This window comes from Amblyomma americanum, chromosome 9 (genome assembly GCF_052857255.1).
Source record: "Amblyomma americanum isolate KBUSLIRL-KWMA chromosome 9, ASM5285725v1, whole genome shotgun sequence".
Lineage (NCBI taxonomy): Eukaryota > Metazoa > Arthropoda > Arachnida > Ixodida > Ixodidae > Amblyomma > Amblyomma americanum.
Window position 1 is genome coordinate 70,888,629 of NC_135505.1, and position 72,089 is coordinate 70,960,717.

General features: G+C 44.9%; 1 long non-coding RNA gene across 1 annotated transcript; it reads right to left on the reverse strand.

Moving 5' to 3' along the window:
- Positions 1-22,079: 22,079 nt before the first annotated feature.
- LOC144103936 (uncharacterized) lies at positions 22,080-45,919 on the reverse strand. Its single transcript, XR_013308382.1, has 4 exons — positions 45,857-45,919; positions 44,846-45,075; positions 24,088-24,296; positions 22,080-22,224 (listed from the first exon to the last, which is right to left on the reverse strand). It is a non-coding gene; the product is annotated as an uncharacterized LOC144103936 (long non-coding RNA).
- Between the last annotated feature and the right edge of the window lie 26,170 nt (positions 45,920-72,089).

Here is a 72,089-nt window from a genome sequence, read left to right on the forward strand (position 1 = left end):
ATGCATCTGTGAAGTGTAAAGAAAGGGAACCAAACCTACAAAGGTACAAAAATATTCAAGCACGAGTTTTTTGTATCGACCGCCATTTGTAAACTGGGCCTTACGTGAAGGTTGACATGTTTTTAAGGAAACATCTGTTTAGAGAAAGGTTTCTGCGATGGTGCTAACAGCATGCTATTAACATTTTTCATATCTAAGAAGCCTGAGGTGTAAATTCTCAGTAAGGCTTTAACTTCTCAGTGGACTACACAACTGCGGCTGAAGGAAAGAGGTGAAGTTGAATAAACAAGAGAGAAAGAGGAAAAAACCGCTGTCACACTTTACGCTTGCATGTATATTACGTTACAAATAGAGGTTGAGCAAATTTTAAAAAATATTACACTGCTGTCGGGCATATCAAAAACATTGCTGGCAATGTGGTTCTTGGCAGTTAAAAGAAGTGGCAAAAAGGTAATCCAAGGCAATAAATTCAGAATTACACAATAATACTCGTGTCTGGGTTTGCTTTGTTCTCCGTAATTGGTAATCGAGGTGAGGCTAACTTCATTGTTGAAATATTTAAAGCGAAATCTATATAGAGGAGCCATTATGTGATGCAGATAAAAACAACCTCTTCACTCTCATTGGTTTGTCTAGTACGCCAGAGATGTATAACCTCAGTAACGCTTTAACTTCTATGTGGACAACACAATTACCGCAGGGGTAAGGAAGGAGGAGGTTTATTGAAAAAATTACGAGAGAAAGAGGGAAAAGGCCGCTGTCAATGTGGACGCCTGCGGATATGTTTTTTTTTTTAAACGGGATTCTGCACACGTAACAAAAGTACGCTCCTGTACGTTTTTTTTTAATTCAAGGAGGAAATTAAGACAACTTACATGCGGTAATGCGAAAGCATAAGTGCTGGCATTATGGCGCCATACATCGTACATTGCAAGGGGGGTTTTTCAGTGGATGCCGCATGATGGCCCTACGACACGCCAAGCAAGAAGTAAATTTGCCGGAAGCATACTTTTATACTTCCTAATTACGAGATCTGCAATTTATATGCTCGTAATTGCTCACGTACGCTTCTAAGACAACTCTACATTTAATAGCCGTGCCTTTATTCAGCTGCAAACGTGGAACCGGTCTGTTAATGCTGACTGGAATGTTTAGCCTGTGGAAGAGTCACATGATGGATTGACACGCAGCACCACCTCGTTCATCTAAGTCTCTGTTCAGTGAACAGTGCGCTATGGTGCGGGAGCTTATTTCTGCGCAGTACCGGCCACCTGAATGGTTGCCCGTTCTTGATACATGTGTATGTCGCCCGAAATTTTGATGAACTGGTGGAATCCAGTTCACGAATACATGAGAATATGTGTCTTCATAGCGGGATAGTATGCGTGTACGTAAAGCATTTGGTAGCTTAGCTGGTTCTAATTCCATGCTAAATTTTAGCCTATGCAGATGATGTCGCCCTCTTTTGTTATGTCAAAAAGAGTGTACTTATGACATTACATTTTACTGAGCAGTTTTGTGAGCTATAAGTCGCGGCTCTTAGCTCAGATAAATCCAATGGGTTTTGATTGGGTTTTTGGGGTACAACGCCAATCAATCTGGCGGCATAAGCTCAGACTGCGTGACCTTTCACTACCTAGGCGTTCCTCTTCACCAAATTCGCAACAGTGGAGCCTACTGGGATTCACAGATCATCCACATGAGGCGACAAACCCAGGCGTGGATGGGTAGGGACCTGTCAGAGTTTGCTCGGGCTCAAATCTGCAACACTTTTTAATTCGCAAAACCCGGCTATGCGCTGTAAGTTCTCCACCGTGCGAGGTAGAAAGTGCAGGTGATGCGCAGAATATTTGCTGCCTTCGTATGGCCTTCGCAATGGGAACCCATGCGTTTTGATAACATATTTCTTTCTCTAGAGTCTGGTGGGATAGGCCCTGATCACTTATTCGTGCATTAACTTGTTTCGCGTCTTTTTCTTTCTCAAATTGGCGAACCACACCTTTTAGTAGCTGTGCATATTAGGCGTCTCAGTGCTCATTTGCCTTTCGTATTCGCACCGACTGGACACACTCGTGGGGGCTTTATGGGGATTCCTTAAGGAAGCTGGTGACACCTTCAATTTGTCCACTGTGCGCTTTTCTTCAGACTGCCTGTATATCCTGTCTAAAAGGCAGATAACTCAGGCACTTACAGAGAATTTGCTTCCTGTGTTTGTTTCCTTTGTGTCTTGTATCGGGAGCCATTTCTGGAGTTCCTTGACCCCAGTGTTTTAAAACGTGTTAAGCGAATGTGCAGGTCTTCTGCTGCAATAACTTCCTGTAAACTGCACACATCCACGCTCTCTGTGAAGGCAAGACTTCATGATAAGTAGATGATTGCGCCATAGACGGTGCATTGCCGCCTGTGCAATACATAAGAGACAAATGACCATTGTTTTATTCTGTGCATTGATGCTGTGTTCTTTTCGATTAAATTACATCGAACAATGAATCCAGAAGGACATTTACATCAGAGCCTACAGTATTCGCTTTTGCCTGTGTTGAGAACCTGCGTTATGCCGTATTATCTATTTATCTTGCTGGGACAATTTAGTCGCTGGGAGAGCCACAGGATGGACCGCCACGCCGAACCAGCACTGTCGTCGAAATCTTTGTTTCGTGATCAATGCGCTTTGGTGCGGGGATTATAATCTGCCCTGCAAGAGCCGCCTAGCTGACTCCTCTATCTGGATGCATATGCGTGTTTCCCAGACTTTTGATCGTTTTGAAGGAGGGGTCATGCAGGGGTATGGTGGCCTGGAGTTTTGTGGCGTAGTCAGGCTTAGATTTTGCTTTTCGGCACTATTTCCATGCAATAAAGAAAAAAAACTGACGTGGCGCAGTGTACACATCCCCGTCTTACACTCCGCAGATGCGCTTTCGGTTCCCGCAAAGGCCGCAATTTTCTTCTTTTATTTTTCTTCATGGACAGTTCATGCCTTTTTCTATTAATAATTGGTTTGTGGCTTGTAAAATTGGACTATGGATTAGAGTTTAGATTGGTGAAAGCGTGGCACATCCGGTCCACGCCACTCATCATCATCATCATCATTATCAGCCTTACTACACCCACTGCAGGACAAAGGCCTCTCCCATGTCTCTCCAATTAACCCTGTCTTTTGCCAGCTGCATCCACCCCTTGCCTGCAAACTTCTTAATCTCATCCGCCCACTTAGCTTTCTGCCACCCCCTTCTACGCTTACTTTCTCTTGGAATCCACTCCGTTACCCTCAGGGACCAGCGGTTATCTTGCCTTCGCAATATATGCCCTGCCCAAGTCCATTTCTTCCTCTTGACTTCGACTAGAATGTCATTAACCCGTGTTTGTTCCCTCACCCACTCTGCCCGTTCCCGGTCTCTTAACGTTACACCTATCATTTTTCTTTCCATGGCTCGCTGCGTTGTCCTTAGCTTAAGCTCAACTCTTTTCGTTAGCCTCCAGGTATCTGCCCCTTAGGTGAGTACCGTTAAGATAAAGCTGTTGTAACTTTTCTCTTGAGGTAAATTGGTAAACTGCCACTTATGATCTGCGAGAACTTGCCATATGCGCTCCACCCCATTCATATCCTTCTTATTATATCCCTCTCGTGATCCGGATCAGCTGTCACTACCTGCCCTAAGTAGACGTATTCCGTCACAACTTCTAGGTTCTCGCTGCCAACTGTGAACTGTTGTTCCCTTGCTAGGCTGTTGAACATTACCTTGGTTTTCTGCATGTTAATTTTTAGACCCATTTTCTGCTCTGCCTGTCTAACTCATTGATCATGATTTGTAGTTCACCTCCTGAGTGACACAGCAAGGCAATGTCATCTGCGAATCTCCGATTGTTTAGGTATTCTCTATTTATTCTTATTCCCAACTGTTCCTAATTCAGACCTCGGAATACCTCCTGTAAACATGCGGTGAACAGCATTGGCGAGATCGTGTCTCCTTGCCTGACGCCCTTCCTTATTAGAATTTCATTGCTGACTGTATGGAGGACTATACTAGCTGTGCAGTTGCTATTTATATCTTCCAGTATTTTGACACAAGGCTCTTCTACCCCCCGATTACGCAATGTCTGTATGACTGCTGAGGTTTCCACTGAGTCGAATACTTTCTCGTAATCAATGAAAGCTATATATAGAGGTTGGGGTATATTCTGCGCATTTCTCTATCACCGCATTGATAGTGTGAATATGATCTATTGTGGAATATCCTTTACGAAAGCTTGCCTGATCATTTGGTTGATTAGTCTAATCAACCGTAAAAATCTTTCGCCGTACAACAATGATGAGGATTTGGTTTCCTTTGAAATGAGGTGAAACGATGCCCAAAATGGCGCAAAAAATATTAACCTCTCCGCTTTCTTTGTCAGCCGCCATTTATACCCATGACCTGATATGGATATTGTCATTTATATTAGGCGAAATATATTTAAAATAGGCATTCTCTGATTAAGTGAAAAGGTTCATCCTCACTCTCTTTCGTGCTTTTGCAAAACCGGAGATATAAATGCTCAGTAACGCCCTAACTTCTTCGTGGACGTCACAATTTCATTGGTAGAATGAAAGGAGCAGGACTGAAAGAAATTATAAAGAAAAAGAAAAAACAACTCTAACTGTGGACGCCTCTAGATATATTTTTTTACAAACAGCGCGTGGCTCAACTTAACAAAATTGTACTCCTGTTCCCTATTTAATAAGCAATAGTCGGGATATGGCTTCCTATGTAATTAGATTAAATGTTCGCATGGTGATCAAAAGCACCAAACCCATAATTGCGCAAAAATATTGGCACCTGTGCTTACATTGTCAGCTACCATTTATAAACTAGACCCAACTTCTATGTTCTCATTTTTTGCGAGAAAAATTAAGAAAATCTTTCTGGTTTATTGATATGAGCATCCTCTTCACTCTGATTCGTACTTCTAGGAAGACGGAGAGGTAAAAAGCTCAGCAACCCTCCAAATTCTAGGTGTAGATCACAGTTTCGGAGTGTGAAAGAAGATAAGCAGCATAACTGCAGAGAAAGAGGCAAAAGGCGATGTCAATGTGGACGCCTTAGAATATGATTTTTTTACAAATACGGTTCTGTAATCGTAACAAAGTTCCACTCCTCTCTGTTATTTAAAAATAATGCTGGGGATTTTTTTTTCGGTTGTAATCAGGTGTCATAGTAGAATGAAAATAAAAAAGAACAAACCCAAAATTGCAGAAACATTATTTGCCTCCGCTCGCTATCTCAGTCTAAAATTACTAAAAGAGCCACAGCTTGAAAGTCGTTGTTTTTAATGCCAAATCTTTTTAGAGGAGCTGCTCGGTAGTGTCGGCAACAGAATTCTCTTCACTCTTATTCGTTCTTCTAGGAAGCCAGAGAAGTAAGAGATCAGTAGCGCCGGAACTTCTCAGTGGACTACAAAATTGTGACGGGAGGAAAAAGGGAGGGGCGTTGAAGAAAAAACAAAAAAGAAAGAGGTAGAAACCACTCTCACTGTGTACGCCTGCGGATATATTTGGTACACACAGCGGTTGCGCAAACGTAACAAAATTACACTGCTGTACGGTATTTCAGTATATCGGTTTGCTTTGAAATACAGAGAACAGGCAAAATTTTAAGCCAAAGAGACAAGTGGAGAACCCTGCAGATATATTCAAGTCTTTGTTTCTTTTCTCAGCACCGATTTATTTCAATGTTGTCATTGTAAGGCAAACTCTATTTAGAAGACGCTTACCGCTATGCAGCTAACAGCACCCTCTTCACTGAGGTTCGCATGAGTCGGAAGCCAGAGATGTAAGCGCTCGGAAACGATCTAACTTCTCGGTGGAGAATATAACAGCGGCGAGAGCAGCGAAGGAGGGGGAGTGAAACAAACAGCATAGAAAATTGCAAAAAGCCGCTGCCAGGATCTTTCAAACTAACACAATGACGCTCTTCTACGTTATTTAACAAAGCAATGATGGAGATTTGGCGTCCTTTGCAATGAGATGAAATGGCAGGATGGTAAGCAAGGACACTATGACCCAAATGACCCAAAAGTTATTAACCCCAGCGCTTCCTATGTCAGCCGCCATTTACAACCGAGACCTAACGTGAATAGTCTAACTTTTAGGGCAAAATCAAATGACAAAGGAAAGGCATTCTCTGATTAAGCTAAGAGGATCATCGTCACTCTCTTTCTTGCGTTTATGAAGCCGGTGATGTAAATGCTCAGCAACGCTCTAACTTCTCGGTGGACATCACAATTGCTGAGGGAGGAAGGGAGGGAAGGAGTAAAGAGGGGGTGTGAAAGAACAAGAGAGGAAGAGCGAAAAACCGTTGTCTCTGAGGGCGGCTGCCGATATATTTTGTTCCAAAAAGCACCTTTGCAACCCTAAACAATATTTCGCTTCTGTCCGCTTTTTCATAAACACTGCTGGAGATATCGTTTCTTTTACAATTAAGTGAATTTCGAAGATTGCAAGACAATACCACAAATGCAGAATTCTACAAAAATATTCAAGTCTGCGCATGCTATGGCAGCCGCCATTTCTAAACGAGATCTATATTCAGTGTCTCCATTTTTAAGGGGAAATCTATGTAGATGAGGCTTTGTGCGACGCAGCTAACAGCGTCACTCTAAATCCTACGTGTGCGAAGCCATAGACGTCGACGCTCAGTAACGCTCTAATTTCTCGGTGTACATCAGAACTACGGCGATAGCATGGAGAAAAGCAGGCCGAAAAAACTACTGTACAAGAATGCAAAAAGCCGCTTTCAGTCTAGACGCCTTGGGATATAATTTTCTACAAATAGGGGTCTGCAAACGCAACAAACTTACACTTCTGTCCCTTATTCAAAAACATTGCTGGGGATGCTCTTTCTTTTGTAATCAGGTGTAAAGATCGGATGAAAAGCCAAGGCAGTAAACCTAAAGTTGCACAATCATTTTTCTCCTGCGCTCTCTACGTCAGCCGCCATTTGTAAACGAGACCTAACGGGATTGTTTTTATCTTTTATTGCGAAAGCTGTTCAGAGTATCCCTTGCGCAATGGAGCTCATAGCATCCTCTTCACTTTATTTTTTATGTCTCCGAAGCCCTAAATGTAAAGGTCTAACACTTTGGTGCACACAACAAATGTGGCAAAAGGAAGGAAAGAGGAGGAGTGAAAGAACACGAAAGATTGATGCAAAATAGGGCTGTCATTGCTGGCGTCTGCGGATTTATCATCTTACAAACCGATGTTGGACAAAAAAAAAATCAATGCCTTCCGGCATTTGAAAAACAATGTGGGGATTTCGTTTCCTTTGTAAATGCGTAAAATTATCGGATGGTAACCGAAGGCGCCAGACCCACAATTCAGCAATAATATTGGCGTCTGCGCTTGCATTGTCAGGCGCCATTTGGAAAAAAGACGTGACGCGAATACCTTCATTTTTTAAGTTGAAATCTATTTAGAGTAGGCTCTCTGCGATGAAAATAAGAGCATCCTCCCTCTTAACTTTCATTCGTACGTCCAAGAAGCCGGAGATGTAAACGCATAGTGACGCTCTAACTTCTTGTTGGACATCACAATTGCGGCGCAAAGAAAGAAGAAAAGATTAGTGAAAGAAACATGAAAGAATGTGAAAGAAACGTGAAACAAAACGAGAGAAAGCGATGCCAATGTGAACGAGTCAGGGTATTTGGAACAAGCATTGGTTTGGCAAACGCAGGAAAATTACAACGCTGTAAGTTATTTCAAGAACATTGCTTGTGATGTTTCTAGTTCACTTAGAGGTGCACAAAAGAGAAACATGAACTTGTTTTTTACCACGGGAACACGATATACACGTTCAGAGCGTACTTAGAAATTTCTAATTATTGACCTGTGCGGCTTATTTCAATAATTTAAATTACAGTAAACGTCCCGGCTCCGGCCTCTTTTTTCAACTCAACGCTAAAGGTAGGAGTAGTCAGTCAACGCGTGGAGTGCTTTTCAGCCAGTCCCTTGGCGGCTTCGCTTTTGCTTTTATTTTGTTCTAGGTTTCTCTTAATAATAGATTCAGTCGCAGACAACTTAGTCGCAAATGAGGCCCACGGTATTAAAAATGCCCGTCAAATTTTTTTATTTGCGTTTCTCTCCGCCGATAGTAGAGTGGCAAGCCGCCACGGGACAGGCTGAAAGGCACTGTATGCGTTGGTTGACTCCTCCTACCTTCAGCGTTGAGCTCAAAAAAAAAAGCGGGAGCCTGGACATATAACCCTGTTTAAATTAGGAAAATTGGCCGAACAGCACAACAATTTGAAGTGTTTAATACTGCTGGGAACGTGTAGATTTAATTCCTGCGGTATAAAGGCGAGTTCAAATTTCTCTTTAGTGCACCTTTAAATGAATTGGCAAGTGGATAAGCGAAGGGAACAATTGCAGAATTCTACAGAAATATTCAAACTTGTGTTTCCTATACCAGCCGCCCTTTATGAAGGAGACTTAAATTGAATGTTGCAATTTTTGATCCGAAATTTTATTGCAGGTGTCGTTCTGCGATTTATCAAAGAGCAACGGCAAAGAGTCGGTTTCTGTTAAGCAGAAATGGCTCGGAGCTCGGAAGGGCCTTCCTGATTTGGTGCAAGACGACCAGTCTCCTCGGCTGTTTTTTAACGATAACCTGTCTCGGGTTAATCGCGAGCTGTTCCGACTAGCAAGGTTTCGGGGCAAACAAAAGGGTTTTGAGTTCGTCTGGACCAAAAATGGGAAGGTCCTTGCAAAGCGGTCCGAAGGCGCACCTCTCATTCGCATCAACAAGTTTTCGGATCTTGAGAAACTAACATAACCATGTCTGATACAGGTTTCGTGAAGTGTCCCAATTTTTCTGAAGTCCGGAAGTTTTTTCAGTATCAAACAGGCAATTCATTTCAGTTTACTCATGTTAATATTCGCAGTATACGGAAACACTGGGACCATTTTTGTGCGTTAACTCACCCTTTTCACTCAAGTTTTGACGTCGTTGCTCTCACGGAAGTGAACGCTTCGTCAGACGTGTTACTACATTTCTCGCTCCCAGGCTACCAGTTATATTCTTACACTCGTTTACAAAGAATGGGAGGAGGAATCGCAGTTTTTGTTAAATATTCTTGGTCCGTTTCTGAAATTAGTGTTCCTTTCACTCAAGCAGAAGTAGTTGCGCTCCGCCTAAGTACACCTTGGTTGTCGCTGGTTCTTCTCACAATTTACCGCCCTCCGTGTTGTAACGGTCGAATCTTTTTAGCTGAGCTTCATTTTGCAATATCATCGTTCTCCCGCGAAGAACACGTGTGCATTATCGGTGATATGAATATCGATATTCTACGCCCCACTGTGTCAACGGTCGCAGATTATCTGGACATTTTATCAAAGTGGGGACTAGCGACTACAATCCACAGCCCTACACGTGAGGAATATTTAGCTGAGCAGCTTGTCGCGTCTTGCATCGACCACATCAACGTGCGCTCTCAAAACCTGTCGGTTCGGTCTGCTGTGGTTGAGGTCAAGCTTGCAGACCACTATTTCATTTGCTGCTCGTTAACAGATAGTTCCAGCCATCCTGCATCTACGCACAGCCAGCAAAAGGTATCAGTACTTGATTATAAGCGTCTTGACGAAAGAATAGCCAAGCATGATTGGGATTCTTTTATACACAGTGTGTCCCCTGCGGACTTATATGACAGGTTCGTCGATGTTTTTCGTTCACACAAAGCAGAATCTTCCCGCATGGTGACAGTTAAACAACGAAATTTAGACAATAAGTGGATGTCTTCCGCAATACTGGAAGCCATTAAAGAGAAGGATCTGCTCTGGGCTCGATCAAGACGTGCCCCAAACTGTTCTCAGCTACGACTGCAGTTTAAACGTGAACGAAACCGTGTCAATGCCATGATCCGTCTGGCCAAGCGCAGCCACTTTAGGTCTCAGTTTAATGACGCACGTTTTAACAGCAAGAAAACATGGTCATTGGTGAATAGTCTGAAAGGAGGGAGCGCTGCTATCTACAATGATACATATTTCATCTCGCATTTTCATAAAGATGGACAGAGCGTTGCGAATGACTTCAACAATTTTTTTCCCTGGTCTCTGGTGCATCTCGAACCCCTCCTACCGACTGTCCTATGCCTCTCAGTGTGATGGAATCTGCTTTCCTTCCTGATTTTACTGAAAGTGATTTAAGGTGTATACTTTTCAGTCTTAAACGTAGCAAATCTCCTGGTCATGACGGCCTCACGATTTCTGAATTGTGCAGAAACTTTGAAGTGATTAAAGGTGTTCTACTAGTTATCCTTAACACTATCATTTCTACTGGTATAATACCTGCTTCAATGAAAACTGCTAAAGTTATACCTTTGTACAAGGGTGGCTCCAGAAACATTATGAGTAATTACCGACCTATCTCTATTCTACCATGCATTGGCCAAATTTTTGAGAAGCATCTGTTACTCCCCATGACGAATTTTTTGAATACGCACAGTGTTCTATCACCTTGTCAGTACGGCTTTATAGCAGGAAAAGGAACAACGGTTCTTCTTGAAGAATTCTCTGACGTGCTAAATTCAGCTTTTGATAAGAATCAAGTCGCATGTTCTCTTTTTCTGGACGTAAGCAAGGCTTTTGATAGCATCTGCCACGTTCTTTTGCTTGATAAACTTTCTGCGCTGGGATTTCGAGGTTCGTTTTTAGAACTGCTTACTAACTTTTTACAAGATAGGCGCCAATATGTGTCGATTCCAAGATTCCATAGCGATTTCACGGCAATTACCTCTGGAGTCCCGCAGGGTTCTATATTGAGTCCTTTATTATTCAATCTATACGTTAACGACCTTGATACCAGTGTGCCACCTTTGCTGTTTCAGTATGCTGATGACACTGTTATTGTTGCATGTGCAAAGAAATACACTGATGCTGTTACAGCACTACAGATAGCAGCTATTAAAGTCATGGACTGGTTTAAGTTTAATCCTATTAATGTTAATACTTCTAAAACAAAACTGATCTGTTTTCATAACCCATTAAAACAAGTTGAATTGACTGACCCTGTTTATTTGCATACTTCCTCTTATTTTAATTGCAACTGTGTACCAGTAAAATATCCGCATTCGGTCAAATATCTTGGCCTGATCTTCGACAGCGATCTCTCTTGGAACTCGCACCTTTCTTTTGTTTGCCAAAGGCTTCGTGCTGTATCGTGTGTCCTGTATAACATCAGATATTTTATGCCTTTTTCTGTCCGTAAATGTGTTGCACATGCTCTAGCCTATAGTGTACTTAGGTACAGAATTACTGTTTATGGTCATTGCACGGTTCGCCGGCAACACAGGGTGAATTCGCTTTTGCGTTTGCTTCTAAAGAATATTGCTTACGACCTGTCCATTGGTAATGACATTGATATTTTTAGAAGACTAAAGCTTCCAAGTTTTAACTCTTTATTAACAGAAACTATTGTGCTAAAACACTTCTGGTACAGTCAGTTCACCGTTCCATATGTTCCTGCTCGGGATTTAAGACCAAAATACCGCTATTGCATTCCTCGCTCCTCAACCCGGTACGGAAAGCGCACACGCCATTACTATGTACCTGCCTGTTTCAATAGCTTGCCACCTACTGTACTCCGCATGAAAACTAAATACACCCTGAAAAAAACTTTGCGGTATGTCTCTGGGCTGCTTCCTGCCCCGTAGGTATTTCATCTATTTACTGTAATAATTTCAAATTACTGTAATCTCTCTTGATGTTGTAATAGTTATATATTTGTTTCACTATGTTTGGTGACCTTTTCTTTTTTGCAAAGTTCATTGCAACGTCTCTATTTTCCTTTGTTTTGCCAACGTTCGCTGTCTGCCAGGCGCTGCCACTCAAGCCCTTTGAGGCTTTGGTAGGCCTGATTTATGTTGTCTGGCAATTGACATGAATAAAATTTCTATCTATCTATCTATCTATCTAACCTCTTCACACTGATACTTAGGTGTAAGAGCCAGAGATGCAAATGATAAGTAACGCAATAACTTCTCATTGGGCGTCAAAGTCACGGCAGCTGGTAGGAAACAAGAAAGGCACAGAGGAAACTTTTGTAACTGTGCATGCAAATGCATTTTTTTTTTGCAAAAACAACGGCTGGGAAAATGTAACGAAATTGAACTGCCATTCGTTATGTCAAGAACCTTGCTGCGGGTATGGCTTCTTTTGAAATCAAATGGCAATACGATAACCGAGGGCGAGAAATCCAGATTCGTACAAGAATAATAGTCTGCGGTTGCTATATCAGTTGCCCTTTATAAGTAGAAACAGGTGAAAACAGTCCTTACAGTCGACGACTTGCATATATTTTATTACAAAACAGCAGCTCGGAAAACGTAATCAAATTATACTACAGCCCTTTATTTTAAGATATTTCTGAGAATAATGTTTATTTTTGGAATTAGGTGAACTGGCACGATGGTAAACGAAGGCAAAAAGCCCATATTTTTGCACAAATTTCCCAATATCCACACGCTTTGTCAGCTGGGATTAATAAACGAGGCCTAATTTGAATTTCGTCATTTTAAAGGCGAAGTCTAAGTGCACAAGCCGTTCTGCGATAGAGCTAAAATCATCCTCTTCATTCTGGTTCGTTCGTTTAGTAAGTCAGCCAAGTAAATGCTCAATAACGCTCTAACTTCTCTTTGGACATCGTAAATTCCGGGGGACGAAGGAGGAAGTGAACGAAACATGAAAGAAAGAGGAAAGAACTGTTGTTACCGTGGACGGCTGGAATATATCTTGTTATTAAAAAGGGGTTAGCAAAACGCAACAAAGTTATGGTGTAGTCCTTTATTTGAAGATATTTCTGACATTGTGGTTTCTTTTTCAATTAGGCAAACTGGCAAGATGGCGAGCGAAGGCAAGAAATCCTGAATTGTACAAGAAGTTTCATGTCTGCGGTTGCTATGCAAGCCGCCATTTATAAACGAGACCTAACCTGAATGTCGTCTCTTTAGGGCAGAATTTGTTGATAACAGGTTAGTCTGCGATAGAGCTGAGAGCATGCTGTTCATTCTGAATCGAGCGTGTAGGAAGCCGGACGTGTAAATGCTCTGTATTTTTCCAAGTTCCCGTTGAACATCAGAATTTCGGAGGGAGGGAGAGGGGGAGGAAGGAAGGAAGGAAGGAAGGAAGGAAGGAAGGAAGGAAGGAAGGAAGGAAGGAAGGAAGGAAGGAAGGAAGGAAGGAAGGAAGGAAGGAAGGAAGGAAGGAAGGAAGGAAGGAAGGAAGGAAGGAAGGAAGGAATGTATGTATGTGTGCGTTTGTGTGTGGGTGTGTATGTATGTATGTATGTATGTATGTATGTATGAGAAAGTTACTGTGTAAATCCGTTTCAGCAAAAACCAATTTTAAATGCCCTCATGCTGCCTACATCTGATTTTTGATGCTGCCCACATCCGATTTTTGACGCTGCCTAAATTTGGTTTATATACCTTTAAGCTATCGGCGTTTTTAGAGCACGAACGGCTTTCTCACAGAGGAACAAATAAATGCTCGCATTTATAGATGTTTGGCTTGTTTTTAAAGCAGAGTGAAGTGCTTCTAGGCGCTTCGCAGCGCCAAACGTGATCATGGTGAAGTTTCCATGGGGCTTGAGGTACATACCATGTTCACAGATAGGGGTTCACGTGATCAAATTGAAATATGTTTGCGGCGTATCGTTCCGACCCCGAGCTCCACATGATCCCCGTATTTGGCCTTTCCCAGAGTTTCCTTTTAAAATACTTGAAAAAAAGTTTAGGAGCATGGTAAGGAAACGCATGAACGACGGCATTCTTAAATGTCGATTCAGCTAATTCATTAGTCTTCTGTGTGCCTTAGGTAGCAAAATAATGAAGCGCGCGCTGCAGAGCTAGGCTTATCACTGGAATGCAAGGGTTCTGCTTAGCGGGTCTTCTTTATATTGTCAACACATACTCAGCAATTCTGGACAAAATGATGATGACTATAAATTTTAATGGCGCAAAGGCGTCTATAGCCAACGACCATCATGACACAAGGCATTTTTCGATTACTCAAGGGAGCGGGGGGGGGGGGGGGGGGAGGGGGGGACAAAGACCCATTTTCCACGAATTTCAACTCTTACTAGCCGAGCACCAGGTCAGGGGAAAGCTTTTACCCATTGTATCACCGGTGGGTGCCCGGCTGCACTGGGGATCGAGCCCCGCACCTCCCGCATGCGAGGCGGATGCTCAACCACTCGGCCACCGCTGCGGTAATTCTGCTCAAAAGCATTTTTGAGCACGAATTCGGTTATGAGCGCAGGTTTTTCGTATAATGGAGGACCTCACTATAATAATCAATATGTCCGCTGAGCACTCGACGGCAGTTTTGTACTTTCTTATTCACATTTTGCTATCGTCAATAGCGCTCCCCATCGGTTTTTTATAGGAGCATTTACTGTTCAATGCGATCACTGAGAGCGCTTTAATTTGGCTACATATCAGAATAATGGCCATTACCTTCAATACTGCCAAACAGAGTCCTATAATTTCCCAATGTCCTAAAATTTTCTCCAAGAAAGCTGGACTTGGCACTATTGATTTGTCAACGTCAGCCGGATCATGCTGGCACCAGCAGTCAGCGCCATTTTTAAATGTTCGTTTCTTCGGCATCATGGCTAATACCGCGTCTATAATATTAACACACCAATCCCCACTGCGTTGACCTGAAGAAAAATCGTGACTTTCATGCGCAGCCCCTGTAAACGACCCACGTCATATTTTTAATCCACTCTGCACAACGCCAATCAGCACAGCGGTTTGTCTTGTATTGAACTGCGAGTTAGTGTTCTCTATGTTTAAGGAAAGGTTCGTTTGCTAAAAATTTGAAATATTCATTCCTACGTCAAAGAAACGCGCCCTAAGTGTAAGTTACACAGTATGAAATACGTCCTTAAATAAATGGGAAAAGGTGAGTAGCTGTCAGTTAGGTTTTTAAATCACATTTATTCATATTTGTCTAATCCTTATTTGGAATTGATTTTTTCAATCAATAATTCTTAGATATTCAAGCAAGACATGATGCCGTTATGGATGCACTAAGAAATGACGTATTGTTTCTGGCAAAAGTAACCAGGCTAAAAGGTTTGCTTGTGAGCCATACATTGAATCTCTCTTTCAAGCCCTCAAGCTATAAATCTCTGTATGGTAAGTAGAAACCTTGTCCTCGCCTTCCAAAGACTTTTTGATCTATATGGAAGCTGTAAGTGCTCTACTATTCGAATGAGAAGCAAACCAAATAGCCTGGTTACTTTTGGCAGAGGCTGTATGAATTTATGATGCCGAAATACAATATTAAACAGTTATATGCCCTCTTTGAAGATGTTATAGTTCAAGACCGGGTTATAACTTCTAATTTATGACCTCTTGAACATGACTTGTGTCTAAAAGATGCTTAGTAAAAAGGTGCATTCATAATACTTTACAGCATACTTCATTTGCTCTTTTGTTAAAGTTTATATCCATACGCAGAAGTTCTTGCTGTTGCGCTAGATGGTTCATCATAAAGTAGAATGGCGCAAGGGAACGAACACAGGAAGACACAGGAAGGCGCTCTTTCTGTCTCTGTGTCTTCCTGTGTTCGTTCTCTTGCGCCATTCAACTTTATTCATACGACACTGTAAAACTGTTCAAGCACTGGTATTTTGTTTTTAAGTCACATGAGCTGAACACCACCCTTTTAACATCTCTCGGTTTGTACATGCAACGGCATACGCGGCATTTTGTTTTCAGAGGTTCTTATATTCGAGAACTACGCGCTCATGGCTGTCGTTTGGAGAAAATTAATGGTCGTCACCAAAAGGAAGGGAGATAAAAGGTGTTTGCGGGAGGCCGGAAATGCTGCATGTATCTTGAGCACCTGGTCATCAGACGGCAGGAATAAAGTAGATAACAAGGGTGATCAGGGCACTAGATAACTAGAATGAGTCTGCCTGGTAGCCGGGAAGTTTTAGATAGTATCTTCATCAGAAGTTCATTTCAAAAGTTCAAATATATTTTGCTCGCAATAAAAAAAGAACAAATAGAGCCCAATAGCGGTATACATTTAGTTCGACGAGGTTCAACATGCCGGGTAAGATTACTTCAAAAAGCGGGATATTTATTAAGATTCAGTTGTTATGGTAAAAGTATAGATTCTATTGTATTGAGCACGGCAACTTGAGAGCAAACAAGCGCAAGTATTATTCTGAATATCATCATCATCATCATCATCATCAGCCTTACTACACCCGCTGCAGGGCAAAGGCCTCTCCCATGTCTCTCCAATTAACCCTATCCTTTGCCAGCTGCATCCAACCTTTGCCTGCAAACTTCTTAATCTCATCCCCCATCTAACCTTCTGCCGCCCCCTGCTACGCTTACTTTCTCTTGGAACGCACTCCGTTACCCTTAAAGACCAGCGGTTATCTTGCCTTCGGATCACATGCCCTGCCCAAGCCCATTTCTTTCTCTTGATTTCGACTAGGATGTCATTAACCCGTGTTTGTTCCCTCACCCACTCTGCCCGCTTCCGATCTCTTAACGTTACACCTATCATTTTTCTTTCCATGGCTCGCTGCGTTGTCCTTAACTTAAGCTGAACTCTTTTCGTTAGCCTCCACGTTTCTGCCCCGTAGGTGAGTACCGGTAAGATTATGCTGTTGTACACTTTCCTCTTGAGGGAAATTGGTAAACTGCCACTCATGATCTGCGAGAATTTGCCATATGCGCTCCACCCCATTCTTATCCTTCTAGTTATCTCCCTCTCATGATCCGGATCAGCTGTCACTACCTGCCCTAAGTAGACGTATTCCGGCACAATTTCTAGGCTCTCGCTGCCAATTGTGAACTGTTGTTCCCTTGCTAGACTGTTGAACATTACCTTGGTTTTCTGCATGTTAATTTTTAGACCCATCGATCTGCTCTGCCTGTCTAACTCGTTGATCATGATTTGCAGTTCACCTCCTGAGTGACTCAGCAAGGCAATGTCATCAGCAAATCTCAGATTATTTAGGTATTCTCCATTTATTCTTATTCCCAACTGTTCCCAATTCAGGCCTCGAAATACCTCCTGCAAACATGCGGTGAACAGCATTGGCGATATCGTGTCTCCTTGCCTGACGCCCTGCCTTATTGGAATTTTATTGCTGACTTTATGGAGGACTATAGTAGCTGTGCAGTTGCTATATATATCTTCCAGTATTTTGACATAAGGCTCTTCTACCCCCTGATTACGCAATGCCTGTATGACTGCTGAGGTTTCCACTGAGTCGAATGCTTTCTCGTAATCAATGAAAGCTATATATAGAGGTTGGTTATATTCTGCGCATTTCTCTATCACCTGATTGATAGTGTGAATATGATCTATTGTGGAATATCCTTTACGAAAGCCTGCCTGATCATTTGGTTGATTAAAGTCTAACGTTGCCCTGACTCTATTAGCGATTACCTTAGTAAATACTTTGTAGGCAACGGATAGTAAGCTGATCGGCCTGTAATTTTTCAAGTCCTTGGCGTCTCCCTTCTTATGAATTAAGATAATGTTTGCATTCTTCCAAGCTTCTGGTGCAGTCGAGGTCATAAGGCATTGCGTATACAGGGTGGCTAGTTTTTCTAGCGCGATGTCCCCTCCATCCTTCAACAGATCTGCTGTTACCTGATCCTCCCCAGCTGCTTTTCCCCTTTTCATTGCTTCTAAGGCTTTCTTTACTTCATCTTTCGTTACTGGCGGGATGACGCATTGCTGTGCACTGCTGTCTTTCTCATTGGCGCTCTGATTACATTGGCTACTGTACTGCTCAGTGTAGAAATCTTCGGCTACGTTAACTATCTTATCCATATTGCTAATGACATTGCCCTGCTTGTCTCTTAATGCATACATCTGGTTTTTACCTATGCCTAGTTTCCTCTTCACTGTTTTTAGGCTACCTCCGTTCTTTATAGCATGCTCGATTCTCTCCATATTAAACTTCCTTATGTCGGCTATTTATTAACTTTGATAGCTTCGTTAGTTCTATTCTATCGGTAGTGTTAGATGCCTTCATGTTTTGGCGCTTCTTAATCAGATCTTTCGTCACCTGAGATAGCTTCCCGGTATCTTTTCGAACTGTCCTACCGCCTACTTCTACTGCGCACTCCGTAATTATTGATGTCAGGTTATCGTGCATTGAATGAACATCAAGATCATCTTCCTCAGTTAAAGCCGAGTATCTGTTTTGCAGCGCTATCCTAAACTCCTGTGCTTTCCCTCTTACGGCTAACTCGTTAATGGTCTTCTTCTTCGCTAGCTTCTTCCGTTCCCTCTTCAAGTCTAAGCTAATTCTAGACCTTACCATTCTATGGTCGCTGCAACGCACCCTTCCGAGGACGGCCACATCCTGAATGATGCCAGGTTTAGCGCATAGTATGAAGTCGATTTCATTTTTGATCTCACCATTGGGGCTCTTCCAGGTCCACTTCCTGTTTTCTCGTTTGCGGAAGAAGGTATTCATGATCCGTAAATTATTTCTATCCGCGAATTCGACTAATAACTCTCCCCTGCTATTTCTAGAGCCTATCCCATAGTCACCTACCGCGTGGTCGTCAGCCTGCTTCTTGCCCACCTTCGCATTGAAGTCGCCCATCAGTACAGTGTACTGCGATTTTACTCTATTCATTGCAGATTCTACGTCCTCATAGAAGCTTTCAACGGTCTGGTCATCATGGCTGGATGTGGGCGCGTAGGCCTGCACCACTTTCAGCTTGTACCTCCTATTCAGCCTAATTACTATTGCTGCTACCCTCTCGTTAATACTGTAGAGCTCCTCTACGTTGCCAGCTATATCCTTATTAATGAGGAAACCCACACCTAGTTCTCGTCTATCCTTTAACCCGCGATAGCACAGTATGTGTCCGTCCTTTAGTACTGTATACGCCTCACCTGTCCTCCTAACTTCGCTAAGCCCTATCACATCCCATTTAATTCCCGCTAGTTCCTCGAACAGCACTGCTAGGCTAGCCTCACTAGCTAAAGTTCTAGCGTTAAACGTTGCCAGGTTCAGATTCCAATGGCGGCCTGTCCGGAGCCAGAGATTCTTAGCACCCTCCGCTGCGTCACAGGTCTGACCGCCGCCGTGGTCAGTTGCTCTGCAGCCGCTGGGGACTGAGGGCCGACGGTTAATTGGTTTGATCATAGAAGGTTGTGGCCAAGTACTACACCAGGGTGGCCAAATCCTGCTCTGGTGAGAGAGTGCGATGTCGGTTCTGGTCACCGAGATAAGGCCGCACTCCAGGCCTGGTTATGCAATTCCATCGACACGCGGATTTTTCTTTTTTTTTTTTAAACCCGGTGGAGAATTGCGTGGCACCAGGATTTGAACCCCGGTCCTCTTGCACGCGAGGCGGATGTTCTACCTCTACGCCATCGCTGCCAACTGATTCTGAATATATTTTCAGCCATATAAGTTACGTTGCAGTTTAAAAGCGTCAGTTCTCACTCAACGGATTACCACTACATCATGATCTATTATAATGTTTCTTTTCAAATGTTGAAACGAAAGCTTTCTTGAATAGGCATGTCCCACTGGCTTTGACGCTTCCTACATGCAAACAGAAGTGCTGCTCGGACACCACCTCTGAATGTCAAATGGACGAAATATGTCCGTCAACTGGTTACGATAATCGAGGGTGGCTGCTTGCCGGATGTCCACAAGCCTTTCTGGTTGTGAGTAATGTTTATTAGTCAGCGATCTTCACAGAAATACATAGTGTGGGTGACACTACGAGAATAAAAAAGGGCATGTTAAATCTTCTTTCAAACCAAAGTAACAAAGTGTTGATTTAAATTTAACAGTTACAACTTAAATTCCCTTTATCGCTGTCATATATATGCAGCAAATTTTGGCAAGAGGAGATAAGTACGCCCAGGAGAGATTTTTTTCTGACAATGATTTTTTTTGGGGGGCCTGGACAGTTATGTTATTCTAGAGCTTCCCTGTCCAGCAGTATAACTTGGTATAAGTGAATCTTCTTCGGGCAACTATTTTCATGTTTTGTGAATTCCTACCCTAACCTCCTTGGGATTATGGCATTCTTTAATTCTTACTAGTACAGCAATTGCAATTTGCGTCTCGGCTGCCTAAACTGTCTTCGGTCTAGTAGCCCCAAATCAGTTACTCTTTTTAACAATTCCTTCCTGTAGACATCCTTGATTGCTTTTTCGATTTTAGGCAAAACATCCGTGTACATTTTCACGTTAAATCCTTCCCATACCCTCCGCGCCAAGCTTGGGTCCTTCACAAATTTATAAAACTTGGCTCCGGGTGTTGATTTAAAGTGGGCAAACCTTGGCAACGTGATTGTATTCAATTCAAATGCACTGATGAAAACAGAGTCCTCCCTGAAACTGAGCTGACCTGGAAATAATAAATATAATGAATCATGCAATAATATTCAATTGAATACTGTGGTTGGAATGGTTTAATACCCCTGTCGCACGGCATTCTTCGAAGGTCTTTTCCGCAAAGGCGCCTCTTTTCGCAAAAGGACCGAAAGCTCAAAGGAGCAGTGGCGTAGCTACAGGGCGCCGCCCAAAGGTGAAACAGTCGTTGAGTATTAGGAACCGCTGGTGTGACTGAGGCAGCTGAAGTAAGTGTTTTAAATAAAAAGTGGGGAATTCTGTTCATTCGTTCAGCTCAGAAAATTTATTATCATAATTGCTTCCTTAAAAGAATTACAACAGCTACTCTCATTAGAGGAAGCAGGTTTTGTGTATTGCCTTGGCCACCAGGCGCGTTCGGTGTGACTGCAACCATTTTACTGTCTTGAAAGTTGGGCAAGAAATATAAACACCCTTAAGAATACCATAGCCAGACGCACCTTTCGTATTTTTTAATTATGTTTTCAAACATTGTTGACTGCGCCAATCTTTTTTTCTTTGGTTATACTTTTTGACGGTGGACGGCACTGCGATCGCAGGTTTTGGAAGGCCGCGTCTTTGGGATCCAAAAGTCTCGGACGAGCGCCTTCACCTCCAAAGCCCTTAGCGGAAAAGGCGCCAGATTTGTGCCGTGTAGCCGCACTCCTTACTTTTTTGGATATAAGGACCTGATTCCCAAAGTCTTTGCGGTGCCCGTGTGACAGGGGTATAACACATTTCTTTTAAGGAAAAAAATTAGCCGACGATTACCTTTCTCGGTAATGCGATTTTTGAGCACTGCTGCAGGGCCATTTGAATCATAGGAGACCGCATAAAGAGCACACGGTACCGAACGGAGGCGCTTCTAGGTTTAAGCTTGGCCAGCCTGCACAGCGATGCGCCGCGGCTTAGCCTCACCTCGGGCGAACGGGCCACGCCATGCGCTACTGTGGCGCCATCTCTTAGCGGATCGCCGTAGCGGAGCGCATATTTACCCTCTCGCCGTCTTTAACTCCGCAGTGTTACCCGTCGAAGGCGACGGCTCAACACACTAGCGGGTGCTTAAGAGTTCCACTAGGAAAAAAGGACGCTCCACAGCTTCCTGCGCAGAGCTGAATACAGGTATAGCAGATCCGCGCCAGCCTGGAGGATATCACATGCACTTTATGCAAACCATCGCGACAGCATGACGTTAGCATGACGGAATGTCCAACATGACGGTAGCGGCGCATAAATTTTTGTCATCAATTACGAACTTAGCTTTGTATTTTCTGGGACATAATTTCCACCGGGTCACTTAAGTTTCCAGCCAATCAAGCTATGTACGTTGAGTTCCTTGATGTTTTCTTCGGGTATTGCAAAACTTAGTGTGGCATCACCACTCTTCAGAGGGTTTAGGGAGTAGTGCAGAACGTTTTGAATTGTATTGTAGCAGACAAAGCAAATTAATCAACTACAGTCTAAAATAATGGTCCCTACCGAGCATAGCCTTCTTATTAACCGAGTATCGACCTTCACCTGCTTCTGATATGTGAATCATTCTATCGGTAAAAGTCTCCAAACGAGTACAACTGCAGAGCATCAAATCTCTTCGACTTAGATTTAGAAGTCTTGCAACCAGACTTCTCGCTGAGAGACACGATCAGTATGGCAGGGTTATTTCCATAGGAGTGTGGCTTGATTCTTGCGCTGACGGAAAAGTTCTGCACGATATTTGCACCGTAGTAGAGAGCCCCGTTGTACTTGACCGTCATGCCAACAAGGTTGAACTTGCACCACAAATTCAGCTGTCGCACAAACCGTTCAATTTGAACGTTGCAGTCCTGCCAAAACGCAGGACTTCATAAGTTAATTTTCTTGTTCTTCATGACAATTACTCTTGTGAAAAAAAAACAGAAATGTTAATTGACGACACTACGCCTTATATAAGAAGTGCCCATCCGCCAATAAAATCACAGGACAGTAAGCGCCTCTCTCTGCGTTTGATCCTTATTGTAGTTTGTTTGTGCTTGCGCTAACATTTGACACCTTAAGACCTGCCAACTGGCGCAAAAAGAAGTCTTAATGAAACTGCAGAAGCAACGGGCGATACTATCCTCTGTACCAATTGAATAAAAAACGCATCGTTTCTTCAGAATTGAAGTAGGCACTTATCAAAGCGGTTAGTGACGTTACTTCCCAGAAGCAGATTAACCATTAAGCGCATCAACATTCCTAGTCTCTACACTGTACCCCTACTGCGCCAATATTTCTACGTGGAACATGCATACATCCTCTGCAACGATCACACTAAAACTCTCTTCGCTCAGTGCAGTCTGATACAACTCAAGATTACAGGTCGGAATTCTCCTCAAATGAGGGCCTCTAGCCAATGGCGTCGACCGCCTCTGACCGCGTTGAAGTTAATCCTTAAGCGTGACGTCCCAGGTGTCTGGCTGGTGCTGCTCTGAAATGGGAATAACTCCAGCATCAGGACAATCTCTCAACGCAATTGGCGGAAAGGCCTGCTTTGATACGCGTCTGCCGCTGCGCTCTTGAGTTGTAACTGACTACAGTGCTCTTCAACTGCGGACGTCGTGACACAGCGCACTGTCCCAGCTATCTGAACTTGCGGTGATATGCAGAACACATTCCTCTCACTACTTGGCATTCTCTCCTACTGAAATGCCTAGGCTCATTCACCAATCACCAACGGGCAGCATCAGTGAAAACGCTCTATTCTATAGTGCCCCCGCATCGGCTTTAAATAATGTTTTCCTCTTACACCTCCATTTCCTGACAAATGGGATACTCGACAAACAGTTCATAAGGCATAAAAAATGTTTAAATTACGCAAATAGGGCAAATGTCATGAACTAATCACATCAAAATATCAAGTTATTTACTCTGAGTCGTAATCTGCGAAAATGTTCGCTTTTTTGGATACTTTGGGCAAAACAGCGTATTTCCATCGAGGCTAAAATAGCGGGGAGATCCACCATAAAGGAGATCTTAGAATATCCACTATAAGAAAACGCCGATCATGAACAAAAAAATTCTCATATGCAACAAGTAATGAGAATTTACGAACGCGGCACATACCACGAGTAAAGAAAGTCCAAGAAAAGAGTGTCCTTCGCACTGTTGAAAACGGACGAAATAAACTAAACCGCACAATGCGAAAGTTCACATCTCTTCACTAGGCAATATTGGATCCTTACTATTCGCACGTTAGAATCCAACCTCGTGTCAGTACCCCGCGTTTGTTTGGTTTATGGGGGATTAACGTCCCAAAGTGGCTCAGGCTATAAGGGACTCCGTAGTGGACGGCTCCGCAAATATCGACCACTTGGGTTTCTTTAAGGTGCACTGAAATTGCAAAATACACGGCCTTCTAGAATTTCGTCTCCATCGAAATTCCACCGCCATGGTCGGGATAGAACCCCCGTCTTTTGGATCAGCAGCCGAGCGTCATAACCACTCAGCCACCACTTCGGCCGTCTCCCGCTTTTGGAAAAATATTACCAAAAGGTGATTCAATTATTGATCATTTTTGTCTTCTGTTTACGGTTCTGCCGCGCGTTCTGGACGACGCTGGCAAGAACATTGGTAACGCGTTGCCGGTTTCCGTGTCATAGCGCAGAAATCTCAATTGAGCTGTAGAATATCATACATAACCACCAAAAAAATGATAACGCTTACTTTACCTTGCTCACTTTAGGCTTCAGCATTTCGTGCATGTTCAGGAGTAAGCCGTTGGTGAGGTTGAAACGGTATAGGGTACTCTTTGGGGGCGCTTTCGGGTCACCAATAGTGAAGTATGCGCCCTTCAGCGGCAGGTTAGCAGGGCCAATTTTGTCGAGCACCTTGGAGAGCACTTGTTGTTGCACCTTCACATTGCTCGCCCGGCCACAGCCTTAAGGCGCAGAAAATACAAAAATGACACCAGTAAAATTACTGCAACGGCCTTCACAAGTGACAGATAACGTGCGCAGAGTAATTACCCCTTCACTGACCTATTCGAACACAGCCAGTATAAAGAAGAGTAGGCTGCTGCGTGCACAATTAGGAACAAAGAGAAAAAAAATTATGGCGGCGCGGTTAGGCCCAGCAGGTCAACGAAATGCATAGGTGCGTGAGGATACATGGAGTCCCCATCTGCAATAACACCATCTCAGCGGCTAGTGAGGCAACGCAGAAATAGCTTTTAATGCTAAAGCTTTCTTGCCTCGTGGATGACGTGACTACGAGTTGTGTAAACGAGATCTCGAGGATAATGAAGATGTTAGTTAATGCAGGTAATTAACAGGTAATATTGAATTAATTATAATATTAACAGGTAATAAGTAGTTATCAAAATAGTTTGTCACGGCAATAGTGACAGTATTATTGACCGTAATTGTTAGTGGTATTAATAGTGATAGCAATAGTTATAATGGTATTAGTTATAGCGACGTCATCAACCAATCAAGTGATGGGACCCAACTAGTCATCTGATAGAAACATGTCTAAACAAGGAGTTTACGAGTTATTGATGTCAAAAAACATAAGAAAAACAACATCTCTAGGCAAGAAGTTGCGCCGTTTCCTGTCAGTACGGTTTTGAATGCCGACACGTGCGGTACTCTGAATTCTTTCTAAGGAGACTTTACGCCCCTTGAATTTTTTTTCCATGAATACGAGTGCCACACAACTATCGATAACTGCATTTCAACAGCAGTGCTTCTCCTAACGGACGGTGTTTAGTAAGAACGTATTTTTCGCATGTGCCCCACTCTCCTGCATTTTGACAGCTGGGCACGGACCAGTATGCCTGTTAATGCTGCAAGTGCAACAGTTTTCGAAATTCAGATATGAGACTTCAAGAATTCAAACTGCTTTAAAATAGCCGTCCTCAATCGAGCTGCATTTTACCGCCAGAAAGTAATGATCAACAGTAACAACCTATCAACACTACATATAATTGCTTCAACACTTAAAATTTATAGAAAACTACTTTCGATCTTGCACTATCACCCCAAATTCCCGTTGGATGGTAAAACAGAATTTGTAGACGAGTTATACAGTTCATAGCTTCGAGAATTAGTCTCGAAATTTAGAGCTTTTGCAAAAGAGAACACAAAGCATGAAGAAGGACACAGTACCAGCTCTTACTTTCATTTGATTTTCTATACAGTCCAGCCCAGCAGATGTATGGGAAAAACAAGACATGTGCCGCACTAATTGCTGTCAGCAGTGCACATTTACTGCATGCTGTTCAAGGTGCAATGATTCGAACATGAAGAGCGGTACAAACGCACCGGTTATGCACTCCTTTGCTTTCTTTTTTTAAGTCATATGCTTCGAACATCTCTCGTGCTATTTTAGCACAACTTCTGTCCAGAATCTTCAATTCATGTCACTGCGATTCACGCATTTTTCAGCCGGTGCAATGTTCTCATAAATGCGTCCCTTCATCGCTCAATAATACTGATGAAGGTGTAGACAGAAGCGTTCCTCCCGTATCAAAATGCGCCCAAGCTGTTAAATGCGCTTGTGATAGAGACGAGAAATGTCACAAAAGACTGATGCGTGCGATATGCAGAACGAGCAGCACAATGCGGACTACGATTGCTCAGGAAGCGATGGTCAGTCGAGATGCATGCTACGGTGTCATTCGCACCTAGATCACCGAAGCCTAGTTAGATAATCGGCCTCGCATTCCGGTACTGTCTCTTATCCCCGGGGCCGCCAGGAACTACCGGTTTTTTATTGTGTAAAAGATCTGCCCGGCCTGATGCTCTGCTCTTGCGCCACTCCTCCCCCTCCCCTCCTCAAACTCCACGTCACACCAGCTTGTGAGACGGAAATTCGGCAGCTGCGGTAAACCCCACTGTGGCCCTTTTTTAATCTCGCAAATTCCGACAGCCAGAGGTGAGCCGGAGGACACAAACGGAGCTGCTCGAATCCGCAGAGATACACTGCAGCGATCTTCTATCAAAGAATCGCATATAAACCAAGATGAAAGTTAGCGATTGTTCCGTGTCCTTGTTCTGCCTTTGTGGTAGTCTTTAAAAGTCGCAATACTGCTTGTCTATTGGATGTTACGCATTGTGTACTAGAAGCGCCAATGAGATATAATGTTTTTAACGCTTCGAATTACAAGTCTACGTGCAATCTGTCACCGAAAACGTAGCCCGATTGTGTATCCGCAAAGCAACATTTCAGCAGCAGAACATGCGTGGCTAGGCAGCAAACAATAAGCAGCTGTGCATCCACGAAGTACCTATTCCAAAGAGATGTTTGCATCGACAATCCTTCCATCTCTCCACTCATGGATGTATCTCGGTAGGAATAAACTCGAAGCAACGCGAACGTAAAAACACTCCTGGTTTCTCATTCAAGAACGGGATACGAACGAACTGTTGGCTCTCTCAAAATGTAACGTTTTGAGCTTCGAGGTGTGGCTGCAACATATGGAAATGAAAGCTGGCTGCATTCACAAGAATGTGTCCCACAAAGCTTCGCTATCTATTTTTTTTCTGCACCACTATTTTCGCTTTAAAAAACTGAAGAATGCTTTGACACGTCAATAATGTTCAAACTCATACAAAGAACAAAAAATAAAGCATATTCCGAATAGCGAGTGCGAATGGCCTGAGTGGCCTTTCGCCGTCCTAGCCTCATGTACAGGAAGAAAACAGGCCAAAAACAAAGAGACTGCCAAAATTACAACAACTTTGGTTGTTCCTGCATATGCGTAACTCATAATCAAGAACTACACAGTACACTTACCTATCGTGATGAGCGCTGCGGTAATAAACCAAGCTTTCATGTCAGCAATAACCAAGAGGTTGTAGCGCATTGTTTAACTACAACCTTTAAGGATTTCCCGCTCTTGTATGCGAACTGCCAGTTTTGCTAGTAAAGAACTGCAGACACTTCTTTACAGGCCTTCACCTCACGTTTCCTTGAAAAACTATGAGATTTCGCAGGAGTACGAAATAATTTCTGGCTCTAACGGTGAACACTTTCCTAAATCACAAAATGTGCAAGCTGGAAAAGACATCAATCATCTCACTCGGGTCAGAGATGAAAAGGTTTTCTCTCCTGATTTCTCGTCAAAAGTAATGACATCCCGCAAGAACAAGCCAGGTCACAGAAAACCCTGCCCTTGTTAGAGTAGTACCGTGGCAGTACGCTTCAAAAAAATTCTGTACCTGTAATGCTGCCAGTGAAGCTGCCGTTGAAACCGTTGGTAAACCGCAGAGCCCGTAAAAAGTCAGACACTTTGTAGAGAAACCGGAGAAAGAGAGACGCAATCATCGGGTCGTCGTTTGAGCGGGCCTCGCATCGAAGAGCATTTATGTTGTTTTTCCCTTGTCAGAGCTATGCACCGTCATAGTGTTATGTAAATATTGTATCTAGTGCCCGTTTGTATACTGACCATAACTTCCCGCTCCGTGAAAGCCGGGTTGATTGCAGGAAAAACAGGCCGAATTATATCAGTGGTAAAATTGTCCCAACAACTTTCATGACGGTGGTATGCCAAGTTGTATCGGCATATATCGAGCACCAGAGAGTTGGTTTTCCTCGGGAAACGAACGCAGACCGACATTTATTTTCCTGTAGCCATTCCTAAAACAATGCGACACGGCATGTACGATAGATAAAAGAACCATGTAATTGCTGTCCGTTTGAGAAGCAATACACTATGAAAGGGCGGCGCCGAAGAGTCCGAGACATGAGAGATATGATGGGAGGATTTTCGCGGAGGCAGATTCATAACTCACCCCAGGTATAGCGTACGATAGTGCCAAGCAAACACAATCACCGAGAAGCAATGAGTGTGCGCGCGTCACAGCTTCGAAAGAAATATGTATTGCAGGGGTGAGTTTCAAAGGTTCGTATGGAAAGGCTGTGAGAATAAAAGATGCACCTTTTAATGCTAACGGGGGACAATAGTTCATATGTCTTGAAGGACAATCTCGATAATGTCCGGCCACGACAACAAAAACCAATGGAGACAGCTTGTTTTAGAAACAAATATTTTATCAACCTTCTAAGAAGTCACATCATGAGTTCATTGTCACACCAGTATCGTTTTTTTTTCAGGTCGCAAAAGGAGTCCGAATTCGCCAATGCAACGCCAGATGTTGAACAGCCTTTACATGTTCTTTAGTCCCTATATTTAACTTTCATTTTTATGACCGTATAAGAAAATATGGTTTTGATACTCAGAAACAGTTATTTCCGAAATATGGTTATAATTAGACGAGAGCTTGTTCAAGGTATGCTTAGGAGAGAAAAGTCTGTTCTTGTTCTGCGAAGCACTGCGAACTGATGCTGTCCGATCAATTTGCCCTGAGCGCTGTACTATCATTGATAATACTTTCGTATTACTTGTACTATTATGATCACACTCTACGCTCTTGTGGGACTTGAGGCAACCTGGATTTGAGGAAATGTTTTTTTTTCGTTTTAAAGATAATATTGCGAAATAAATGCTATTGCTCTTTGTTCGCAAGTGATTGAGCCAGTTACCTGAATATCCTCAGTGACACTCATAATTTTAGGTGTAAGCAGTGTTAAATTGCCGAGTTTCAATAAAATGCTTTCAGTCTTACCGATGACGTTGTTACATTTTTATCCAGGCGAACGAACCATTCTAGCATTGATTTTAGAGGCATCCTCCCCTCACTATTCAGGGTAGTGGACTCGGCGGCATCAAATGGTCCGGATGGTGCACAGTGTTTGACAATGTGCTATTGATTCTTCAGGTATTTCTGGCGGCAGTGTCAGCCGGTGGTAGATTTTAGCTCCACTTTAGGTTCAGTGCACTTCGACAACGAGAGCAGAAAACTATTCAGCTGCAAAGCTTCCCACGGTTATCGTGCTACAAAACATTATGACCACGCCGCAAATCACGGACAACCCTCCTCGGTTGGAACACACCTTCGGTACGCGCGCAACATCAGAGACTACGTGGGCAGGATTTAAAAGTATCAGCCAGGGTAGCGAACGGCTTACTGGAATTGGTAGAGGGGTCCTGATTAAGTTGGATCGTTCGACTTTCTATAATACGCACTGACATCGCACACCGCGGGAATGCTTTTGTATTCCGCTTCTGTAGAATTGAGGTCACAGCGTCTAGCATTTGACACTGCGGCTTTGGGCTCACTACCCACGGAGTGGGTACCTTTTGCACTATGGCCAGGTATTTTTCAGCGGGTGCACAGTGCATGTTGACGTTTCAGAGGCTCTCTCCGCGTCCCGTTCTGTGGAAATTGACGTGCTTCAGGGCTCCGTTTTATCAAAACTCTTCGTTCAGAGCACCGAATGGTTTGGTTTCTGCATTAGTGGGGTAATTTGCAGACAGGACATTTCTTCCGTGGCGGACGATTGCACTTAGGGCAGACGTGCATTGGGCTCGCATACTGCTGCGTCAGCGATGATTCGACCACTCTCGTTGAGCGCCGGTCCATCTCTACCTTCACTTCTGCAGCTATAGAAATATCCTTCACTAGAAAGGAAAAAGATAAAATTTCAGCAATTAATTTGGACCACTGTGACAAGCCGTCAACGAGGTCGGCAAACGCGTGCCAGCGCGGGAGAGCTCAGCTGTTTTCGGAATCGGCCGCGAGAGGGATTTCAGTGGCGCCACTACAGGCAGCGCTCATGCCGTATACATGATTAAGGAATAATCCCTCCCCCTTCCACGCGTTAGTACGTTCAGACCGTGACGACCATGGTGGAGGGGTGGCTATTGCCATTATACATGCTTCATAAGGGCAAGGCTCCGGAATTGCAAACAATGAAAGTACTGAGCACTCAAGGTAAAACAAAAAAGACAGGCTTGTTATTACATACATGACGGAAGCCAAGAGAAATCGAAAGCATAAGGAATATGGAATTTTTTTTAAATTTGCGATATTCGTCAATGCCAGTATAATACAGGAAATAATTTAAAGCTTCTTGATTAGTAAGCAGAAGAAAAAACAACCACACGCCGCAAGAGGGTTCCGAATCCACGACCTCCTAAACAAGCATCCGGTGTTCTACGCACTGACCTACGATGATGGCGGCTGTATAATCTTCTGCATTCGGGGGCTATCTATGCGTTGTGTAACAGAACCTTGAGAGTGTTGAGAAAAGCCACCCTCGTAGATTGCAGCGGACGTAGTAAGCCCTGTGTTACAGCGAGTGCCACGAAGGAACGTGTTCGAATGGTGAGGGCGGAAGCTTCGTTAGAAAACGGTTCGGATCTCACTGGCGGCATGTGGTTGCTTTTTCTTCTGCTCTCTCAAAAATTACCTTTAAAATATTTAATCCAGTATTCTCGCATTGATGAACTCCATAAATACGGCAAAACATCCTTTAGGCTTCCTGGTTACGCCAACTGTTGGCTTCCATCATGTCTGTCATAACGAACCGCTCTTTACATTTCCCTTATGTTGAATGGCTAAATACGGCCTTGAGTTTGGCAGCTTTGATTCAGTAGGTGTTACAAGAGTCTTCTCGCGCAGCTTCCGCCCTCGCCGCTCAATCACGCTTTTAACTGGCACTCACGACAATACAAGGCGTACAACGTCCGCGGCTGTGGGAGACAGTGGCGCTAGAGAGCATTCTCAAGGTTTGGTTACACTTCACATAAATACCCTCGAAAGCAGAAGATCGGATAGCCGTCGCCGTAGCTCTGTTAGTAATGCACCGGACGCGATATTCGGAGGTCGTCAGGATCCCATCGGGGGCATGTAGACTTTCTCCGCGTTCTTGATTAATTACCTTTAGAATGTTCGCCCCTTTCTTCTCGCATTCATGAACACCACAAACTAAAAGAATCCACTTTTGTTTCGGTAACTGTTGGTTTGCGTTCGGAAACACTTGAGCTCAATATAAAATTTAACGAATGTTCGGTACTAATGGGTGTCATCGACAGACGTCCTGGAAAGGCTGAAGAGTTTCTTATAAACATGCATGTCTTCCTACAGAACAAAGTAACGATCAGTCTAAACTTCTTTTCACGGGAGATTTAACCACTACGAATTGTTTGAAATGCATTGGTTATTGGCGGTAAAGAAGCACATAGCTGTGAACGGCACCTTCATTATAGTGTTCACTCTCTCTTTGATCGAAATTGTTAAAAAATCTACTAGGGAGGAAGAAAAGTATAGTGCATTATTAGATCGTTCCTTCCTTGCGGAATTATTAACTCCGACAGGTAGTATTCAGAACCGTATATGTGGCCACGAGATGCTTGTATTATACTTTTCGCAACTCGAATACGATTGTAGAGGTAGGAAAAGTCCACCGATGATTGCAGTTAAACAGCTGAATGAAGTGCTTAGAATCGCTTTGGACAAATTTTCTGTTGAAGCAACATGATCACTTAACAGTCTATTTATTTATTTATTTATTTATTTATTTATTTATTTATTTTTTTATTTTTTTATTTATTTATTTATTTATTTATTTGGTAGCTGCATCGCCTTTCGGCATCACAGCAGGTGGGCACTTTCACATTCACAAAGCAAGAAATCATGCACTTAACGCGCGAAAAAAGGATTCATTTGGTACAACATTAACAATATATGCCGGAAAAGCATTTCATTTGCGAACTGCACGCAGAAAAAAAAAGAATATCGGAGTACGTCACCTTTAAAAGGAAAATCATAAAGTTTTAATATGTGACCTCTTCGCGTTGATTCATAAAAGGCGGCTTCAAATATTTCGTTCCGTCTGTACTAGTCTTGGAATAGAAAATATTGTGTAAAAATTTTAATCTCAGATTTCTTTGAGTTCTGGCCACTGGAGATTCCTTTTGCTTTCTGAGATACTGAGTGTCCCTACATAATTTGCAAGGACAAAGTGGACTGCCCTATATTGAATTTTTTCCAATTGATCAATAAGTTCTTGTGTGTGCGGGTCCCAGCACACTGATCATATTCGAGTACCGTGCGGGCGCGAGTATCATATAGCTGTTCTTTGAGATGCTGTGGAAGTTGGCTGAAATTTCTTCTTAACAAACCTAGAATACCAGCAGCTTTCTTTACGATGTAATAAACATGCTTTGACCACCCCAGGTCAGCAGTAAGATAAATGCCTAAGTATATATAATTTTGCTCTCTTTTCAAGGCCGCAAGTTTATAGTGTATATGTAAGAAGGGTAAGAGCGCTTGCTCGAAAAGGTGACGTGTACACACTTTTTAGTATTCAAAGTCATGTTCCAATTATTGCACCACACGGCTATCTTGTCTAAGTCATCCTGCAGGCTTGGCACATCAGGTACACTATCTATAATTCTATAAATCACGCAGTCGTCTGCGAACATTCTAAATGAAGAAGTAACATCAGCATTAATATCATTTATATATAACAAAAAAGAAGCGGCCCCCGAACAAAGCCTTGGGGGACGCCCGAAGTGACAGGGCCATTGTTCCAGGTGCGACTACCAACAACTACACACTGCTGTCGTAGAGATAGGCATTCAGCAATCCATACAATGACTCTTTCGTTCAAATTGTAGCTGCGTAATTTAGAAACAAGGAGGTCATATGCAATAACATCAAATGCCTTCTGGAAGTCTAAAAATATACAATCAATAACTTTCTGTATATCATAAGCAACTGCAATTTCATATGTAAACTCAACCAGCTGTGCTGAGCATTGTTAAGTAAAATATGTTTAATCATGTGCGACAAAATATAACTGTAAATTACATGCTCCATTGTCTTGCAAGCTATACTTGTTAGAGACACTGGCCTATAGTTTTGTACCAAATTTCTCGGTCCACTTTTTCGGATGAGCACAATGCGAGCCGATTTCCAGCCTTTTGGCAGAGTCCCTTCTTGCAAGCTCTTTTGAAATAATCGAGAAAAATACAATGACAATGTATCAGCACAATTTTTGATAACTGCTGCTGGCAAATCATCTGGGCTGCTTGCAACCGACGGGTTCACATTACGCAATAACTTTCGAATACCCGCTATGGTAAAGATAACTTCTGGCATCAGATCAGCTCTTGTTGGAATCTGTAGAACTCGCGAGCGGGATGAAATAAATACGGACAAGAAATATTTACTAAAGGTCGCAGCCTTACATGCGTCATCTTCAATGAACGTTTCGCCACTTTTCATCGTTGGTACCGAGCAGTCATCTTTGCCGCGACAGCGAACATGTTTCCAGAATTGTTTCGAATCCTGTTCCAACCTGTTTCCTAGTGAAGAAAAGTAAAAAAGTTTCGCTGTTCCGGCCAGCGATTTAAACTCAGACTTCAACCTTTTTAGTTCAGCCAGATTCGCAGGACAAAGCCTTTTTCTATGTTTCAGGTAGACTCGCTTTATTTATTTCGCTACAGCGTATAACTCCCTGTTGAAGCATGGTTTGCTTTTAGCTCTTCTAGAATATATAGTTTGCGCGGGGGGTGAACATGTCTTGTAGCTCTTGTTTTTCTTTTAGAATTATCCATAACTGCTCAGTAGTAAGTTCTTCATCTAAAATATCTAAAACCGACAAATATGGTTCTAATTTTTTTAATGCTGTCATAACTCCCCTGACCCGTTACATAGACTTTTCGCGCGAATTACCTTGCGACTGACACATTGCCAATAGAAATGTCAGCTATCACTATATTGTGATCACTTATTCTCGTCAGTATTTTAACATCTGTTATAATGTTTGGGATATAACACAGCAATAAAACAGTATTATTCCCAGAGCCATCATTGTGAAACGCATCATGAATGTACTGATGGAACCTAAATGAATCAATTAAATAAAAACTGTTGAAAGTGAAATAAAGAATGCGAATGTACACTGCCAATCTTACTTCATTCCAACAAGATATCAAAAACTAAGCGCAAAATTCAATGGGTGCCGCATTCAGTAATTCGTCTGAAAAGAGAATTGCCTACAAAGATGAAGAGGAAATTAATTCCTATTCGCCATTTTAATTCTTGCGTCATCTGAAGCAGGAATTTAACGCACCAAGGAGTGTATTTTTTCAACACAATAACAAATTTCTTAAAGCCTGTAGATGCACTGGTATCGCCAGCGGCGCTGAAGAAGATGAAGTTGGCGCGACCTGCCTGGCGCAAACCAAAAGCTCTCGCTGGTCCAACTGAGAACGATTTCGGCAAGCGGCCTAGCCAGCAACGTCAACAGCCCACTCCACCGTCTCAGCAGCCGCGGCTACCGGGACGTCAATAAATGTGGTTCTCCCTCCACAAGTCCTTACCTCGATAGTTTTGCTTCTGTTTGGGGGATCAAAATACGACAGAAAAATGTTAGAAATTGATGAAGCAGTCGTCCCTGGTCAACACAAAATAGTGAATTCATTCAAATAATACACGTAATGTTTTCACGCAATGAATATTTTCATGTTGTTTTCAGGCGAAAAACTACTTTAAGAATGCCTGAGACAGCATTATTCTTTGGATGTCCGCGCTACCGATAACTCGTCAACCAGAAAAATATTCCAATCTAGACAGTATTTCAAATGTATTGTTAACGTGATTTTCCCCCCAAAATATCCGAGTTTCTGCACACAATTCATGTTATCATTGAAAATTGTCACGCTTCCTGCTGATTGGATTCGCCTAAGTTTCCAAAGTGTGGACGCTGCGCTCACACTCCGAAAACTCGTCCACACTACCTTAATAACCCCGTCAAAGCAGTTTTGACAGCGGAAGAAGTCTCATCCAGGAAGCAGTACACTTTGTATAGAAATGCAAAAAAATGAGAGGTGGTATGTGGTATCAAAATTACTAAGGTCAACGCCGGCTGCGGGGACTGGCGTAGTGCAATGCTCCGTGTTAATTTCGAGTACCTGTTAGGAGAGCAGGAAAGTTCGGTTTTAAATTCTCGTGCCGCTGACATCAGTGACAAGAGGGAACCTACTGGCAAAGAAACAAAAATACATGCTCGGACGGCACTTCAAAAGACGTAGGCGAATAAAATATTTCAACAGTTTGACATAAGCGCACTGCCGATCGTCGTGATAACGCTCGATAAGAAATGAGCAAGCAGCCATGCACCAATTACAAGCATGCATTAGAGACCACTCGGTGGGGGCCCTATAAAGAGGTTGACTCGAGATCAGAGCGCACAGCGCAGCAGTAGGCGGCGTCGGTATATGTGTGCTTACAAATGGAGTGATAAACGACACCGATGTCTTCATCTTGTAAACAGAGAGAACAACGCAGGAGGCTGCCGTATGGATTTCTCAAACATGACCATCAACGAGCACGGCTGCCTGTGATGACATAGAATAGGCGCCCGTATAAGTAATAACGAAATTTTGCGGTGGCCACAATAATTTGTAAAATCTCTTTTTCTCTGACTGTATGTTCAGACTGTGGCTTTTTGGGTTCCTTTCTCAACGCGAGAACGGAAGCCAGACCGACGCCGATATGGCCTGTGTGGAGTTCTCCATGGGCGGAAGGGTCAAAATGACGCGAAAAGTTCGTCGAACGTATTATACCACATAGGCTGCCGGCGCCAAGTCAGTAGGGAGATAATTAAAGCAAAATACCACACGAAGCGGTGAATGCACGAGAAAAGACCGATGCAGGTTAGAAGTTCTCTCATTGTTGTAAGCTTCTAAAAATTGACTACTGCACGTCGCTTGGAAGGTCCCAAAGGACACCGTCCTTGGAAGTGATGAGGGCAAATATGATCAGATCTCAGTCGCCAAGCGAAATTACGCTGTTTTGAGCTGCAGGACAGCTTCATGAGACATCGAAGAACACTTCTCAGACGAAGTAGGGGAAATGGAAAAACCCTTAGAGAAAATTACAGCGCCCTCTAAACAGCACAGGCAAGTCAGGCATTTCAGCCCTCGAATGATGTTGTTCAACATGCAATCATAGGTGTCAGGAGTGTCGAAAAGATCAAATAGATTGGTGTTTAATGCTTAGAGCCCGCTAGACGTGGGAAAGCCGTTTTAATGCGATCGGCTTCGGCCATCCGTATCTGCCAGTACCCAGAGCCAGATGCCTTCTGATCATCGCCACTGAGACACAGCTCTTTATCTGCAGGAAAAATGACACGTTCATTGTTGTTTATGGGCTCTTTCGAGGCAGCGAAGGCTTTAGCCCATTAAGCCCAGCGCCGTACGTCGCTCGCAGCAGAAGAATGCCGACAAAGCACCAAGCACTCTCGAAGCTGACACCTTACACTGCGCACCATTGCACACCAGAGACTAATGTACTTCACCGGCGGAGCAGGTTTGTCGCACATACACTTGTCGTTTACGTGAGTCATATAGGGCGCTCTGAACCTGTTAGAAATGAGCAAAACAATGTTTGCTTTGGGCATGTGTTACATCTGAAGTCGCTGCGCTCTTTTGCTCTGCTATTTGTCCGTTCTTGGGTATGATCCGTGAATTCATTAAATTCTCCCGATATCACACTTTTACTCAACACTAGGACAGTGAGAATAGAGATGCGTATAAAGGGCCAGAGCTGCGAAAAAGCGAGGTGCACGGCATTTAGTATAGATCAAAGATTGTGTTCATTCAAGCAAGATGAACATCTGAATGAAGAAGTGAAAGCCCTATAAATGTTCTTGACACCCAAAATATTTGCCAGCGAAAATAGGAGAACTTCATGCATTTCTGATGTCTTAAGGGGGAACAGTGCGGCAGCCAGGAGAAAGAAAGAAATACTACTATACACTTTAAACACCTCCTGCTTCAAGCTATTCGGTCACAAAAAAGAAACTCTGCCACTACCTTTACAAAATGCAGGCTTTTCTAAATGCTGCAGCGCTGGAGTAAATAAAATACCAGAAAGCGTGAGGTAAGGCAATGACTTTGTAGACACCAGAAAATATTCACTGCATGGCAAAACAGAGGAGGAAAGAAACATATTGGCTTCAATAACTTATTCTATTTGTTTCCAGTTTTCTTCGGAAATTCATTGTGCTGTGCAATTGTAGAGTAGAGCTTTGTTTCGCCTAGCAAGGCACAATTCCTCTAGAAAAGGTCTGATAACATACGTTATGCTGGCGATTCAATTTTGAAGTTGTACGCTTGTTAAATAGAGCGCTGCTCTGCTGCAGCATTGTCGACAAAGTTCCCTCGCTGGCATAGTGTGCAAGCCAAAAGCCAAGCTCATCTCTGCAGTGCAAGGACATGTTCCTAGCCGACGACAAGAGAATACCGGCGACCCCTGTGGCATGGTATGATTAGACGCAATTCTGGCGAAGCTGCCATTGCAACAGTCGGTCAACTACCAAGGCCAGAAAAAGCCAGGCGCAAGTTGATAGAGAAAGTGGAGAAACAGAGACCCAGCGATCTGATTGTTGTTCGAGAGAACCTTGCATCAAAAAGCTTTATTGTTGTGCGCCGTCGTGTCAGAGCTTTACAGAGTCATAGTGTCATGTGAATATTCGATGCAGAGCTGCGCTTGGTTTCCTAAGCCTTTATCTCTCTCCTTTTGGCTTCCCGCTCTATGAAAGCAGCGCTGATTGCCGGGAAACTAGGCCGCCTTACATCACTAGTACAATTGTCCCAACAAATTTAATGACTGCGGTATGCCAAGTCGTATCGGCACATATCGAGCACGAAAATTTGGTTTTCCTGAAGAAACGAACGCAGGCCTACATTTATTTTCCTGTAGTTATCTTTAAACAGTGCAGCATGGCATGTACGACAGATAAAAGAACCATCTAATTGTTCTACACTTCAGAAGCAATTCACGATGCCGAGAGCGGCGCCGAAGTGCCCGAGACCTGCAAGATATGATGAAAGGATTTTCGCGGAGGCAGATTCATCGCTGTCACCAAGTAAATCATACGAATGCGAGAAGCAAACACAATCGCCGATGAGCATTGAGAGTGCATGCTTTATAGCCTTGAAAGAAACATGCGTGGCTGGGAAGAATTTCAAAGGTTCGGATAGAAAGACTGCGAGAATAAGGGATGCACCTTTTAATGGTAATGGGGAGCAATATCTCATATGTCTTCAAGGCCATTCTCAAACATGCTCAGCAACGACAACAAAAACCAAGAAGACAGCATGTTTCAGAAATAAATATTTTATCATCTTTGTAAAAGTCCCAACGTCAGTTCATTGTGGCACCTGTTCAGTTTTTTTTTTTTCAGGTGGCAAAGGGAGTTCGTATTTGCCAAGGCTAAGCCACATATTCAACAGCCTTTGTGTGTTCATTAGTGTCTATATTTATGTTCTATTGTCTATGACCGTATAAGAAAATGTGGTTTTAGTTACTGAAAAACAGTTTTTTTCAGACGTATGGTTGTAATTAGACGGAAGCTTGTTTACTGTAGGCTTAGGAGAGAAAATTCAGTTCTTGTGCTGTGAAGCATAGTGAACTCATGCAGTCTGATCGATTTGCCCTGGGCGCTGTATAATTACTGATTTTATTTTCATGCTGTACAATTACGATCACAATCTAATCTCTTGGGTGACTTGAGGCTGGCTAGATATGAGGAAATATTATTTTTCGTTTTAATTATAAGATTTCGAAAGAAGCTATTGCGCGTTGTCTGGAAGTCAATAGGCGAGTTTGAAAATGCACCACTGACACTCACAATCTCTGTTTGAAGCAGTATCTATCTGGCGAGTGTTGAGTAATGTGCTTACAGTCTTAGTGATAGAACATTTAAAATTTTATAGAGCGCTTGGAATCTTGACATTTCATTCCGCAGTGCAATTGGCAGAGGGAGGATAGTACGCTGTTTCTAATGAATACGAATTGACACTTTCGTATAGGTGATATTGTGAGAAACATGACCATACTCTTACGCCGCTAGTAAAATAAAAAAGTACTAAAAATCTGGTCTTAGCCACCACAAATACTATTATGATTTGACGCACTTCGTTAGAGTTTTGTGCACCACTTGGGAAACCTAGTAATTGACCTCCTGGGAGTAAGTGACTTTCGGTGACACAGAACTGCAAATTGCATTTCAGCTGGTGCCTTTTACTAATTGGCAACGTTTTCAGTGCGACTGTAAACTGGCCTATTATAAGAAACTGGTTACAAGGAGGTGCTCTCTATATTTTTATTCAGGAAAATTTCTAGCTCTGGTAACTACGTATCTGCAAGAGAACCTGGTGCTTGAATGTTTCTGCAATGAACGTTTACCAACTTGTTCAATTTTCTTCCCAGTGAGTCTTTATTTTTCATGAGATCATTGAGACCATGAGAATACATTTGCGACACTCGAAAACAAGCCGATGGTGATAACATACCTAAAAAAACATAACTACTGCAATTGTGTAATGCGATTTTTGAGTGTCAGCTGTTGTGCCACAGCAAAAGCTTTTGACAGACGTGTTTTCTTTTCCAGTGAAAATCTGCAGTAGGTGTCAGTTGGTTTCAGTAGAACAGACACTTGAACCAGTTGGTACATCACTGCGGGTGGTAAAGCGTAAAAAGATCGAAAGGCGAAAAGGAAGTGCGTGCGGACAAATGCACGTTAAAAAACCAGCTCGAACAATCCATCTCCAGCAGACAGCTAAACCAAATTGTTACATCATTTACGGGTACTAGCCGCAAAATACTACTTTGTACTGTAAGCAGTTGACTTAAGCAGTTGACTATCTTCCTTGTCTTCATTTTATGCGCTGTTGCTGTTTGTATGATCAATCAACATTAGATACTTCGCTGGCAATATTCGACAATTCCGAAGTACATAAAAGTATTTGTAGCTGGATTGCTGTTGGGTGTGTTTTTCATAGTTATTACAGTGCTCTCGCAACTATTTCTGTGTTCCCATGTACTAATGTCGAACTGGAAAAACTGGTACGCAAAAAATTGTAAATAAATAAATACTTTAATATGTTTAGGGGCACCCCTCCTTCAACTTGGGGTGGGTATACAATACGCCCTGAGTTGGATAACAAAGCATTCCACTGTAAAGATACGAGCGGCTGGGCTTTCCGCTGCATTCACTGGGAAAGGACATGATCCCGCGGGATTTGATGCGCATACTACAGGGGACTAAAGTTTGCTGAACGTGAGTTCCAGAAAAAATGTTTCTTGCCACCTCGCTACACAGTTGCCTGATATTGTAGGAAGGCATTAAAAGAGTAAATTCTCCTTCCTCTCTTCACTTTATTAGGCGACTGGGTTGGAAGGGGATGGAGCTGCAATAAACGTTTTTCCTTGAACTCGCGTCCCGAAACGTTTGTCCCCAGTAGTACACGTAAACCGTGGCGGGTCGTCTTATAGAGGTGCGCTAGAAAATATCATGTGCCCCAGTCGCATTCAAGCAAACGGAGCTAGAAATTGGAGAAAAATGAAGACGCCGCCGGCAATGTCGGTTGGCCTACAGCTTTCGGAGAGTGAGGTATCGGCGCTACGGAGTCCTTATCGTTAGACATTGATTTGCTAGCGGCTACTTAATCAGACGAGACAGCAAAGGGCGGCTGAATGCGGGACTTCCCTTACGACGAATTAGAGACTGTGGCAACGCAGCTAAACGCGCGAGTCTGCTTCTGCCTCACAGAAATGTTCACAGCCAAATCCCCTTGGCACAGCTCAGTGACACATTCTTTGTCAAGAAACGCTTTCGAATTTACAAATAATAATAATTGCTTATATTAAAATAGATACGGGAGCTAAAATAGATACTGGAGTCCTCTACAAGTTTATCAATCTACCTCAAATTGCTGGCGCCAAAGACATCCTAGTGTGTTCCTGCGTGTGACTTGTTTTGTGTCAAAGTTTCATTTCGCTTTGAATTGCAGGGATGCTCGAAGCTTTGGTGCTCACTAGAAATTAATTTTATAGCAATGTGGCGTGGAAATTACTTTTATGGTTTAACGTCGTTGCCTTCACATAAGATGTGTAATTCAAGAATATTTCATGTCAAACACGTTAATGGTTTGCAGAAGAGCGATATGCGCATGTTTTTACAAAATTCATTAAAGTAAAAAATACGCAAAATTGGGTGTTAACTCGCGCGGCATTTACTGTTTTTCTCGCATCCTTCGCCTAGTTTCAAATTTGAAGTACGCGATAATGAACTCCAGATAGTCGAAATTAATACAGAGCATCCTCCATAGCCGACGTTCACCTTCAAGATTTACATGCCACATACCGCCTCTAAATTCTCGGATTCCTTTATGTCTCATCCTTCTTTAGTGAGGTTACCTTCGCTGTAAAAACTGTTTTCATGGAGTTATTAAGGTAGTGTGGACAGGTTTTCTGAGTGTGAGCGCAGTTTCCACACACTGGAAACTCAGCAAAGCCAATCAGCAGGAAGCGTGACAGTTTATAGTGACTCTACGTGAATTGTGTAGAAACTGGGATTTTCGCTGCGTAAATTGGTTTAGTAATACGTCTGAAGTATTGTGTAGACCGGATTACTCTTTGGACTGGTGAGTTAACTCTAGCGCAGACATCAAAACATAAAGTTGTCTCCGGCATGCTTGCAGTAAATATTAGCGTGCAAACATGACAGACGTATTCATTGGGTGAAAAGATTATGGCAATGTTCTCTGAATGAATTCACCGGTATGTGTTGATCCAGAACGGCCACTTCATTAATTTCTAAAATTTTATCTTGCATTTTCATCCTACAGATATCACCAGACTAGCGGGGTAATAGTGTTAAAAAATTTCCCAATGTGTTGGAAAAAAATGCACTGATCGCTGTGTTAATGGCGAAATTTTGTGGTCACCAAAGTAATATTAAACATTCTTTATACGTGAATGAATATTTGGCTATATGCTTTTGAAATGTGCCCGCGGCTTCAGCACTGAAATACTTATGGAAAGCAAGTCAACGCTCAACGCAAGAACGGAAGCCAGACCCACGCCGCTGGCGCTTGCGCGAAGTTCTGCACGAGCGGAAGGGTCAAAATTGCGCAAGATGGGCGTGACGTGACAATGTGGTGTAGAGCTTTAAATGACTCATCGCACTAGGAGACCAGGCGAAAAATTTGTGGCTACCGGTGAAAAGTTTCGTCACTTTGAAGATAAATCCCGGCCGGAGTGGAGAAAGTACGAGGAACGAGGATGTGGGATGAAAGTTTGTAATTTCTTTCAGTGAGGTAAGCTTCGAAAAATTGCCAACTGTGCAGAGCGTGGAGAGGTCCCCATGGACACCGTCCTGGGAAGAGGCGTGCCCAACAATTTTTCAAATGCCGGGTGGCAAAGTGAAAGTTCTTCATTTGAGCTGCAGGTCAGCGTGGCTGAGACATCGAAGGACACCTTTAAAGTGAAGTGGGTGCGATGGAAAGTCTTCGAGAATATCACAGCACCCTACCGGCAGGAGAGGCAAGTTTTCCATCTCAGTCCTCGGTGTATGTTGAAATAATGCGCTGAGAGGTGGCAGGAGTATTTCAGAGACGAAAGGAATTGACAATAAATTAATACAGCCCGTCAGGCGCAGTGAAAACCGTTTTCTCGCGATCGGCTTCAGCCATTGGAACCTGACAGTAGTCAGAGCAGATGTCAACGAAAAGAAGTAATGTGATATCTCCTGTCTGGCAAGGGCGTCATCGAGACTAGGCTGATTGTAGTTGTCATTTTGTAACTTGGTGCAGCCATCGGTGGTATGCGCGGAAATAAACAGAGCTGTCCTTTTGCTGCGTGATGATGACCGGAGAAACCTACGGGCTGTGAGACGACTCGATTTCTCCGCAGTGCGCCAATTTGCTTATTTGTTCATCAGTGAGGCGCCATCAGCGGCGGCAATGCGGTAGGCTCACTGGCGTACAGCACCATTGTTTGCACTGTCGATATGTTAGTCAACCGTTCTTTTAATACCTATTGGTGTTTGGTCTGAGAGCAAAGGCGCTCTGAACCGTTGAAGGAAGGTGACGAGCGTTCAAAAATTGTTAGAGCGGCATCGACTGGACGGGAAAAAAAGTCGGGCATGGTTGGGTCGGCAACTTGGACGGAGTGATAACCGCGTTGACCTGATGCACTTCAGGGTCACCAATAATAACCAAAGCGAGGAACAGATTAATGAGGTCAACTGTGCCAAGCGATTCTTTCTGGTGGAAAGTGGAAGAGAAAAGCGATTAGTGTAGAAAAACGTTGAATACAGCGTCACAGAGCAGCAACAATCACCGTGAATTTATGCACAGTTGACTGTGGCGTGATGCAAAGACAGAATTTTCCACCTCAAAAATTCGTTCTCACGAGATCGCGCGAAAATGATTGATTTAATACTGTACGAAAGACTTTCGATATTGAGGCGGGCGACGCACGCCGCTAAAGGTCAAATGCTGGCGGATCGAATCGAAATGTCAGAAAGTGGTGTTCTCACGTTTCTCATGTTCAACAACAGGTTCCACGAAACACACCGTAGCAACAGTGTGGACAACTATTTCAACGCCAATACCTTAAACGAGCACTGAAATAATGTTGACTAGAGACAGAGTAGCGCTTGAGACAGCTGATGACGGCGCAGATCTGGCCTCCGGAGGTACAGAAACCAGTTTAGCGCTTTGAGGAGTAGTGAGAGGCAAAGCCTAGAAGTGCGAGAAAGGCCACCCGGATGCGGCGACCGGTAGGTGTAGGAGGCGGAACGAGAAGAGTAACTCTCAAGCGTATGAGACGACAAAGGTGCGGCGGACAACGGGACGTCATACGCCCCTGCTCCCACACTCTCAAGGAGGAAATCCGCGCGTACTGCATAATCAGGACACTTCGCCGGCGACACTACAAGCAGAAATATTAGATGATTATCTTGCGTGTGCCATATATTTATGGGTTGCAGACCGGTGCCGTGCAGAGCATTGTTATTTGGTGTTTGGAGGGTGAGATGCGGCTGAGAAAACGCGATGCCGGGTTTCGCATAGGCCGGAGCAACAGGCTGAAGCCTCTGCCAGACCAGATCTTCAGCATATGTGAGCGGAGTAGAGAGTAAAAGGGGGAATTGGCGGATCAGAACGTCAGAAGCATGTTCTAGGATAACACACAGAATACAGTGTAACAGGGATGCATTAGGGCTGGTAACCAAGGACATCTGGCCGCCAACCTCCTTCCACACAAAATGCTGGATATACTCCACAAGCTTCAGGTCGACATACACAAGAAGGATCGGCTGACCATGAACACAATCGCTGAGAGCGAAGATTGAAACTGCGTCAACAGAGCAACTCGTTATGCGGCTAACAGGACGCCGTTTCTAAGCTCGCCGCAGCTCTGGCACAATGAGATAACGTCGTACGCGGTTTCAAGATTCCTATAGAAACCCGATTGAAACGCGTCATTCTCAAGGCCCTTCAGAATTTTCTAGATATTGTCACCCTCAACAATTGATAGATGTAGGCATTTAAATAAGATAACAATAAGTTTGATGCAACTAGAAAAGTTCTCGCCGTTCGGCTTTATATGGCTGTGCAGGCAATTTTTGGCACTTGGTTGTCGGACAGCGCTATGGCCTTAGGTTTTACAGGAGCATGCGATAGAAAACAAAAATAAATGTCTGTTTCACGATTTTCGGAACCAGTGCTTAGCGACTTCGTTCAAGTAAATATATAATGATTTTGGCGAGCCTTACAACTTCATCTCATTTCTTAATGGCGCTGACATGTTTGTAGATGGCGATCCTGTGCCCCACGTCGGCGTAGCTTGTGACGTTGAAGATTGCATTGTCGGTTTGCCGCAAGGAGCCGCAACAGATGACAGCTTGGGAACAGACTACCCAGGTTGGTTTGCGGTGTCCGTGATCTTGATCGCACCGCGTAAGTTCCGACGGCGGAGCACCAAGGTGACAACAGCCGCCCCCTCCTGGAATTTCAGGAAGATAAAGCACTTGATTAATGTGGGCGGCCATAATCTTAATTAAAAGTTTGCTTCTATGCATACAAAGGTTTATGAGAGTAATCCTGGGATTGTCGGCTTTGTCTTCATTGTGATCCTCTTCCGTCGGCGCTTGATGGTGGTGCTTGAAGCGCCAAATGATGTCCTTAGAATACACGTTCCGAGTGTACATTGGCGGCAATTGCAATTTTTCAAATTTTGATAATAATCAACGGAATATAATAGTGTAATTATAGTGTTACGCCTACCAGCGCTTACCATTCTCACACTAATGACCTTTCCTAACGCCTGAATCAAACACTCCCAGATAAGTTATCTATGTATGTCTCTCCCGACCATCCCGATTAGGATGAAGTTTTGCTTTATGTCACATTCTATTATAGCTAGATCCGCCATGAGACATTAGAATTTTTTTCCTTTCTGTCTTTTGTCCGGCCGCCACCCTCACTTGCCTTTGGACACGTTGTTACTGCCGACCATCGCCACGCCCACATAATACGCACAGGGTACCATTACACGCGCCGCCATGGCACGTCAGGTTGCTCACGCTCGTCTCTCCGCCTCTCAAATCAAGCCGAAGGCCATTTACAACCATTTAAACCGGGCTGTCCACTTCTCCTCGGGGTCCCTCGTCCTCCTGTAATGTCCCGCTAGCAGCGTTGGTCTGAAAAGCTGCTGCCCCAATACACCGGCCCTTACCAAGTCGTCCGCCAGATGACCGCCATCATATACGAAAGTAGTCGTGTACCTTCTGCGGCGTCATCCACCCGCTCTGTGACTCTTGTCATCCATATGGCTCGGCTTAAACCATACGACACCCTTGATACGTCTTCTCCTTAGCACCAGGATGGTGTTTTTGCCGATGGGGATTATGCTACAGCCGAAGGCTTGGACAAAGATGATGACTAAGCATGGTGCTTGTGTGTGTGGTGGACAAGGAGGACAAAGTGTATTTGGGCCCTGGCCGTGTGCGGTCGTTCTTTCTATTTGCACTTTTTTGCTTGGACGAAGCGACAGGAGTGTGCTCTCTGCTGTGCAAAATTTCCTTCAAGAAACGCAGCGACTCCCATTCTGAGTTTTTTTTTCTCTTGCCGCTCTCAATTAGTGCGAAATTGAAGCGTTACAGGCGTTGTGCACGATTATCCACATTAATCCACTGTCCCGTCTTCGAACGCAAATTGGACCCCTAGCTGTCTTTGAGCCTTTAAATCTGTCGGCTTATGTACTATTACTACTCCTTTTTTCTGCAAAACGGCCCTGTTTCAGAAATTAACCGCCTGTGTTTTGGCCACTGCCCCGTAATGGGTACGTGCCATCTTTATTTGAGGCCAACCTACCAACCCTTATTCGATGGCTTCTCGGCTGTCTCGTTCTGTATATAATAATCTCCTTCTGGCAATATGTATTTCTATCCGTTACAATATAACAGAGTACTCGACGCCAGGGACGGGCTTAGTTTACTAGTGACTCAAGTTGTCTTCTGCTTTGAAACCAAGCATTGTCAAGCTTTGCACAGCGTTTTCTGTTAAATGTATTTTTTTGTATGTATTTGACTATATTGGGTGCGTCATGAAACTGCATGTTAACAGGTTTAGTTTTCACATGCTGAATTCTGATTTTGGTACACTCTTATCTTTGCTATATAAACTTCTGCCCCCTCTATGCGTATGTGTGTGAACACATTACTTTCTACTAAAAATTTTGCTTTCAGTTACGAAAACTACTACGAGAGAAAAGAAATGAGCATAAGTGGTTGCGGATCCGCGGGTGCAAGCACCGCGGAATTCTACCTATATCAAACAATGTCTTTACTCACCGAAACTTATAATCTTTCGAAATCTGTATGAACCACTGAAAGCCCAACTAATCTGCATGCATAGTTATCATGCATACGTTGCGAAATCAGATGTTTTGCGTTGTTCCTTGAGTTCAAAACGCATGTTTCTAGAGCACATTTCAGCATTCAAGCATTATCAGAGTAGCAGTGCTGTGCTATTACTCTACTACTACTACTGATTTTCTATCCTACAACCCTGCTACGTGGACTTTTAAGTGGCACTTGAGTAAAATCGCATTCGGCAGTTAGAATGCAATTCAGACCCGACGAAGTTCTACTGTGTTTAACAATTTCCCAGCACATTCGAAAGCATTCCAAACACATTCGCTCGCTGTATATAAGTGGCGCTGGTGCCGTCAAATTTTGTTTTTGTTCGTTTGCGGAATTTTAGCGGCACAGCGACATGACGATGACTTAGGTGGTGGTCAGCGGACTGTGGATATTTCGCCTCGATGGGGGTGTTGACGAATAGGCCGCTCAACTATGATGCGATGATTCGTTATGGACGTCTGCCTGACCTTAGAAGTTTTGCAAAGCAGTCATGAAAACAGTCAAGGGTGATTTGCACTCAGTGATGCTAATCAGTGCACAAAGCAGGGTTCACGTCAGCCTTAACTGCTCGATTATGTCCTGCTTGAGGGTTGTCCCGGGGGGCTCGAGAATATCATCGAAATAGCCCATGGCTATATTTTTCGTCAAGTGGTAGTCGCACTTAACATCGTAACTAGAAGCCGAGTTCGCTGGTTCTGCAGGACAATGATGCCCTGTGCGGTCTAGACTTGTTGGCTCAGCAATAAAGACAGGTTTGCTTCTGCGATGCCATTGAACGCGCGGGGGTTGTCGCACTACACCGTAACAAACAAGCTGGCACGCGGTGGTATATTGATGTGGTAGTTGGGCACGCGAAACGAGGGTCTGCCTGGCGCACTGTTGTCGGCTATGGTGCATGGGACAGAGAATGTCCCTATGAGTTCGCGGATGGCAATGATAGCACCAATTTTGCGAAGAAAATCGTTACCGAAGAAAAGGTCCTTGGAGCACTCAGCCAGCATAGCGAAGCAAACAGTGAAGATGATAGCGCGAATCGTTACCCAGCGTTGAAGACGCCGAGCGACTTCGCCACATGACCACCAGCGGTCAGAATTTGTGTTCCGTGCCAGGGTGTCAGCACTTTTCTCAAGAAGGTAGCAAGATCACGACTCATAACGGAGAAATCCGCGCCGGTATCTACGTGGACAGTCATCTGATGGTTGCCAGCACGGACTGGTATTTCGGCGGAAACCTCAGTTTCTGGAACGCGCGCAGTGGTAGGTTCCGAAGTGAAGGTTCGACGTGTTCTTCGAAATGGGGCGTCGAGCAGAGGCTATCCTGGGCGTCGGAAGGTGGTTGGAGCTGGGGGTGGAAGATCGGGTTGAATGGTCAAGTCGGCGAGCGGAGGATCTTGTTCAACATGCGGAGCAACGGCGGACCTAGCCCCCGAGGTCGCCGTCGTCAGTTTTCCCGGCGGTGACTAGATGACTGTCGCACGGACGTCTGGCGACCTTGAGAAGATAGCCGATGGGGCGACGACGACCTGGACACGTGGTGTGAAGAGGGTGCATTGGGGACACTGGCCGTGAGGTACTGCTCGATGTCACGGGGTCGTTCACCATAGCATTGCCGGGGTCCGTCTTGTGAAAACTCTCACAGGCCCATCCGACGATACGGGCAGTGGCGCAGTATGCGGCCGGCTTTACCGCAGTGGAAGCACTAGGTACGGTTGCTCGACGTGCGCAACGCGTGTGCTTTGCTGAGGGGTGGTCGTGCGTCAGAGACAGCAGGTGAAGTCGAAAAGCGTTGATGCGGTGCAGGAGAAGCAGGGCAGTAAAACGCCTAAAACATATGCAGTAAAACGCCGGTGGTGTTGGCACATATCTTTGTAACGCTTCACTGTATGCCATGACGTACGGCTCAGGCGGCGGCTAGGAACAGGCCATTGGCTGAACCGCTCGACGGGCTTCGTCACGAATGACATTCGAGATGGCCCCGACACCCGGGTGTTGCTCGACAGGGCGAAGCTTCTGCAGCTCTTCGCGCAAAATGCTGCTGACAAGCTCTCGGAGAGCCTTACTCTCGATGCCGGACAGCGGCATGTTGGCTCGCCATAGCAGTTATATTCAACGGTCGACCGCAATGCTCGAACCTCTGCTGCTATGCGCAATCCATGCTTGCCGCCTCCTGAGCAAGGTCAACAACTGTGCCAAGAGGGTCGCGCAGAATTTCTACGAAAAGCTACTTTTTGACTGCTCGCATAAGGTGACGTACCTTCTTCGTTTCACTAATAGTAGGATCTGCGTGGTTGAACAGCCGTGTGATGTCTTCTACGAACAAGGCGACGCTCTCATGTGACCGCTGCGCTCGGGACTGTAGGGCACTTCATCTCGCTCTTTCTGTTCGTTGCTGCCCAAGGTGTCAAGCAACTGTCGCCAGAAGTCTCTCTAGGTGGGGAAAGCTGACTTGTGGTTTTCGTGCCACGTCTTGATGGCGTCTTCCAGGGCAAAATAGACACTGCGTAGCTTGCGGTTCTCGTTCCACAAATTAAACGTAGCGACCCGGTCGTAGCTGGCCAACCAGTCTTCCATGTCTTCGAACTTGTCGCCATGAAACGACGCGGGAGTGCGAGGCTCATGAAGAAGAAACGGTGGGGAACTGACAGCATTCTGGATGATCTGGCTTGCCGCAGCGGATTTCATTGCTTGGGGTAGTGCCGTCAGGGGTCAAAACTCATAATCCAAACCTGCAAGTGGCGGCTTGCCTTGTGTACGCGTTTCGTGTCCACGTGGTGTGGCTGGGCGTCGTCGGAGGCTTCCGGGAGCTCTTTGTACACCAAGATATTACCCAGAAACTGCTCCAAAATGTCAAACAAAGCCGAGAGAAAGGGCAAAAGGGGACACCAGGACTAGCGAAGCAAACACACTCAGTGAAGCAACACACGAGCCGGGGAAGACGAATACCAGCGGGTGCTGTCGCACCGCAAGGCGGCGTCAGCAAACGGCTAACAGTGTGGCAATATCTTCCAGTATTTTCACATACGAGCCGGGGAAGACAAAGAAGAGTCGAATGCTTTCTCGTTATCAATGATGGCTATATATTGAAGTTGTTTATATTCTGCGCATTTCTCTATCGACTGATGGATAGCGTGAGTGTGATCTATTGTGCAATATTTTTCCGAAAGTGTGCCTAATTATTTAGTTGATTAAAGTCTAAGCCTTCCCTGACTCTATTAGCGAATACCTTGTAGGCAATGGAGAGTAAGGTGATCAGTCTGTAATTTTTGATGTCCTTGGCATCTCCTTTCTTATAAATTAAGATAATGTTTGAGTGCTTGCAATCTTCTCGTACGGTCGACATCAAAAGGCATAGCGTATACTGGGTGGCTACATTTTCTAGCACAATGTCCCTCCGTCCTTCAACAAACCTGCTGTTACCTGATCCTCACGAGCTGCTTTTCCCCTTTACATTGCTTCTAATGAACTTCAAGGGAATAAACACTTCCTACACCGACAGCACATAACACACAGCAATTCTTGTTTTGGTCAAGTTGTACAGCTATTGCAGCTTCCTGCCATAAGCCAGCCATGTGACCTACGGGCACTAACTTTTTCTCCATGGACATTCTCCCCTCTTGAAATCAAACGGTTCATGCCGGGTGTCACTGAGAAGAATGGCATGCAGCAGGTTGCTTTGCTACAAGCAGCTCTGATCTACTTAAGTGAGTACTATTCGCAAGACACAGATATCTGCACTGATGGCTCAACTTCTTACGACTTCTCACTATGAGGGCTTTATTTACACTCATCAGGCCAAATGCTTTCATGGCTCCCTCAGCGTAGGGCATCCTCCACCACAGCAGAGCTATACGGAATGAAAGAAGTTGTCTGCTATATCTTGCACCGTAACCCATGGCGCTGGCTCATATTCACAGACTCTCAAGGAGCTCTAGAAACCTGGTCGAACGTGCTGAAGAAAACAAATCACCAGCGAATTTCGTGTGAGATAGCATACTTGCACCACTTGCCTTTTGCTGAAGACCACTAAATAATTTTCGATGTTTTCCAGCTCACTGCCGCATCCTGGCTAACGAGGAGATGACGAATTCTGTATTGCGTGAAAATTATGCAGGAATGATTGCATACGTATTGAGTCAATAATGCCCGAAATGATGCACTGAAAATGTTAGTTGCACCGTTTGAGGTAAACTTAACATATCGGTAGATCGACACACATTATCTGTACTGTATGGAATGCTGTAACATAGAAATGTAGGGTATTTGGAGAAATATCTTTTTTATATTCAGAACAACGGTAAGGTTATATATATGCCAATAAAGCCATCAAATATGTTCACTGTTCTCAATACATTGGCCCAGAGTTGCGGTTACCATTGTTGACCAGCAGCGTAACCATTTTTAACATGGCACAACAGCAAAGAAAGGGTGTGGGAAAACCCAAGTAAAGTGCGGCGTGCGACTGTGGGCGACAAGCGGACGACGGACACATCCGCCCTCTTCCCATGTGGGCCCAATTCTGGAGCTGTCTGTGCGCGAAGCAGATGCCGTGCGAAAACCCCGCGCACCCGCTGGATTTGTTCTCCCCTTGTTAGGGAGATAACTGGCACAACAAACGCTGTGAACATAAATTCAGGATGAATTGGCGCACCCGTCTATAATTCTTGACCGCTGAGAAGTATACGAAGTTTCACCGCTTTAGATTACATTTCTAGCTATATTTTTCCTGTGTTTAATTTAATTTTAATTTCGACAACTGATTTTTTAGTGTTTGTAGGCTTTTCGGTGCATTTTACGTTCAAGTATTTCCTAAAACAAGCTACATGGGAGGGGCGTTGTTTTGTTGGTTCGTTCTCTGAAGAATGTACCATCATAATTTATTTCTGGTTATTAAAGCTTACTTATTGAACAGTCATATATCTTCATGATACGCATCACGTTGTGTTTAAAATCAGTGGACTTGAGTCAAGGCAACTATTTACACTTTCTGATGCACGAAGAAACTTTTTATGCGTTGCATATTGCAATCACTCAGTTCAGCCCTTGGGCGCGGCCAGGCAGCCACCATTGACCGTTAGCGCAACCACGTGACGTGACGTCACGACAGCCGGAGGAAAAGCTGGGCCCCAACTCGCGCGGTCGCGCGCGGCCGCAGCCACAACCTGACTCCCGCTCCTCCCGTTAGGGGCGCTGCGCCGGCGCGTGACGTCACGGAGGAAAAGCTGGGCCCCAACTGGCGCGGTCGCGCGCGGCCGCAGCCACCACCTGATTCCTGCTCCTCCCGCTAGGGGCGCTGCACTATGATTGACGTCACGGCATATGTAAAAAAGAGCTGCGCTCCTTCGCCGGGACAGTCTTATACCCCTGTCACACGGGCATTTCGAGGGTCCTCGAACCGATAGTCTATCGACTCAAAGGCGATCGAGCGCTACTACACGGGCAGTTTCAATGGCTGTCGAGTCAATAGCCTATCGAGTCAACGGAGCAGCACGGAACTCCATCGAGATATGCAACACATTCTTGGCCTAACCAAGCTAAGCCTGACCATTTTTTTGCAGTATGTTTAGTTTTTAAATATTTTCCTGCTTTGGAAGGACTTAGCCAAACTGACAGCACCTTAAGCTTGAGGAAAATCGGATGTTATAAAAGTGCAAGCATAACTTTTCATATCAGCAAATTGAGGTTGCGATATGTCAGGCCGGCAGCCTGAGACAGTTTGGTTCGGAGGTACTTGATATGATGATCCCAGGATAACGTTTGATGACAAACTTAAAACACCTTCGATCGAAATCAGGTGTAAGATAACATCTCAGTTCAAAGTTTTATTTATTCCCTTTCTTATGAACAAAATGCATTCAGTCTTGTAGACACTGACGCTCAAGCAGTTTTTTTTACCAAGCAGTGGGGATTGTGTGTAGTCAAATAATTTTTGAACATTTGTTCCTGTTAAAAAAATTCTCGTGCCGTTGACATATATAATAAATCGTGCAGAAGGGGAAATTTCTGTAATATCATTTACAAACATACTGAAGAAGAATGGGCCTAAAATACTGCCCTGCAGTGATTCAATAAACACCTGCAATTGTTCCAAGAGAAAGTCACCTTTTTTAACCATTTGCTTTCTCTGTTCCTAAGATTGCATTAACGTTAAAGCTTTACCACGAGAACCATATCGCTCACATTTACCTAGTAATTCAAAATAATATGACCGAACACTGTCGAAATGTCTGGAAATAGTCCGAATAGAAAAACACGTTATTCGAAATGCGTTAAAATATGTTCATTTAGTGTCAGAAGACGAAATTCTGTAGTTATACCTTTCAGATAGCGAAACTTAGAAATAACTATTAGCTTTTGTTTCTGACCTAATTTACGAAAGCGGCCTAATAAAAGTTTGTCCTGGTAATTTATATAAACCAGGTAAAATTTACATCGGTCGGTAATTGTTCATGCCATTTTTGTTTATCTCCTTATAAACGACGGTTACTCCTGCAAGCTATATATATTCTGCTGCGAAACGTACCTTGACTAAAACGAAGGTTAAATATACGTGTTATTACTGGTACACCGAGGTCAGCAACATGTCGTTTTACATTTAAAAGCGTCGACGTCTCTGGTGCTGCTGTTACATAGCATCTCTAATATTTTAATTACTTCATCCTCGCTTGCCGAGTTATGAACAATTGTCGCTCTATGCAGAGTTGCTTTTCCAGATTGCTGTGAACGAAATCTGGTCACTTAAAATTGAGGGAATGTTTATTAAACGCATCTGAAAGTGGTTTTTCAGTTAGTTTGGCGCCATTTATATACATTTCTTCAATTACATTTTTTGAGGCCTGATAATTCAAAGCTGCAGTTAACCGCTTGCCTGCGAGCTCTGTGGATCAAGGTTTAAAATCCAGAAAACCTGCCAAATATTCACGTCTTGCTTGTGTGAAGCCCTACATATCTCTGTTTTACATATAAATGACATATCTCTGTTTTAATAAAAATATTTTAATGATAAGTTTTATAATGTGTTCTTGTGCTCAGTTCAGTTTCCACCCAAGTTTTCAGAATCTTTCTCTTTTGTGTAATGAGTAGTTCAAGAAAAGCAGCTACCTATATAAGCGGCGATAGTTCGACAAACATACTGTATCATAAGCTGCGTGGACATCATCAATTTCTATGACCCTCTTTCAAGATGTTTCTTTTTTTTTAATTATTACTGCGAATCGAAAATACAAAACTACATTTTCAAATTCTCAGCTCTGGCTTCCTTCATGCATCAATCCTTCTTGAGCAGATATTGTGTACTTCTGGGATTTACTTCTTTGCCTTTTTTAATGTTTTTTCAACAGCGATAAAGAAGCCTCAACTATAACCAATATCATTCGGTCTTCCAATTTGCTACTAGATTTCGGTCCTCACAGGAAAAACAATTTTTTTTGTGTAAAACTTACATTTCGGCAACGATTCCCCATACTAAAGGCGCAGGTCGCACTAGTTTGGGGACATGTGCAAAAATCTTCTTGTTATTGGAATAAAGCGGCCTTACTGGCTCATTGTGGAGCGCAAAAAAAACACAAAGCACGACTATATGATTGCCCGCCGCGGTGGCTGAGTGGTTATGGCGCTCGGCTGCTGGCCCGAAAGACGCGGGTTCGATCCCGGCCGTGGCGGTCGAATTTCGATGGAGGCGAAATTCTAGAGGCCCGTGTACTGTGCGATGTCAGTGCACGTTAAAGAACCCCTGGTGGTCGAAATTCCCGGAGCCCTTCACTACGGTGTCTCTCATAGCCTGAGTCGCTTTGGGACGTTAAACTCCCATAAACTAAACCAAACCTTTTATTAAGTTTATTGAAAGAAGGATTTATAAATTTAAACGCTATTAAAATTTAAGATAAACGTTTTGTATGTGCGATTCTAAGAATAAATTGTTACAATATACTTTGAAACTACGGCAAAAGTTTCATTTTTTTAGCCAGACTTATCGGAGCGATGTGAAAAAGCAAACACGTTCTCTGTTTGACTTTTTGGGAGAAGCTTAGGCGCAAAAATGTGCTTCTAAGTTATTTGCTGACAATTTTTCATAGCGCTAAAAGACCGTGGGTTTTTTTAACACCCTATTCAGTAAAGGTAATAAAACAAAATATGGTCTGTGTTTGGCCTTGTTTTTATAATTTAAAACTGCACAGTGCAATAGATCTTTAAAGAGAAGCTGAAGCAATTTTCGAGAAAATTGACTTCCATGCGGCATTTTATAGTTTTTAGTCCGCTGAAAAAAAATATCGCATTCGAAAAGGGCGGAAATGAACGCAGCAAGCTGATTTTTGGAAGAAAACGAGCACCAGCGTCTCAGGGCGCAGAGCGAACGCCGCGAACGCCCGGGATCGTCGTGACGTCATTTACGGGGATCTCCGGACAGCCCCGACTGTGTTGCTGCGTAGCGCGTTGCTTCAGCTGGCTTGAGAACTTTGTTCTGCAAATTATGGATCCGTCGTTCACCAAAGCGCAGGCCGAAAAGCAGCAAGCAAAGCAGGACGGCCGGCAGACTATCCGTGAATGGCGTCACTTCCGCCAGTTCCGTCCCCCCATTCGGCGCTACCGGAAGCGAAGAGGGCGTGTCGGCGGCGGGTTTTTAACAAGAGATTGCGGCTCATTTTGCGAACAGAAGAGAGAAAAAATTTGCACACATGATTTTCAAAGCCCCTTCTTTCCAACCACAGCGTTTCATGCAGTTTGAAAACAGTTTCAGCTTCCCTTTAATATAAGATTACCAGGTAATAACGGTCTTGCATATACATTGATAAAAAAACTGAGTTTTTCTAAATCTTTGACAAAGTTTGCCTTTTCCTCGAAATTTTCTTTTCGCTTCTTTTATAGAAGGTAGCGGTAAAGAACGAATCGTGTAAATTAGCCATGGCAGCAAGTCAATTGATTATAAAAATAAATCATGTAGCATATTGTATTATTTTGCTGCCTGCAGTAAATTGAACAGTCTGGCAAATGTTCGTGGTAAATGTGGCAAAGGCTTCCAGAGCATAATGGCTGCAGTGAAACTACATGTTAGAGGAATACAGTGCGCAATTCTAACGCCCCACGAGAATATGCAAAACACTGCCTCGAAAGACAGAGTAGACCGTGATAGAAAGTGAGATCCGAAAATTTGTGGAAGTTCTGCCTTAAATGTGTGACGCGACCAGCTTAATGCACCTCTAAGTAATCTGCGCCCTCTTTCCATATCACTTCATCGACAGAGATACTTTATTTTTCGAGAATGTACTTTTAATTTAGTTTTCTGTTATTCTTTTCTTTTCTTACCTACAAGAGGTCGAAAATTCCTCTGTAGTCGTGTAGTAGCGAATGGGGATGACTACCCGGGGAAGCGGTTTGAGTTCCGACTCGAATATATTTCCTTCCAGTGGAACTGCTTTTATTTTTCCAGGAACACTACCTAAGGGTAGTGGAATGACGTTGATACCCTGCACACTAATTAGGAATTCCAGTAATGGAATTGTAAGTGCTTCATTGTGGGATCGATGTGGGCTGTTTAGTCACCCTGCTTGATCATATAGTTGTGACGTCATGATCCACTCGACCGATCTGAATTTTCTTGTCGCAACGCCGACACCGGGTTAACAGCTTAGAGGGATGGTTAACGCTGTCGCCTTAACGTGTAACCAACATGTACGATTCGAAAAAGCAGGCGAATAATCGTTTTTCAACGATCCATCAATTGCAATCACGAAAAGCGAGAACAATGTATTCGCAATAGAGTGGCTAAGAAACGAGGAAGATAAAACCGGTGGATGGCGCGCACGACATTGCGTGTGATCCTGGCATTCGACAGATTTGAAGATCTCTCTTCGAATAGTAATCAACAGCGCTTAGTTTCTGCTGGTGGTGTGCTCCTATTTATCCATTTTTTCTTCTCTCCTCGGTGTCTGTCTGTGTCTTACAAGATAAGAGCAAAGATTGCAGACCTTTTTACGAGAAAAATCTTTCATCGCAGTGACACTGGTGGTACTTGAATGTAATATGGTGAGTTTCTCTCAAGAGTAACAAGCCCAGTGTCGAGTAGTAAAGAATTTAGGTCGGACCAGTCCTAAATATGCATTTGAAGAGTTAAAATTTCGCAGAGATGGTTAGCTTTTGTCTGAAGCATATAGCTGCGTGGTTGCCGACACCTGTGAAAGAAGGATTTCCTGTAATTTGCATTTTTCAGCCCATGGACCAAAGTGCAGATCTACTACGACGACAAATGGCACCTAAGTTCTGAACTTAACAATGGTGCTGGCGTTTATACTCATAAACTTGGTTTTTGGAAAGCATCCCAAACTGTCAACTGGAATGTCTCCGTAAAAGTCGGGACCTACTTTTCCCTGGGTGTTCGAGTCAGCGGCGGAAAAACCCTTAAAGTAAGTGTTTGCACTCAGCTGCAAATGACCTGTTTTCTTTTCGTGAAATATATGCCGTCTCAACTGTAACGACATTTGTAATGCAAATATAAATTTCTTCGCTGCCTATGATGAATACATATTCAAGAGAAAAAACTGCGAAAAAAGGCGCAGGACCAGGAAACGCCACACAAAGACTGTCGACGGATTTTCAGTTGATTTATCTTTGGTTCCACCACGTATTTAAAGCCACTAGTTGCGCAAACACACTTGCCAGCCACATACATCAAAGTCCGGACGTCAATACAGCCCAGAAAAAAATACCACTCTTTGTCAATGATAATAACAGACGGGTCGATTATGCAAACACGTTCGTAGTTTTTTTTTATTAGAAACGCTTCTTACAGTTCGCGCTAGTGCCTGGACTTTCCGCGGCCGATAATGGTAGTGTTGTTAAGTAAAGTTGAGCAGTTGTGGCACTCTTTGACATATTTGGCTAGGTTCCTTCCTTTACCAGGATGCAGCGTTCTGCCGTGTTCTCCGCGTCGCTCGTTCAAGCACTGCCCCGTCTGCCCTGTGTAAATTTTTCCACAAAAATTTGTGCTAGAATGTACTACCACTCCCCCTCCCCCCCCCCCCCCCCCAAGCACACTTCGTAAACTTTGATTGGTGGTTTGTTTTGCTGGAAGTTTCTCGCTGGCAGCCGGAGATGCGGACACACAGAATGATGATGAAAAGTACGGCGAGACGATGGGTATGACAGAAAGTTGAGCCAATAAAGAAGATGAAGAGCTTGCTTTCACGACTAAAGAGTTCTCATGTGAGGAGCACATGAACCGGGGTCCACGAATGCTGAACAGCCAGCCACAGCAAAAGCAGAGTAGCGCAAAAGGCGAACACGCACGCAGTGAGGGAACAGGGAACGTTCACCAAACCTTCCTCAACCTCAAGAAGGTAACCAATAGGTTTTGGAAATATGAGGAACCACGTTCCACCCCGCACTCACACTCGGTGAATGCAGCGTTTCTAATGGCTAACCACGAAGGGATCCGTGCTCGAGGAAATAAGGGGAGGGACGACAAAGCGTGAACACTCATAATTTATTTACTACACCTGCAATTAATACACAGAGCGGACCAGCAAGCTACAGAGCATCAGCGAGGCATTCCTTGGAAGTAGAAGGCTACGTAAGAAGGGCTTCCGACTTACCGGCTGGAGAAGGGGTGCCACTTCTGAGGTATCGGCGGCCAAAGCTTGGCATATGCCGACAATTACGGCCGAATTTTCCCATGCGCTCCGCATTGTTGGGGCAGAGCCTTCCCCGGGCATTTGCTGGGGAAGGTGACCAGAGCGTGCGTTTGCTGCGCTCAGTTCGCTACGTGGAACCAGATGGCCTCCGGCAAGGCACGACGGATTTCATGCGCCTGTCGCGGAAGGTGACGAGAGCGTGCGGCTGCAATCGCTCGTGATGCTGGCCGGAACTCAGGCTGCCCAGAGTTCAGTGTCAACTTTCGAGGTGACGCTCCCGTCGCTGCTTCCGCTTCCCCCATGAGGGAGAATTCCATCCTCGCCCAGCCGGTGCTGTCCCGACGCACAGGGGAAACAGGTTTCCCACAATAGACGGTGTAGATGTGGCTTTCAGCTCCGCGATATCTCGCCGGCCTTTACTAACGCACAGCAGGGAAAAAGATAAAGTGCAAGAGTGCGGTGTAAAACAAAACCATCACGTCGCCTGCAAGAAAGGAGTTGCCTACGAGTTCAAGCTTACATACGGCAAGGTATACGTCGGGCATGCAAACCGGACGTTCTCTTAATGATCGGCTGCGTGAAGAGTTCACTAGCAAAAAAAAAGGTTCTCATCTTCCCGACCAGACCCCAGCTTGCACGAAGGAGAATCGAGTAGCCTGCGGCCCTCGCCTATCGGCTTGCAAAGAGTTACTGAGAGCCGCGTGAAAACAGAACAAGAGCTAGTAGAAGCGTTTTATGTCAAGAACCGTGGAGACAAATCTGTCAGTGATACCACTTCCCGGGAGGGAAATGGCGTTTCTTGGAACGTGTCTGTAAACGCGTGTAATGGTCCCTCTTCTTGATTTATATCCCGTTGGACAATCGGCCAATCTGTTTCACCTGTTCGCATGCCGGCCGCTTTTCTGTAACTGCCACTGATGTTCGTTTTCGCCTCGTCAACCTGGCTGATATTACGAAGGTCGTTCCAACAACGAACCCCCGGTCGAGTTCTCATTCCCAGCTAAGCTCAGAAAAGCAACAACAAAAATAAAGTGAAATGAGGAAATGCGTGCACCCGCTAAGCATAAACAGGTTTAAGCCAATGAATATTGAAGGAACAGGGCCCAAGCGGCCTAAAAATTATTTTCGTAGAAAAGGGCAAGTAAAAAAAATTAAAATGTAGGCGCGATAACTGAAACGATGTCCTAAGCGCGAAGCGAGCACAGCGGGGTGAAATATAAACACAACAGGCGTTTTGTTCGTCAAATTGATGTGAATACAAGAGTAACTCGCAAAAAGAAATGTGAAATATGAGAATGATGTGATGAGATTGGTAGGTAGGAGATGGGACAAGAAGAACATGTTGAAAATCTGCAATATCAAAGACAGAAGAGACGAAGGAGGAAAAAAATACCAAATATCAGAAAAATATAAATTAGGGTTTGCCCTTACAAAATCAGAAGGCACAACACTCTTACTCCAATTCCCTCCAAAAAAGGAAACAAAATTAAATAAAAGAAAAAAGCAAATCAATTAAAAATTGCATAAATTCGGAAAGAAAAATTATAAACATGAAAATAGTTTAAAAATCAGTGAAAATAACAAAGAGGAAAAAAATTAAAATACATAACAGAACCGAAAAGAAGAAAATATTAATAGATATTAAAACACACCCGTGTACAAACACACATTTACACACACACAAAACCGTAGCACGTGTCCACCTCTTGTGGCCGGAAGGCCCCCCCCCCCCCCCCCCCCCCCCGAGGAGACACGAAACTACGGAAGAGAGGAGCGCCTCTCGGACGCGCTCCGCGAAGAGGGTTGTGCGCACCGGAAACACGGCGCGCAACCAAAAAAGCCCCGAGTTCAGCCGGGATTTGGTCGGGTGAATTGCGCCCGTGGCGCGAGATTTAAGTCCAAGTGAGTATGAATTAAACATGTAGACTATTGGGCTCGAGGTCTGGATGAGCGAACGTGGTCGGGAAGTGCCGGAAAACTGTGCCAGAATTTGAAGTAAAATGGCCGATGATCGTCGATCATCCAACTATAGTGGCCAGGAGGACTGCCGCGCGTCGCTTTCCCCAGAAACTTACGGGAGCCACTCCAACAGGTGTTGAGTGATGGAACACTCAGTGGGATAATGTGGCACGTCACCGACAGGATGCCCACAGGGACACCCTGTCGATGGCGCCAGACCAAATCTATGAAAGTAGGCGGCAAATCAGCCATGACCGGTCAATAATGTCACAAGCGGGCGGTGTGTTTCAAGGATGCAGGTATACGTAATACATTCCGCACCTTGACAAAAATGCCTGTGTCGGCATTATTTTCTCTCAACCACACCAACCATTTCGGCATGACAACTTCTCTAAAAGCGGCACGTAGCGTTGTCATAGAACTAACTGCCATTCGCACGTGAGACGAGCGACTGACACGCGATGCCCCAACATCGGTGACCCCATTCCCAACAACCCCCGAGTGAGCTGGCTCGTGAAAATTTTTCACAGGGCACCTCGTGATGATAGTGGACAAATAGTCCTCGAGATAGGCAACCCGGAAGTCGGTTGTTCTGTAAGCGGATCCGTCTACAAGTACGCGTGACCCTGCCCGGGCAACTTCCGCACGTGCCTGAGCGCCTCTGTAAATGCAACCATATAAGCGCAATACGCACTCGAGGCGCCCTCAACACGAAAAGTGCCGACCACCTGAATGCGGCCCCGGGCCACGAAAACAACAAATGCGGCTCCCGCAGCACCGTCGATGTAGACGTGAGCATGCACAGGCAGCCACGCCATCGCCACTACGGTGTCCACGTCCAACCGTACGTGCAGGAAAGCAATCACCCGCACCGGGTGCTGGAGCGTGTCGTCGTATGGTTTCTCGGCGTCGGTTGTAATAAACCGTCTCGCTCCAAAAGTGGCGTGGCGGCTGAGAGCAAAAAGCTACAACTCCGCGTTTAGCCGATCGAGGTCGAGCACAAGCGGCGGCGTGTGCAGAAGTGTCTGTAGCGCTCTCGGACTGGTCGTAGAATAGGACCCCGCCGACGCCAAAAGCAGAGCTTTCTGCACCGACAACAGGCGCGCGCGAAGACCTGAATGGGGACACTCAGTCCAAAGCACGGGCGACGCGTAGTCGAGGGTGGGCAGCATGACCTGGCGGTAAAGCGACTCCAAGCGGGAAGGCGCCGGCGGGCGTCTAAGCTGCAAGAAAGTGCTGATGTGCGCGGAGAGCTTCTCGGCACGCTCCTTGAGCCGCTCACCGTGGGCAATTGAGGAGAGAGTGCATTCGAATATGACGCCTAACACCACGACGGTCGGCTTGAATGGCAAGCGCACGCCGTGAGAGCGAACTGCGGGCATTGTGCGTCACGTGCCAATCCTGGGAGGAGAAATGAGAACGCGCGCCATCTTCACCCGGCTGATGGTGAACCTCGCCACTTTCGGCCACGACGGCACTCGGCCGAGCGCGTCATCCGCCGAATACTCTATCGCCTTTCTGCTGGCACCAGGCACAAAGGCGACGACGTCGTCCGCTTAAGCCTGGACCGAGACGCCCTGCGGCAGCTCCACCTCCGGCACACAACGCAGTACTACGTTCCATAGAAGGGGCGAGAGCGGGTAACCCTGCGGGCTGCCTAAGGTGGGACGCAGAACCGCGTCGCCCGCACAGAAGCGGTACACCACCTCTCAGCCGGATGGAAGTGGTCGGAGCCGTGCGTGGAGATTTCGCGCGCAGCCCCATTCGCCGAGCAAACGCAGCACTAGAGGGAGCCACACACTGTGAAAAGGCCCCTGGAAATCTATCCTGACGAGCAGCACGTGCAGGCTGGCATCCCTTAATGCTCGCAATTTTGTGACTAGCGCATGGAGGGCCTGGACCGCTCCCGCAGTCTGGTGAAACCAAATTGCGCCTCTTTGTTCATTGCATGACTAGCGAGAAAAGGATATAGCCGCCAATACAGCACAAGCTCCAGCACCTTTCCGAGCGCCGATTTCATGACGACCGGGTGGTAAGATGTAGTGGCAGCAGGAGCTCAGCCGGGGTAAGGCAAAAATTATTGCTCCCGCGTCTCCAAGAGCGGGGAAAATGACCCAGCTTTAATCTGGAAACGAAATAAATATAAATAAATTATTATGTCGTGGCCAGATCTCGCCGACCATGCGCAGCTTGATCCCGTCTGGTCCCGACGCCGGACCCATTTTGACGATGGATGGATGCATGGATGGATGGATGGATGGATGGATGGATGGATGGATGGATGGATGGATGGATGGATGGATGGATGGATGGATGGATGGATGGATGGATGGATGGATGGATGGATGGATGGATGGATGGATGGATGGATGGATGGATGGATGGATGGATGGATGGATGGATGGATGGATGGATGGATGGATGGATGGATGGATGGATGGATGGATGGATGGATGGATGGATGGATGGATGGATGGATGGATGGATGGATGGATGGATGGATGGATGGATGGATGGATGGATGGATGGATGGATGGATGGATGGATGGATGGATGGATGGATGGATGGATGGATGGATGGATGGATGGATGGATGGATGGATGGATGGATGGATGGATGGATGGATGGATGGATGGATGGATGGATGGATGGATGGATGGATGGATGGATGGATGGATGGATGGATGGATGGATGGATGGATGGATGGATGGATGGATGGATGGATGGATGGATGGATGGATGGATGGATGGATGGATGGATGGATGGATGGATGGATGGATGGATGGATGGATGGATGGATGGATGGATGGATGGATGGATGGATGGATGGATGGATGGATGGATGGATGGATGGATGGATGGATGGATGGATGGATGGATGGATGGATGGATGGATGGATGGATGGATGGATGGATGGATGGGTGGTTGGTTGGTTGGTTGGGTGGATGGATGGATGGATGGATGGATGGATGGATGGATGGATGGATGGATGGATGGATGGATGGATGGATGGATGGATGGATGGATGGATGGATGGATGGATGGCTGGCTGGCTGGCTGGCTGGCTGGCTGGCTGGCTGGCTGGATGGATGGATGGATGGATGGATGGATGGATGGATGGATGGATGGATGGATGGATGGATGGATGGATGGATGGATGGATGGAATGTAGGATCGTCCTCTTTGAAACGGGGCAGTGGTTGTTGCCACTATGCTCAGATTATTTTCTTTTATTTTTGTTTACTATGCTGTAAGTTGTTAATACAATTCGCCATTTCCTTTAAAAAAACGTCTTCCTACACTTTAAATCTTATGTCATCTCTCTGCTTTTGTGCCACCAATCCTCCAATTGCTTTTTGCTAATTTCCATCGCAGATTTATTTACAGGACCATTGTTATCTCTAAACCCTAAGGCCTCAGGAAGAGTGACTGTGCTTGCATCGACGCCGGGATGGATGCCATCGCATTTTAGGATGAGGTGTTCCATTGTTTCTACACATTTACCACACACAGCACATGTGTCATCTTCTTCGTTAAGGGTTTTTCTGTAGCTGCCCGTTCTAAGACACCCTGACCTAGCTTTAAATAGGAGGGCACTGCCTCTTGAGTTATCATAAAACGTTTACTTCCTGATCTGCCTTTCCCAGCAGTGATATAGTTCGACACTATGCTTATTTTTCATTGACTCGATCAACTTTTTACCTTCAACATTTTTAACCTGTCGTTTAATGCTCTTTCTTTCTCCTTCCTCGTCTCTGGAAAACTTACTGGCCAGCTTTCTAGTTCGTTTCTGCCACTGTGTGTCAACGCTCTTTCTGTACAGGTATTTAAATACCTTAGCTGCCCACCTGTTATCATCCAATTTCCTCAGGCGTTCTTCGTTTAGTACATTGCTCTGAGCTTCCCGTGCTTCGAACGTTGCCCAGCCCATATAGCCCGGTACTGCCTCGTTTGTGGTTTCCCGTGGGCACCTAGTGCTAATCTTCCAACAGTTCTCTGATTTACTTCAAATCGCGACAGAACTTCAGCCCTTAAGCATAGAACCGCATTCCCGAAAGTAAGCCCCGCCACCATTATTCCTTTCCAAATACCGCTGGGGACTTCATACCTGTTGCACCCCCACAATGCCCTATGTTTCATTACCCCGGCATCTCTTCGCCCTTTTGTATGAGAGACTGTTCGTGCTTTTCCATTTACATATGCCCGTTGTTTACCCATACCCCGAGATATTTTTATTCGGCCACTCGGGATATTTCATGGCCTTGTATTGTAAGCTCCTGATCAGTTGTGCCGTTGAACACCATCACACCTGACTTAGTTGGGCTAAAACTGAAACCTAGACTGTCTCCTTCGTCTCCACAGCAATTCACCAAAGTTTGCAAATCTTCCTGGCTATCTGCTAACAGTACAATATGCTCCGCATACATTAAACCCGGTAGGCGTTGCTCAACAACCTTTCCGCCTAATGTGTATGACAGATCATAACCTAGATTGCTTCCTTGTAGCCTTCTTTCCATACTTATCATATTAAGCATGAACAGCAGCGGTGACAGAGGACAACCTTGCCTTAATCCTTTGTGTACCTGGACAATTGTTGTACTCTTTATTCCTACCCATGTTATTTCAACTTCGTTTTCTCGATATATTTCCTGTACAATATTAATTACCTCATGACTGACACCTTCACCTTTTAATATTTTCCACAGGAGCTCCCTGTTCACGTTGTCGTATGCACCGCTTATGTCCAAGAAGGCTAAATACAGAGGTCTGTTTTCCGCCTTAGCTATTTCTATGCACTGGGTAAGCACGAACGGGCAATCATCCAAGCGCCTACCACTTATGAACCCGTTCTGAAGTTCTCCTAGTATTCTATTACTTTCTACCCTTGACTGCATTTTTATTTTCACCGCCTGCATCGCCAGCCTGTATGTAACTGATGTTATCGTAATCGGTCGGAAGGATTTTATGTTCGTCTTATTGACTTTTCCTTTATAAATCAAATTCATTTTACTCTGTTTCAGCTGTAAGGAATTTGCTGATTCGTTATGACTGCCTCCAATACTTTTATTAGCGTTTTCTTGCCTCTTGGGCCAAGTTCTTTAATTAGCTTGATTGGAATTTTGTCGATCTCTGCTGTCGTACATCTTGGAATATTTGCTTCCGCCTTTTTCCTCTGCCAGCGCCGTCTCTCCAAAGTGAGAACTTCATCGGGAACTCCCAAGGAGGGATCCGAAGCCTCCGCATGCAGTGCCGCATGCTAGGGTGTATCCAGCGAACTGTGGTCAGATGCGGCTTGACCTTGTAACAGTAGCTGCGCCGTATCGTACAATGTCAACGTTACCATCCGGCCGAGTGAGAGGTGGAAGAATTACCGGTCCCCTCACCCGACCGAAAGCCTGGTTAAATGGTCTGCCAAACAAGTTCTGCAACGCCGCTTGGCGCGCCAGTTCGCGCGCTGCACCTTCGTGTGTAGCGGCGACGCGGATACGAAAAACTTCGAGGTCTCTGTAACATACACGCGATAGAGTGGTCGGAGAGATTCTGCCCGTCGCAGCGCGGGGACCCATTTTCGTTCGAGTTGGAATTCCGGCGTCCAGCGCGCCGCCGCCTGGGCCATCCGCCCCGCGAAGACAATGCCATGAGCCGAGGAGTGTTGCCGACGCTCCAGTTCTTAGAGTAAAACTTCGATACTACGTACTCCAGCGCCTCTCTCAACTCCAGAGTGACGCCCATCATCGCGCGGAAATAATCGTATTTGTCCAGTGAAGCCAAGAGGCATGTGGTGCCCCTCCCCCATGCCAATGTGAACGTGTATGTGTTTGTGTTCGGAGAGCGAGCGTGTTTGTGAAACGGACCAAGGGACTCCGCCAACGTCAGGGTTGGCGTGGCGTGAGTCACGTCGATCCAGCTGTCTATGTATGCTGCGGAGTGTGTGGCCGGGGACGCCGGGTCATTCAAAACAACTGGGCCGGCACCCATCGCGAAACGGAGGAGTTGCCCCCCTGGTAATGGGAATGGTAATGGGAATCTGGTAATGGGAATGGATATCTTTGGCCGAGGCAATAAAATCCGTCTTCTGCGTACACAAAATCTGTTATATCAGGAAGAATGGGAATACCACTGACCACAATATTAAAGAGCAGCGGGGATAGCACTAATCATTGCGGCACACCTCTTGATTGATATCATGTATTAAAACATAGGGTTCGCTCCGTGCAGTAAAACTATCTGTCCTTCAGAAATTCAAATATATCCGCATAAATGCAGTTTGATGGATGTAACTGAGCAAGTCTGTTAAGTAAAAACTACGTTCTACACTGTCATACTCCATTGCTACATCAACACCAAACGTGAGACTTCCTTTATGCATAGCGAGAGATGGACTCTGCTCTCTAGCTCAATATGCGCAGACCATTTTGAGCATCCGCGACAAGAGCCAATCTTGGCAGAGCGGAGATCGTTAACGTCACCAACAACTTTTGTGAGGCGCCTGTGCACTATTCCTTATTTATTTTGACTAAATTTGAATTTAGTACAATTAGCCGAATGTTATCTAAGACGTATCTTTTCCCTGCATCTTTCTTTCCTTCTCTAGGATTGCTGAATTGTGCCTCTCATCGCCCAGGAGCATTCAATACCTACCTGCCTAACAGTTGACGCACTGCGGGCGCACATTACAACATATCCCGGAATCCCTCCAACCATCTTGCCAGTCTGCCAACTACCAGACGGCGAACATCGTTTACAAACGATATAGATGCACATCGCGCCAACCTACATCCCAATCTACACCCGACTCTAAACCGTCCACGCCACTTTGAAGCATGCAAAATCCCCGTGTGCTTCCTTCCATACCTGTCATAAAGAGGAAGATCGATTTATCGCCGACATAACTAAAACAGGTCACCCTTGAATATTTCCAAGAGCACCATGCCAACCGGTGCACGTCTACACCAACGGCTCAGTGAACCCTACCAGTTCATCGGTCTCCGTGGTCAGCCGCGCATGGACTACAGAACTTAGTGTTAGGATAGCTTACGAGACTTCTTCGACGGGTACAGAACTCTCTGCTGTTCGTGTCGCCATTGAACACATCAATCAGCAGCTCCCTCAGCAGTGGTCTATTTTCACTGATTCAAAAGGTGCCCTCCAAGGCTTAAAAGCTGCTCTTCGCCGTAGATCGCGGAAATCTGACAACTACATCAAGTTCAAGTTCAAGTTTATTTTCCTTTCGTACAAAGGAGGAGCCGGGACTAAAAGCTGACGTCACTCTGACCGTAGCGCCCCTGGTGAGAGGAGCGGGAGTTAGGCCGCCGTTGGTGGCTACCGCCTCACCTCGCGACGGCCTGAGATGGGGCCCCGTTTTTACACAGCTGGTGTGACGTCACTCTAGGTCACGTGGTGTGATGTCACGCAGCGAGGTCACGCTAAAGGTCAATGGTGCCTACCACCGCCTCGCCACGGAACGGGCTGAAGTGCGACCTAAAGTAGTATTGCTTCGCAATAAAAACTTTGCTCTGTCGCCTGTGGCTTGGTGTTGCATTCACAACCAATACTCCTTCTTAATCGGTATGGCTGATAGCCCTGCGTGTGCGCTCTGCGGGTATGACAAGACTATATCCCACATTCTTTTTGACTGTCCTGCCTACAGCGCCGAAAGGCAGTCGCTCTACCGTGCGCTGGAGCGTCTAGATTCACGCCTACTGAAAGAAATGAAGATTCTCGGCCACTGCCCGCGGTAATCGCCAGCAGTAAAGGGCTCCAAGGCATGGCTCCGCTTCTTACGAACTTCTGACCCGCACGATAGGCTGTGACATTTACGAACGCTGACTTTTCATATCGACTCCCCTTTCTCTAATTTTTTAGCCCCTCACTCCTTTCCCCCATGTATGTTAGCAAACCGGTTATTCTTTCAGTTGTTGTTGCCTCAAATACTATAGCACATGCCCACGCTGAGCGATTGGCCAGGGTTTGGTGCAGATCCAAAACAGGAAAAAACTTATCCAGGATTATCTCAAGCGTTTCATAAATATAGAAGAATCTGAAAGAAAAAGAAAGTCACGAATTTTGAGAGACCGTGAGAAGAAGAAGAACCCGCTGGCTGGTGCTTGGCTTCGAGCTCAACTGTGGTGTCCTGGTGGTGCCTACGTGGTCATCTCTGGTGAGGCCGTTCTGCGTGGGGGATTTGGCCAGGTCTCAGGTTAGGTCAGTAGGCCAGGCTAATGTGCATTTGAGGGTGCGTTTGGATCAGGTATGTCGCTGACCTCTCCGGGTGGAGGGTCGGCAACGTGGTTTGCCAGCTTGCCCACCCAAAGCTTGCCGCTAGAAAATTTTCGTAAAAATGGAATTGACATCATCCCTGTGGCTCTCGTGCCGATCGGTGAGGGAACGATCAAGATGAAAAGCTCCAAGGTCCTTCAGCAGGAGCTAAGATCTCTCACTACTCACTACCTCCAGATCTCTGAGGTGCGACCGTTCGGCCGGAGAGGCATTGTTTGCAGGTCCGCTGACATTGATTGTGTCACAGACCTGCTCCAGTGCAAAATTCTTCAGTCATTAGCGGTTAAAGCCTTCATCCCGGAACAGCTCGCATGTTCCAAAGGTATTGTTCGTGGCGTGGACCCGGCATCTTCCCCGCAGGTTATACTGGAGGAGTTTCAGGATGCAGGTGTCGGGGTTCTTTCTGTCTACCGGTGCAGTAGAGAATTCAGTGGTGTGCGTGTTGCGACAGAGTCAGTTATCACTACGTTTGCTGGTTCCTCCTGTCCTTCTGAACTCAAGGTTTGGCCGATAGTGTATCGTGTGGACCCTCTGCAGCCCCGTCCTCTTCAGTGCAACAACTGTTGGCGTTTCGGTCACAGTGGTAAAGCGTGTAAGTCGGCGACCCGCTGCCGTGTTTGTGGAGAAGGGCATTCAGATGACAGCTGCGCCTCTGATCAGCCCCAGTGTTGCCTATGCAAGGGCAACCACTCAGCTGATGATGTCAACTGCTCGAAACGAGCCGACGAACAAAGCCTGCTCGATATCATTCAAGCGAAACGATGTTCGAGAGCAGATGCTTATGCACTTCTGGATCGGAGGGATACTACATATGCCAGCCGTGCGCGAAGCTCTGTTGCTGATATACCGTCAAGTTTGACTACTTCAATAGTGTCCTCAGTAGAACAGGCTCTTTGTGTGGTGGTCGAGCGAATGCTGGGCAGTTTCACCGAGGCTCTATTTAAACTTGTTGCTGGCCAATCTCTGCCTACTGAATCACATGTTTCGGCGGCTACGCCGGCATCACTCCCAAGTGCTGCTAGTAAGAGTCATTCCATGTCGCCTCCTACCGTGCCCCAAGTACCACCTGCCAACAGCGCTCCTGACAGTGTCGCTCACGTAGATACTTGCAGCATAGACGTTGAAATGCTCACCACTTCCCAGAAGCGTCGAGCTTCTTCCTCATCCTCGACGTCAGCTGTTCCGCAAGTCAAAGCAAAGAAAAGACCCCCCAAATTAATTCCCCAGACTGATTTGCTGAAGGAGGCTGTTGATGCCTCTTTAACCAGTCGATAATCATGGCGGGTCTAAAAGTTATGCAGTGGAATTCTCGCTCCGTACTTTCTTCTTTACCGGATCTTGAATTACTTCTTCATAAACATAATCCAGGTATTGTGATTTTACAAGAAACGTGGCTCTCTCCACTTAAATCATTCACATTTAAAAAATTTCGTGTTTTCAGGGTATATCGCGTTAATGGCAGGGGTGGTGGGTTAATAACTATGATCTCTACGAAAATATGTCACCGGGCATCAATCTCGCAAACAGTTATGCGCCTGACTGTGAGTTGTTGGCGGTTGAAATCTACCTTCCACAGTGCGCCAAAGTCACTATTGCTAACGTCTACTTCCCAATCGGTGATCCCAGGACAGACTGTTTGGATACCTTACTGAGCGGCGCAAACAGCACAGTCATCGCAGGAGATTTTAATTCGCACCAAAGTGTCTGGGATAGGCGCTCTGACTCCTGCGGCCAGCTTCTGTGGTCCTGGATGTCAATGAATGCAGTGCGCTGCTGTAATTCCGAAGCAGTAACCTTTATGCGAGGAGGATCCCGTTCAGTCATAGATTTAACATTAGCATCTCGTGGGGTTGGCGTATCTGCATGGTCAACTGAAGACTCAGGTACACCTAGTGACCACTTTCCAATAACCTTTTCTATTATATCCTCGCCTATCAGAAAAGGTGGTGTAATCATGAAATTTGTAAACCACATTATGTACAAAAAATTGATATCTGCCTCACTCCCCTCTATAGTTAGCTCAGATCGAGCACAAAGAGCTCAGCGGACAATTACCTTTCTGCAAGATGCTGCTGAGAGCTCTGTGTTCTCGGTGTGCACTACTGCTCCTGCCAGACAGCCGTCTCCTTGGTGGACGGAGGAGTGTGAGAAAGGTTATCTTCGTAGAAAAGCAGCCTGGAAAAGCCTTTCCTATAATCAGAGCCCAGCTAATTGGATAAATTATAAGTTCTTCTCTGCATGTTTCAAAAGAACTGTTAAAAAGGCAAAGGAGGATCATAATCAAAATTTAAACACGTATCTCTCAAAACCCCAGAATAAGAAGGCTCTCTATAGATTCATGGCGCAGAATAACAGCTCTCCGGCCTCCAATCGCATAAGGTCAATGGTAATGTCTCCGCAGGAGGCTAAGCAAAACCTTGAACGCATCGCGCAGGGGCTGGCCTTACGTTTCCAGGTACAGAAAGCAGAACCTTTGCACACTCTCACCCCCAGCTCGGACTATCCTGAGGTCGACGTGTCGGAGCTCCTGCAAATTGTCTCCTCGATGCACTCTGCTGCTCCGGGATCTGACGGGATTACTGTGGGCATGTTAAAGATTTTAGCGCACGACTTTCCAACTCACCTTCTAGATATTGTAAATGCGTCATTGGAAACCTCTTGGATTCCTCACAGTTGGAAAATTGCGAAAATAATATTACTTTTAAAAAATGCAGACAATGGATTTCAATTAGACCATATTCGGCCGTTTGCTTTAACCTCAAATTTAGTAAAGCTAATAGAAAGAGTAGTACACAGTCGCCTCACAAAGCATGTTCATCATATTAACGGCCTCAGCCCCGCACAGATTGGCTTTCGTCGCGGTTGTTCCATATGGTCCGCGCATGTGGATCTCGAGAGCCGAATACGATTCTCAATGCGCCAGAGAGAAGTTTCGGCCTTGGTGACGCTTGACGTTGCGAAGGCCTATGACAGCGTGGAGCACACAGTCCTCATTAACAATCTTGCTCAACTACAACCACCGCATTACCTCTACGCCTAGATTTGTGAATTTCTAAAAGATAGATTTTTCTTCTGTACAGACGGATCTTTTTGTTCTAATACCTATGGTCAATCAAGAGGTGTGCCGCAAGGCTCTGTTCTTTCTCCGCTGCTTTTCAACATATTAGTTCGGGACATCCCCATTCATCCTAACGTTACAGTTTATGTATATGCAGATGATATAGCTT